The sequence below is a fragment of the Microtus oregoni genome, unplaced genomic scaffold, assembly GCF_018167655.1.
Source record: "Microtus oregoni isolate MIOR12 unplaced genomic scaffold, Mior012 000022F_ref0000154, whole genome shotgun sequence".
Taxonomy (NCBI): domain Eukaryota; kingdom Metazoa; phylum Chordata; class Mammalia; order Rodentia; family Cricetidae; genus Microtus; species Microtus oregoni.
The window spans coordinates 37,577,510-37,649,598 of NW_024543081.1; the positions used below are offsets into that span (position 1 = coordinate 37,577,510).

Here is a 72,089-nt window from a genome sequence, read left to right on the forward strand (position 1 = left end):
TAAAACCTCTTATATGTGGTGCTGTATAATGTCAGACTGCCAGTTTCCAGTCTGAGAAGATCATCACAGCACCGTCTCGGCATGAAATGGAAAGAGACTGTGTCTTCTAATGCAGTTTTATTATTTAGCACATCTCTACACTCTTCATCTTGAAGACATTTCCATTCCATCCCTCGGAGATTCAACAAAACCTGGTGCCCTGCAAGTGTGGAGATGAAAAGGCTTAGAGCATTGTTCTGAAAGGCCTTTTATGCACTGTGCTAATCAAGAGCTTTGAAAAATAAAATAAATGTCAAATTTATCTATATAACAATTTTGATACTCACTGTAATGAATCTATTTCCATCTTAACATACACAAATACTCAAGTGCCTGTTTTCTTTGTAGACCTCCATTTTGAAATGTCTGTGTATTCTGACAAAAATATTAACTAGAGACTATCGTATCTGCCACCAATGAGCATATGCTTGCAGTACTGCACGTAGCAGGATGCACAGTTCAAAGACACCCAAGCTGAGAACGACACCCAACAGACACAATCTATTTTCAATGGATGACACAGATTAAAATTTGCCAAAACGGTCTGTCCTTTTAACATTTGCGTGCTGAAATGGCTTCATCTGTTTATTACATATGTGTATTGGTTTTATACTTGGAATGTGCGTGAATGAAGTTCAAAGAACTTTTGGGAGTTGCATCTCTCCTTCCACCATCTGGATTTGGAGATCAAATTCAAGTCATCAGGCTTGGCAGCAAGCGCCTTTACCCACTGAGTCACCTCACTGGCCTGGATAAAAATTTAAAACATGGTAGTTGGCAGAGCCTTTTTAGGATTTGTAGCACAGCACCTTTAAAATGACCCCCAGGGACCTCTGCCTGGATGTGGTAACTCCATCCCCACAGAGGCAGATTAAAGGGACAGAACACTGGACCGCTTCCGAGATAATGAGCTTTCCTCTATTTACCGTGTTCATTTCTTTGGAAGGGAACCTCTTGTCATGCCTTGAGTCGTCTCATGGAGAGTCAAAGCCTTGTAGAAAGGACCAAAGGGAGATCCCAGCCAGCAGCCAAACAGGGACTAAAGCCCCAGGTCTACAGCCCATAAGCAATGAAATCTTGCCTCACCCAGGAAAGTGAGCGCAGCTGGCGCTCCTCTCCCGAAGGTGCCTTCAAGTCATACCGCAGACACCGAATACTTGATTACATCCTCGGGAGAGACCTTGAGGTGTAGGGTTCTGAGAGTTCTAAATATAGAAACTTTGAGAAATAGCTGTTGATTCCTTTCAACTTCTGAGTTTAGGGATCATTGCCACACAGTAAGAAATGGCCATTGTAGTATACTTAAGTATTGGAAATATTTCTCTTCTCTCATGCTAAGTCGTAAATAGTTTTTGCAGTCCTAAAAAAAAAAAATGCTACAAATGCAGGTAGAATGCACTCAAGTGAGGACCGATTTCCTGATCTCAAAAGTTTCACGGTCTGTGGGAAAAAAAGCCATACTGATAACTGGCCACATAGCTCCCAGCACCACTGAGCTCAGCAGTCCATCTCAAGATGCTCGGATACACTGCCATTTTTGTAACTAACATGCACTACCGGTCAGTCCTCCTCAATCACTATGGGCCGGTGGGCTATTGGCCCATCGGTCTCTTCTTGTCTGTCTTAGTGACGCCAAGAAATGAAAACTTTCACTTCATAATTTGCTGAAGACTGTTTCCTCCTAGGCCACTGAACAATAAGCAGCTTAAAACTAATAAATACCATCACCTTGTATATAACAACCCAAAGCACATTTGCTGGCACATACTAGGTGACCATCCATTCCTATTTAATCAAACTGAATGAAATGGTTGGGTCCATCTATTTCCCTCACCTTCATCTCTACCATTTATTTCTCTTGGCTCTACTCGGATGAGATACAGCTGAGAATTCATCTTTGCCCAGGCTGGTGTGTTCAAAGGAGCTACCAAGTGTGTTCTGAGATATTCTCCTTCTTCTGTCTCCTTTATTCTCTTATCCCATTCTGATGCTTTCCACCTCGTTCCTTTTGGCACCCCACTTACTTAGTCTACATGTTCGTTGTTATTGTTTGAATAGAAAATGTCCCCCAAAGGCCTCCTGTGTCAAATGGTGGGGTTATTTAAGAAGCTTGTAGAAACTTGGGGAGGTGGGGGAAGATCGCTACCAGTGAGTCCTTGAGATTATCTTGTTCTCCGTCCCCTCCCACCCCTCCCCGTTTTGCTCTTTTCTTCCTGTTTGCCAGGAGATAATGAAACTTCCCAGGCACACACGCCTGTCAGCACAGCATTCTGCCCAACTGCATGGGGCCAAGTGTTTGTGGGCTGAACCTTCCGAGACCAATCAGTTCTTCCTCCCTTAGGTTGTTTATGTCAGGGATTGTGGTCGTGGTGACACAAAGCTTCTGCACCCATTGTCTTCAGCCCCATTATTAAGCTGTCTTGGCATTGCCCTGGGTCCATGTTTCTCAGAAGCATGTACTCTTAATCCTAACCTTCCTCTAATCTTGCTCAAGGATCCTTAAACTCATTATTCATCGGACTCGCCTGATCTCACAAATAAGCTGATCTTGGCGAAACTCGAAACGGAACCTTTCCTCTCACTTCATTCTCCCGTTCTCACTCCACAGGATCTTTTCTTTTTAAAATCCCTGACACAGCTGGCGGTGGTGGCGCACGCCTTTAATCCCAGCACTCGGGAGGCAGAGGCAGGCGGATCTCTGTGAGTTCGAGACCAGCCTGGTCTACAAGAGCTAGTTCCAGGACAGGCTCCAAAACCACAGAGAAACCCTGTCTCGAAAAACCAAAAAAAAAAAAAAAAAAAAAAAAAAAAAAAATCCCTGACACAATAACTAACAGCTGTCAACACATATTCTGCACTTACTAAACACAACATTTTTATTGTTTTTTTTTTAGCTATATATTTTTCTCTGCTCCCCTCCCTTTCTCTCCCCTGCCCTTCAGCCCTCTCCCATGGTCCACATGCTGCTAATTTACTCAAAAGGTCTTGTCATTTTCTACTTCCCATGAAGACTAGATTCATGTATGTCTCTCTTAGGATCATCTTTGTTGTCTAAGTTCTCTAGGGTTGTGAATTGTAGGCTGGTTTCCTTTGCTTTATGTCTAAAAGTCACTTATGAGTGAGTACATATTGTATTTGTCTTTCTGGGTCTGGGTTACCTCACTCATTATGATGTTTTCTAGATCCATCCATTTGCCTGCAAATTTCAAGACGCCATTATTTTTTTTCTGTTGTGTAGTACTCCATTGTTTAAATGTACCACATTTTCTTTATCCATTCTTCAGTCATGGGGCATGTAGGTTGTTTCCAGATTCTGACTACGTGTAAATAATGCTGCTATGAACACGTCCTTATAGTATGATTGAGTATCCTTTGTGTGTATACCAAAAAGAGGTACTGCTGGGTCTTGAAGTAAGTTGTTTACTAATTTTCTGAGAAATTGCCATACAGATTTCCAAAGCTGCTGTACCAGTTTGCACTCCCATCAGAAATGGAAGAGTGTTCCCTTTACCCCACATCCTCTCCACCATAAGTTGTCATCAGTGTTTTGATCTTGGCCATTCTGACAAGTTTAAGGTAGAATCTCAGAGTTGTTTTGATTTGCATTTCTCTGATGGCTAAGGATGTTGAGCATTTCCTTGAGTATCTTTCAGCCATCTTAGATTCCTCTTTTGAGAGTTCTCTGTTTAGGTCTGTACCCCATTTTTTATTGGGTTATTTCTTCTTTTGATGACCAGTTTCTTGAATTCTTTGTATATTTTGGAGATCGGCCCTCTGTCCCATTTGGGGGTGGTGAAGATCTTTTCCCATTCTGTAGGCTGTTGTTTTGTCTTATTGACCATTTCCTTTGACTTTACAGAAGCTTCTTGGTTTCAGGAGGTTCCTTTTATTAATTGTTTCTCTCAGTGTCTGTGCTGCTAGGGTTATATTAAGGAAGCAGTCTCCTATGCCAATGCGTTCACGTGTATCCCCCACTTTTCTTCTGTGAGGCTCAGCTACACACAGACTTTTGTCCCCAGTGCTTTCCTTTAAAGTCACACACAAGTCTCATCAGATAAAGAGCAAAATTAACATTTTTCTAAGAGACAGCTGTTATGTAGCTTCTGAAAGTCATGGAGTCAGGAGTTCCACTGCATCCCTATTCACATGACCAGACTAATCTGGCCTCTTAATACAATAAACTGGTTTAGCCTACCTGATTAGCCTCAGTTCATCTTTCTTTTATGTATGAAATTCAGTGTTATAATAATCTGCTATTATGTTTTTGTCACCAGGTTCAAAGGAGTGAAATACAGCAAAATGAGTAATATGTTTATTATCTTGGCTTTGAGCCAAGAGCAGAAGAAAATAGATGAAGTTGTCACAAGAGAATACAGTGTAGTAGAAGCCAAATAAAATCAACCAAAGTACAAAGCAAAATCCAAAAAAACAGGGATTGCCGAAATTAAAAAAAAATGATTGTGTGTATTCTTACAACACTATTGTAGAGTGAAATTATAAACAATTACAATATATAGCCATTCATTTGATAAAACTTGCTCCTCTCCCATTGACTAATCTTATTATGTGTGGTGTTCATATGATTTGCTAAGATAACACATTCCCCTTAATTACTCACAGACAGGAATACCTATATATTAATATACAATTAATGAGGTATAAATAGAAATCTTGTCATGTAAAAGTCTTAATGTTTAAAAAGTCTTTTTAAAGGAGTTGACTTCACTCAGCAATGACTCTTATTCTATGGTGCCCACTTCTCCCTGCATGGATTGAAGATTAATTGCTGGGAACCATGATGTCACCCTGAGAACGGGCACCACACACAGCATCAGAACACTATAATCGCTCTATTCTGTGATATGAATTATTATATCTTTCTAGAATTGCTCAATTCTTAACATATGAGAAAAATAAAACTTCTAATAGTGTAGGAGAAACTTTTCCCTTAGTGTCTGATAGTAACATCCAATTTATTCCTTTTTTTTTTCTTTTTGGTTTTTCGAGACAGGGTTTCTCTGTGGCTTTGGAGCCTATCCTGGAACTAGCTCTGTAGACCAGGCTGGTCTCGAACTCACAGAGATCTGCCTGCCTCTGCCTCCCAAGTGCTGGGATTAAAGGCACGCGCCACCATCACCCGGCCCAATTTATTCCTTGAACAATGGAGAGTCATCAGTGATCAATAGTTCTTCTGGTAGGCGGGGCCTCGGGAGACCTTCCAACACCAGTCCTGGAATGCGGACTGATTACGATCTTTTGTAGGTCTTACTCCGGGCAAGCACAGCTGCCGTGTGTTGATGTGTGCATCAGTATGTCATGTTCAGAAGATAGCATCTCTGCTCCTCACCCTCAGTTCTTGTATTCTTTCTGCCCCCTTGTTTCCTGAGGCTTAGATGGGAGAAGAATGATATAGATTCCCCATCTGTAAGCGCTCAGCGTCACTTATTCTCTGACTTTTGAAGAGTTATGCGGCTCTCCACTAATACTCACTGCCAAGGGAAGCGTCTCTGACCAGGGTTGAGAGCTGCACAAATATATGGGTATAAACATAACTATTTGAAAAAGCCATCTGACAAAAGGGCAATTTAGCAGAACAAAAACAGTAGACTTCCCACCCCCTAGTGCCTATGATCCCCTAAGCCATGAGCTTTTGACCAGCTTTGCAGGATTAGACCTGAAATCCCTCCTGGGGAGCAGCACTAGCGGCCAATCAGAAAGTGGTTGGTTACAGCCACAACTGTCAGCCACTACTGCACCAGCTGGCTGGAATCTTTTATCTGTATATCTCTTTATTATATCAGTGTGCAACACCAAATGTGTACTGTGTTCATTGTGTTACTCAAATAAAGAAACTAGGGCCAGCAAGAGGGCTCACTGATTATATAAAATTGCTGCCAAGCCTCCCAACTTTAGTTGACTCTCCAGGACCCATGTGGTGGCAGGAGAGAGCTGACTCTCCAAAGTTGTCCTCTGACCTCGACATATGCTGTGGCATGTGCATTTCCACATAAGTACATGCCAACACACAAATAAATATAATGTGATTTAACTTTTTCATTTAAAAAAAAATTAGGGAGCTGGAGAGATGGCTCAGTGGTTAAGAGCACTGGCTGCTCTTCCAGAGATCCTGAGTTCAATTACCAGCAACCACATGATGGCTCACAACCATTTGTAATGATATCTGGTGCCCTCTTTTGACCTGCAGGCATACATGAAGACAGAATACTGTATATGTAATAAATAAATCTTTTTTAAAAATTAATTAAAAAAAAAGAAGTAGGAACTAGTGTCACATAGCTCTAGGGTAAAATTCCTATTTTGCATAAACAGAGTACTGGAGGGGGCTGGATGGCTCAGAAGTTAAGAGCACTGACTGCTCTTCCAGAGGTCCTGAGTTCAATTCCCAGCAACCACATGGTGGCTCACAGCCATCTAGAATGAGATCTGGTGCCCTCTTCTGGCCAGCAAGCATACATACATACATACAGAACACTGTATACATAATAAATAAATCTTTAAAAAAAAACAGAGTACTGGATTTGAGCCCGAGGACAACAAAAATAATAAATAAATAAATAAATAAATAATAGCAGTGAAACCAACCAGAACCCATTCACTTAAGCTACTTGGGACACTTCTCTGGACAGTGTTCTGCTTCAGTGACACACAGGACAATGTGCCAAGAATGGTATGCAGTGACCTAAACACATCAGTACTCCCAGTTAAAACATAATCCACAAGCACAAGCTCAGGTCATTTTATTTCAACTTTCTCTCAATTTTTTGGTAGCTTAGTTCGATATTATACATGAATAAATAGTGTATACAAATATATAAACTATAAATGTTTACTCAACTCATTAACCTGCATTTCTTTGCTTGCTCTTGACTGGACCCCAAAGTTACATCTTTTAAACAGGTGTGAGCCAGCAAAGGGGAGTGTGCTGCACAGCTGCTTCCCATTCACTCCCGCCTCCCTCCTGCAAGGACAAACTAAACAATAGAAGAATTCACCTGGTTTGGAAAACTCACCAAAATGCTGTGAGCTTGGTAGAAAAGACACCTCAGTTATCCCTTGTGGTTCTTGGTAAATATGGAAAGTTGTTTGTTTTTGCATTCAGATGATTTTACCCCACTAGTCTTCATTTCCATCAACCTTTCAAAACCCATATTCATTGAAAAACAATGAATTTCTCAGTCCTAAAAGATATTAATCCCGGAAATTAGCACAAGTATATGAAACTAGGTCATTAATAAGACAACTTTCAGTCGATAATGAGTCTGAGGATTAAGGCAAGTCATTCTCGACATGTGGCTTATAGCCCTGTGGAGGGCCTAGCGACCTTTTCACAGGTGTAGACTAAGACCAGCAGAAAACAGATATTTATATTACAATTCATAACAGTAGCAATATTATTTCTGAAGTAGCAATGACATAATTTTATGGTTAGGGTCCCCACAACTGCATTAAAGGGTCCCAGCATTAGAAAGGCTGAGAGCCACTGCTCTCAAGTTTTGCTTAAAGTTTGGCTTCATGGTTGCTGATTAACTTTCTTTGGCTACAGGTCTGGTCACATTCCTTAGGGCAAGTAAGTAGGTAAGTAGCAGATGTGAAGAGAGATGATGAAAATGAAACCTCAGTGTGCATTCTACTTACCGGGAAGACAACAAAACCATCTGCTGCCAAAGAATTCTACTTTACAACTACAGAAACAACCCAGACAACAGTAAACTAAAATTGGGGTGGGGGGCCTACAAAATGCGATTTCTGAGAAGTTATTCTTTGAAAGGGATAATAACATTAAAATATGATGGTAGAAACACCAGGTGTATCAACTGAAGAATCAATAACTTAGTGACTTGCGGCTCCTGGGGCCCTGCAGGGAGGCGAGCGGCAAGGAGTAGGAGGAAGCAGCCTTCTTGTCTGTGCAAGACACTCGCCCTCCACTGTCACTTTTCTACAAATGTCATCTGCCTCAGCTGGAGCATTTCTTGGGCATTTTGCTTCTCCACTCATAGTTTACGGTGACCCTATAAGTTGGAAGCACCCTCGTGCCTTGCCCACTTCTGATGAGTACAGTAAGTCCACAGACAGGGCATCATCCTCCATTACAAGCTCCTTCCTTTCGGTCCTCAACTCCAGCATAGCCCCCTTTTGATGCTAGTCTATTCCCTTCCATCTCTGCCATTCTGACGCAAGCTTCTTCCTTCTTCTATGGGGGCTAATCCAGGATTCTGTATATGCTTCTGGAATGCTTCTGTGCTCTGTCACGGAATGAGTAGATGGACAGTTAAGAATGGGGAAACACTCTATAAAACACAATGGACCTCATCTCTAATGGCAAAAAAAAAAATCACACAATTAAGATTACAGAAATACACAGCTTCTCTTTAACCGTGGCACCCTGTGAGCGCTAGCTCATGATCACAAGCAGTAACAGTTAACAGGGCACAAGACAGAGAATAATTGACCCTTGCTTGCTGCTTTCCAGCACCTGGGAGCCCCCTGCTGTCCGAAGAAACACAGCACTTTGCATTTCTGCCCAGTCTAGCAGGGCAGGGTTCAACATTCAACAAGTAACTTTTAAAAACTTATTTTTACCATTTCTGGCACCAGAATGCCATGATCCGCTATGTTATCAGCCTAAATCAACCAAGTCCTCCTTCTGGATCCTAGAGGTGCCACCATGGTCCAAATCGCCTTGATTCAAGAGTCCACCCACACCTTGCCACCCTTTCTCAAACCACTGGCCGACAAGATCACTGTCATGTTCTAAACTTCTGTTATACGCCAAGACTTGTGCTAAGTTCTCCAAAAGCATTACATGTCATTTGCCTTCAACACTCTAAGAAGAGCTATTATGTTCATTCCAATGCAAAGAGAAAAAATGAACTTTATAATGGTTAGGGAACTGGCTAAGGCTGAAGCTGGGGCATGAACTAGGAGCATAGCTGCGAAGGTCTTAACCCTTGCTTACTTATACGTCATTTCTTTGGCATTCATCCTGAATCTTTTCCCTCAAAGTCCCTGCTACTATGATTTGCCTCTTCATCGCCGCTCTCCCGTACTCTGTCCCCCTTTCTTAGGTCCTCATATTTCATCAGCAGGCCTTTATTAATAAGTTACCGTAACAGCTTAAAAGCAACCCGTCACCATCTTGTCCACCTAACCTGTCTTCTTTCGTTCCCATAAGACCCATTCCACTGCTTTATACAGGTTCTCCAGACCTCCTATGGGAGAAAGTATTCGTCATAAAATACAGGCAGACTAGCTGCAGCTTAGAGGCAGGACGAATCTAAATGAAGATTTGTTGGCTCCCCAATAAACTTTAGTTACGGTTTTGACCTAAATGCTCTCCTCATATGAAACTCAGTTCTGCTCATCCACGTTGTCTCAGATTTAGGACGGGATTCTTTTTAATGTGATAGTCACATTTTTCTTCAGCCCGTGTAATTTAATTTTATGACTGGCATCTTTTTAGATTGATTTTTACCATTTATTCCCAGGTATGTTAAAATTTACACGTAGCTTTATTATTTCCTGCCCTGAGTTAGTAGAACTTATTCTTAATTAATGAAATAGCCTACCTAGCTAAATGATATTCATGGGATATTATAATAAAACTAGCAGAGAAATGAAATATACCAAGAGTAATTTTTAGAAAATGAATCAAGATAAATTTTAATCATGGACAGCATTATTTTATATATTAGCTTGATCCTTAATAATACTGCTAGAACCTTGTTACTATTAAGCTTGGCACCACAATGTCTCTTAATTAAAAAAAATGATTGTTCCTAGATTTACAATTTTAGGCATTTTAATATAATAAAAAAGTCTCATTTTATATTTGAAGAATCATAAATATCTATTAAGATGTCCTTAATAACTAAAATAAGGTGTGAAACTATTCTTGGCTACAGCTTTTCTCTTCAAGTAGAGATGTTCCAAATCTGGGAGATAACTTTAAAGCTCTGAGGTAAAGCCTGCCCATTGTCCTGGGATCCAAAGAAAGACCATGTTTCATTAATCAGCTTTTCTATCAAATGCAGAGATGTGCTCTCAGCCACTAGCTAGTGCTGCAGTGTAATAAGCCACGGCTCTCGTTTTCTGTTTGGATAAACTAAAAAAGCCACACAGTAATCGTAGCAGAAAGACACAACTATCAAGCCAATCAGAATGTTCTTATCAGCTAACATGTCATCTAAGAAGAAAATAATCGAGATAGGAAACCAAACGACTCTATCAACATCTGATCTGCAGCAAACATTGTGGGAGGGCGTCCAGAAACCTGTCGGGAGCACCCATCTCTTCTACTCTTGAGTGTTATACTAACAACAAATACCGTCAACAAATTCTTATGGGTTTAGATTATAACTTCTCGACAGCACTCCTGAAAAGTCTTGGCCACAAATCAAGGCCTCCCGTAAAATAAGGTATTGAAATTATTTAAATTACATTAAATGTATTTCAACGGAATAAAAATTCCAAAAAGTAAAGAAGGAATCTGTTTCCAAAGCAAACCAGATGCGCATAACCAAAACATGATTGTATTATGTAACTGCCCCCTCATTAATCTCTTTTGTTCGGGGCACCTTTCTGCGGTATCATTTGGTTAATGCAAACCTGATTTCTGCACGTCTGTCATATCATCAGGGGTTTGGACTTGCTCTTACTGGCCTGAAATAGAACCTTGTTAACACTCGCGCTGTGCCTTGTTTTGTCTCAACACGCTTTTGCAACACTGCCTTATCATGAACAATCACATGGCTTTGCTGGAGGGTGCAGTTATTCACATCCTGTATCCACAGATTAACAGGGTGGAGTGCTTGTCCACACACACAGGCACCCCACACACGGGCACACGCTCGCACAAACGTGATGATCAAGAGCAGGGAGCTATGCTTAAGTTCTTTAACAGGACTGAACCAGAATACATTTTTTTAAATCTGGGTTACTTAAAGCTCTAAGACTTCATTACCTCTGCAAGAAAAGTTTTCCAAAAGCCAGTGTGGCCCTGATGCCTATTTTCTAATGTTACTCAAGCTCTCCCTCTGGTGAGAGTTCATGCTTCTTGATAAAATGCATAAGCACTTTCTGCTGAGGCTTAATAAGTTTAGGATGTGTTCCAGGGATCCACAATCTCAACTGACTCTCACTATCTGTTAATAAAAATTATATGTGGACTGGTAAGATAGCTCTATAAGTAAAGGAATTTGCCATTAATCCTGCTCACCTGAGCTGGACTCTGAGACCTATGTCGTAAAAGGAAGAACTAACTCCTCCAAGATAGCCCCTGATCTCCACAACATAGCGTGCAGAGTACATGCACACACATGTAAAGAAATGCAATAAAATTTTTGGTTGAGAAACATTACTTTCTATATATTGACAAAAAATGAGCTGGTAAGTCTTTTCCTTTTGTTCAATGAAGTACCCTCAGCGGTGATGAATATTTGAATAGGTATTCTAGAAGTCTGATGTGGGATTCCCCTCTGTATGCTGTGATTACCATTGATGAATAAAGAAACTGCTTTGGGCCTATAGCAGGGCAGAACAGAGCTAAGTGGGGAAAACTAAACTGAATGCTGGGAGAAAGAAGGCAGAGTCCGGAGAAACCATGTAGCCCAAATAGAGACAGATACCAGACAGAACTTTACCTGGTAAGCCACAGCCACGTGGTGATACACAGATTAATAGAAATGGGTTAATTTAAGATATAAGAGTTAGCCAGAAATATGCTTAAATGATTAGCTAAGCAGTATTGCAAATAATATAGTTTCTGAGTGAATATTTTGAGGTCTGTACGGCTGGGAACAAACAAGCAGCCTCCTACAACTACAGAAATCTTTCTCCTGTTCATGATTCTGTACTCTGAATGTCTTTCTTTTTCACTATCACAAACCCTCTGTTAGGTTTAGTACGTCATATCTCCTAAGAAATCTCCTAGGGAAGACAGCAGACGTAAGTCAATAGTGACAGCACTGTGTGAGGAAGGCCACGTTAGGGTGGAAGCAGACAAGGGTCAGCTTATCGCAAGAGAAACTGAAGCTCACGGGAGCTTCGTAATTATTTTATAGACTACTTTTTTATTCAGTGGTCATGTTTAATTCAATTATTAGTTTTGATACAGCCACCAATTTTTACCTTATTTTTTGTTTTGTCTTATTTGTTCTTTGGTTTTGTTTTGTTTTGTTGAGTTTTCCAGACAGGGTGTCTCTGTAGTTTTGGAGCCTGTCCTGGAACTAGCTCTTGTAGACTAGGCTGGCCTCGAACTCACAAAGATCCATGTGCCTCCCAATGAGACACCATTGCCCGGCCTCTACTTTGTTTTCTTAAAATTAGTTTGGTTTATCCAAATTGCAGCTCCAACAGGCTTTTGTGGGAAATCCCTGGAAATGTAATTACCATGCTAACATCATTCTTACATAAAAATATTTCAAATTATAAATGAAATATTGTTGATCTACATTTGAGTCACATTCCATTGATAAATTGAGATTTCCTGGGAATCTGTGTAGGATAATATGAAAAGAAATATTAAAGCATCTTCAGGTATATTCATCTTGGCCTTGTTCTACAATATAGTTCTCAGAAAGCCAGTTTCTGGTTGCTTAATTGAAGGACCAAGCAGGTATTTTGGAAGCAGAAACATAACACTGGTGTTAGTCCCAGCAGTCAGATTTTCAGTTACCAATCCACCGCCATTGCTCTAACCTCTTTAACTTAGAAAGCTATGCTAATGCTAGAGTTAAGTGTGTGTGTGTGTGTGTGTGTGTGTGTGTGTGTGTATGTGTCTGTGTGTGGGGTTGCAAGTGTACACCCAGGATAGGCAGAATCAATTTAATAACCTTTGTTTCTGTCCTTGATACTTGTTATTATTCATCTGCTTCCTTACATTTTGCTAATGATTTGGATATAGCCAAAAAATACAGAAGACATGACTAAGCAAGACCAAATATCTACAAATAATATATTAACTAAAAATAAATGGGAGACATGGCTAAACAAATACAGGAAGACATGGTTTACTAGCACAGAGTATTTTCTTTGAGTAAGAGGGGTTTTAATAGTAAGCTTAGAATAACCCAAAGTAAGTTACTACAGACATAATATGAACTCAGCACCATCTTTAAGTGCAGTGAGTATTTAGCAAATGCTTATTTCTTGCTATCTTTGTTCCTCCCATGACACTAGTACCCATTTAGGATTGGGAAAGGGGGGAGATGAATTTCATTCTGGACAGGTTAGACCATCATCTAGAAAATATCTCCCCATTTAAAATCAACGAGACCGGTTCTGTGTGTTGGGGATGCATCTTTGGGCTGGCCAGCCTTCAATGAATACATTCCCCACAGAAGATGTTTTTTTAAAGAAGTGTTTATTACAGAAAGTTGTTAACAGAGAATGTCATGTTATCCATTGGCCTTGAAGGTGAAGTTGTTTCTAAAAGGGAAATGGATCTATAGTACATTGTCTGGATTCTGCCACCTGATGGGTGCTCTTGAAAAGAAGAGCCTGCCCATTTGTCTGTGATGGGAGTCCATTCCTGTCTGAGTCATCTCCCTATTAAAAAGCATTTTCTGAACTCTATAAAGGCAATGTAAAACAGGATGAGGATCTCCTAATTAGCCCAAGGAGCCAGCTGAAATCTTCGTCAAAACCCAGACTAGCAGCAAAGGGCCTTTCTGTGAAGGAGAAAAGAGCTGTGACTTCGCCCTGACTTTAGGAACACTCTACAAAGCATATTTGTGTGAACTAGTAACAGATAAGAGCAAACCCCAGGATGTTTCATGCTATTCAAAGTCAAGGACTCATTTGCCTCTGAGCGACGCTCAGAAAATTTCACGTAGTACAAGTTTCCTTGGCACAGATGAGCTGAGAAAATTACATGAAAGTCAATTTAGTTTCCCACTTGGAAACTTTTGACTTCTGGGATGGAAGTCAAAATGGGAAAAATTTCCGGCAGCATAATGGGTCCGACTACATGAAAATGCAGACACTAATAATCTGTCTCCATGGAAATGTGGGGAGTTTTGCTGACATCCTTCACCTCCACATTAAGGACCAAGGGTTCCTCACGCGGCCCTGCATTTCAGGAAGCAAACTGCTTCGTCTCGATAGCCTATACTTGAGCAAGTCATCAGAGCCATAATGGCAGTCTTGGGTGAGTTATCAAATCGGTCTAAAAGGACGGATTGCACAATTGAGAAGAATTGCTTTCCTTTGACTCCATCTGTGGCAGCGGTTCTCAACCTTCCTAATGCTGCGACACTTTAGCCCCATTCCCCATGTTGTGGTGACCCCCAACCACAGAAATATTTTCATTATTATTTCATAACTGTAATTTTGCTAGTATTAGGAATTGCAATGTAAATATCTGATATGCGGCATATGTGATATGTGACCCCTCTTCAACCCCCAAAGGGGTTGTGACTGCTGAGCTATGTGCTCAAAACAGAGAGGTGTTTATTCCCAAGAAAATTTACTAGAATTGGAAAGCCTTGTAGGATGCAGAAAAGACCACTCCTAAAATCTAATCTCCAAGGCCTGGAGAAGAATTTGCTGACAGCTAAGTCGTGGTGTCAGACAGACCTAGAGACTGAGTTAGTGACACATACACCTAAGCCTTCCCAATCTTCGCGTTTTCCCCTCTATGAACTGAGATAAAATGGTGTCCACTTCAGAATGAATATGTGCTATATATAACATATATTGTATGCAATACTTTCTTTTACTTCTTTCTAGAAGCAAAGTCAACATTTATTTTCACTTACTGCCTAACAAAGTCTTTTATAAAGTAAATATTCAAATATAAAAGAGATCATCTAAATTATGACTGGTAACCATTACCCATACCGGTTCACTAAATCAAAGCTAGTGTTTCAAGTGTGTGGTGTACGTAAGTGCTGGTGTTTAAATCCGAGCGCTTTTCCCATTCTTAGCCACATTCTCAGCCCCTCCTGGTGTCCCTGTTGATGATCGTGGGTAACTTACTTCTGTGTTGTCCCTTTCCTCGTCTGTGTTTGTTTTTCTGACACCTTGGTTCGCAAAGGTTAAGGAGTTTGCTCCCTGAGACATCATGGGGAACCTTTGGTTTCTGAACGGGATGTAGTGGACACCAGCAGTCACTCCCCGCATTTCCATCAGAATGTATGATCAGCGCCTGCATTTACATGGTTGCATCCAGAAAGCAAACGCATATGGTTGTCCTAACAAATAAATGAAGAGTGCTTAGATAAGTGTCTGGTACCCCGAAAGCACTGTGTAAATGAGGTGAGCAGTAATACCAAGTTAGATAAATTCAAGACCAAACACAAATTCATCTGCATGTCTGAGAGCCAGACAAGACAGACGATCACAGTTTTTCTTTGCTGGGGAAGTTGTAGTTGGGAAGTATCTCCTGGTGGTAATGAAGGCTGGCCTTTTATTGTACAGCATATGAGATCAATGTGGCGATGTGGGGAACAGAGCCTCAAGCCAACTTTATGGTCAGAGTTCCATCTGAACAACCCAAGGCTTCAAGCAGCCTCCTCCTTCAACCTCCCCTTCCAGGTTCCTGATTTCATCCAGAAGTGGAGACAGTTTCACCTTACTGTTCTGTGGCATCCTGATCAGTTCTTTCACCAAAACATCCACAAGGCAAGAGCCTGCAAACTAGCTTCCTGTCTCCCTCCCCTTTCCACAACTAGTAAAGGCCTCCTGTGAGATAAATGCAAAAAACATCAAGGGTCCACTCTTTCCTTTCTCCAGATAAAACTGTAATGAATGTTATCTCTTAGAATGATAGTCGGGGAAATAGAATTTTACATAATGGACTGGGTTATCCCCATCTTATGGAACAAGCCATGGTGCTTTTCTGGAACTCTCTGAATTAAAAATTTGAGAAAAGTCCCATCTACCTAACTGTGCTAAAGAAAAGCTTTGCAAGTGTTGAGTCAGTCGACCTTTTCCCTTTACTGCACCTCAGCTTCCTCCCCACGTTGCTGAGCCCACTAGGCCCCTACAAGACGTTTCTCTCCCAGAAGCCCGAGTGAGCACATCTCAGATCTGGTCACATCGGCAACCAGCCTGATCTTCTTCAATGGCTTCTTGTTGAATTTCTCATAAAAGTCCATTATTCTTGACCTTCTATCCAAGACATACAAACATGTTGTTAGTGCTAGAGAAAGGTTGGGGGAGGAAATGAATTTTGGTGGGATGAGTTCAACAACCATTTGAGAATGTGCAGACTTATCTGTGTTAGCATACGAGATTCAAGAGGAACCATGGATCTGCTAGAGTTGAAATATGTTCACTGGTCTCCTTGTCATTGTTAGGTTTATCACTGTTACTATCATCAAAGCAAAAAAATAATATTTAAGTTTTTCAGAATATATACAGAGAGAGAGAGAGAGAACTCAAAGGCAATTTGTTTCTCTGAAGAAAGTAAAAATAAATCTAATTTATAAACCTAAAAAATATCTAAGGAGTTAGAAGAATAATTATATTTGCTAGTAGTACTATAAAGCTGGTAATACAAAATTATCATATAACACTGGTTCGATTTTACTTTTCTCACACTGAAGTTTTCAGTCTAAAGAATTTTTCCATTCTCAAAAATTGATCCAAAACAGCACAGAAGGCATGAGCAGCCCCAGTAAAGTTATAAATTGGACAATGAGAAATTATCTAATCATTACTAAGAGTGTCTTTCTTTGCACTCAATCAACATTAAATTGCTCTCTGCTCAAATAGAAAGTGAACCAACAACACAGAGGATGCCCCTTTGAAAGGTAGCTTCCCACCATTTGAAGGTTTTTTGGACTGAGGAAACTAGTTGAAACAGAAAGATAAAATCTTCACTAATAGTAATAGAAATTGTATTTAAAAAATAAAAATTTACATCTTGAAACACTGCTGCATCAAATGTTACCCACAAATACATCAGATAGTAAGTATAAATAAATAGGATAATCCCCAGAAAGTACCAAGAAGGATGGGGAACAGGAATATGGGGTTGGAGACTGACCCTGCTTGTACGTGCAGAGTCAGACAGACATGAGGTAGAAATGAAGTCTCAAGAGCCTTATTTTTGGATCTGTAGGGCTTGCAGAAGAGTTTGGACTATATGTTTTTAGACTAATCATTAAATTCTATAGCCAGACAATATGATGGTTCAAAAAATACTTGTCAAATAGCTTGACACCTGATATCTACTGAATGCAGAAATAGAGTGTAGTTATTTTTTTTCTTTTTCCTGTCTAAATGGTAAAATGCTGTCTGAACTAAGAAGTTCTTTCTTCCAGCCATGAAGCAGAAAGCCAATACTCTAAGGATGACAGATCTAAAAGACGCGAGGGCATGCGAGACTTTGAAGTTATTAATGAGACTCCTCCAGATAGCTTGTTGCATGAGATCATTAAAGATCTTGCTCCTTGTTTCTGAAACTAATTATTTGTGTCATTTATTCCTTGCAACCGAAAAAAGAATCCTAACTCATAGATACCTAATTGTTAGAGTTTATAGTTTTCAAGATCCTCCCAAATAACCAAGCATGATTTCAAAGATTCTTCACTACATTACCCCCCGGGGGGGGGAACCCTGGCTTGCTGACAGCTGCAATTCTTGACTTAATAGAACACTCATCTTGCATACGGAGTGCCAACTCATACTTGCCTGTATAGCACCAGGTTTGTGCATTGTTTGTAGATGGGAGTCTGAAATAATACATGTCCTCTCTTGGCAGTGGGTGGGATGGGAGAGGGATGGATGTGGCAAAGAGGAAGAGAACAATTGATTTCTCTGTATGGTTTCTCTGAGGCGACTCTTGATGAACAGCCAGCAGAGCCTTCAGGGGTATTCACGTGCTTGGTAGTTTTCCTCACCTCGCTACACAGGCTCCTGGACACCCGTAGAGGGCAACCTTCCCGAGAGTTTTACCCACATCTCCCAGGGATTCCCAGCTAGTGCACTAGTCCCGGGGCGGGTGCCTTGCACTGCTCTCCGCTCTCCGCTCTCTGGTGTCTTTTATCTGTAGCCTCTTTCTGACAATAAATGAACACTATGCTACACTGTTGCTGGGCAGCAGACCTCAAAGGCGCCCTCCTCCTGAGTTTCCCTTCTACTATGGCTAAGTAGGCTCAGTTATTGTAAACGGGTGTTCACCACATCTACCATGCTTGTACCCTGAGGCATTGTCTCAGGCAATCCCTTCTTATTATCAAATCATTACTTACTATTCAGTAGTGTGCTGGCTAGATTTGTGTCATCTTGTCGTGAGACTATAGTCATCTAAGAGGAGGGAACCTCAGTTGAAAAAAAGCTTTCGGAAGAGTGGGCTGTGGGCCAGCCTGTAGAACATTTTCTTAGTTGGTGATTGATGGAGGAGGGCCCAGCCCATTGTGGGTGGTGCCATCCCTGGTCAAGTGGTCTTGGCTTCTGTAAGGGAGCAGGCTGAGCAAGCCATGGTGAGCAAGCCAGTAAGCAACATCTCTATGGCCACTGCATCAGCTCTTGTGTCCAATTCCTGCTCAGTTTGAGTTCCTGCCTGACTTCCTTCACTGAAATGTGGAAGTGTAAGCCAAAGGAACCCTTTCCTTCCCAACTAGCTTTTTGGTCATTTTCTTGCAGCGATAGAAACCCTAACCTCCCTGTTGCTGGGTTCTGAATATCAAGGTCAGCTTTCTCCTAAGACAAGCGGTTATCTTTGTTTAGTTAATTATCCATTCATTGTCATTCTTTTATTCTCTTTCATTGAAAATGGATTCTTTTCTCATGCAATATATTCTGATTATAATTTCTCCTCCCTCTACTTCTCCAAGTTCCTCCCTGCCTCCCCTCCCATCCTGATGCCCTTTCTGTCTCTCATTAGAAAAGAGCAGGCTTCTAAAAGATAACCAAACAAATATAATACGATAGAACAAAAACCATCACACTGAAGTCAGACGAAAGCAAACCAACAGAAGGAAAAGAGCCTCAGAGATGGCACAAGAATCAAAGACCCTGTTGTTCACACGCTTAGGAATCTTCTCAAAACACTAAACTGGAGACCATAATATAAACACAAAGACCCTTCTGCAGGCCCGTGCAGGCCCTGCTCTTACTGCTTCAGTCTCCCTGAGCTCAGATGAGCTTTCCTTTAAGCCAGTGTGGCAGTGTACCTGTAATCTTGGCACTCCAGAGGCCTAGCCAGGCTACACAGCAAGACCCTGCCTGAAACAATAGTCCATTCTGATTAGTGGGGGATCCCTGCCTCCTAACTACACCCAGAGTGGCCCATCATCTCTAGGTAGTTCGCAGAAATGTTGGTATCTATATTTTGCATACATGTCAGGAGCTAAGTAAGTTCTGAAATGAATTAGCCTATCAACTGTAAGGTCAGACGCAAAAGGTCAGACTGCTAAGCCTGGTAACTACCGTATTTAATGTAACCCAAATATATTATTCTGAAAGAGTCCAAGAATCACAAGACTTGATAACATTGGATTTCCATTATACTAAGCTTCTTCAAGTCAATTAATGTTTTATAATCATGATTCCATGCTAAGATTCTGAAGGAAGACAGCCAGGACTACGTTTGTTTGTACATGTTGTTGGGGCTATCCCTCAAGGGTAGAGTGTTCACCCAAATTCAGTTCCTAGTACCACAGAAACAAACAAAAGTAAAATAGAAGTGAAACAACATTTTAGTCAGGAATGGTGACTCATGTCTGTGATCCCTAAATTTGGGAGGCTGGGGTAAAAGGATTGCTGTGAACTGAAGGTCAGTCTGAGCTATACAGAAAGTTCAAGGCCAGTCTGGCTACGTAGTAAAACTTGCCAAAAACAAACAAACAAGAATGCTGAAACTTCAATGTTTAAGACTTAGAAAATGCTCGAATAATACACTAAATGATTTCCTGAAATTTAAAAGTTTGAATAATTGTTTTCTTAGTTCTATGAGCAGCGAACCCACATGTAGACAAACCACATTTCAGCATACTTTAAACTTACACAACTGAGTATCAGAATATTTTGGATTGTTAAGCTTTGTGTTATTGTTTCTCAAGGATATCCAAAAATATATCTGATAGGAGGTTAGGTTCCAGAATGTGTTAAAAAAGAATACAACTCAGCAATCTTAAAAATCTCAATTTCAAATGAGCATAGGAGCCTAGAATAATGTTAAGAGTGCTTGCTGCTCTCCCAGGAGATACAGGTTCCATTCCCAGAACTCCAGAGAATCCAATGCCCTCTTCCAGCCTCTTACGGCATCCACACACATGTAGTGTACACACAGAGACATACACACATAAAATAAAAAGCAAACAAGCAATATCTTTAAAATGGATAAAGGACTTGAAGAGACAGTGTTTCCCTAAAAGATAAACAATGAACAGCATAAACAGGAGAAATCCAATGTCATTTAGTAACTATGAAAATAAATATTAAAATCACAATAAGATAATTTCTTATCTACTCACATGAATAGAATAAAAATGAAAAAAATAACAAATGTTGACGGGGATATAAAAAACATAGAATGTTGACACACGGCTGGTGGGGTGTCAAATGCTCGGCTGCTATGGAAGAGAGTTTGGATGATTCAGAGTAAGTGAGGCAGAGAATTATCATAGGGCTCAACAATCATGCTCCTAGGCATACATCCCAAAACACTGAAGACAAGTATTCAAACGAAAACTTGTGCAAGTGTTCATAGCACCCCAGAAAGTGAAAACACCCAATGACCACCTAACAGACAGATAAACAAACTGTGGTCAAACTAGACAGTGAAGTACTGTTTGGCCCTGAAAACTAAAAAGTGTAGACGCTTTCTTTACTGTGGGTAAAACTGGAAGACACGGTGCTAATTGGAAGACCCAGGGTACAGAAAGCAACATACTGTGTGGTTATTTTTATACAACGTGTTAGCTTCTATGACAAAAACACCTGAGAAATCAACTTAAAGCAGGAACGTTGGGGTTTTTGTGGGGGAGCAGGGGGTGCTCATTCTTTCAAAGAGTTTAGTCCAAGATCACCTAGGTTGGCTGGTTCTAGGCCCATAGCATCATAGAAAGAACATATAGATGAGGAAAGCTGCCTCACAGTGACTAGGAAGGAAAGAGGGAGAGGGGAAAAGAAATGGATGGAGAGAGAGAAAGAGAGAAACTTGCTTTTATAGCAATGGCCCTCTTCCCTAGTCTTTGAATACATTCCCTAGTTAGGAATACACTAATGAATTATTCATTAAGAAGGTCAGCGCTCACGAGCCAATCATCTTTCAAAGGCCTCAGTGACTAGCACTGTTCAGGGGACCAACCTTTAACACACAGGCTGTTGAGACGCTGTTGACGTCAGAGTCTGGAATGATTCCGCAAGCTCCTGTTTTAGATGCTTGCTCTGGAGCTGGTCACCACCACGCTGAGAACCCCTGAAACCTTCAGATGGCTGAGGCTAGCTGATACAAGTGTGTCACTGAGGAGGGACTTTGAAAATGATACTTGACCTTTGGCTATCTCAGCATTCTCTGCTGCTTTTCTCTCTGGATACAAACAGCTGCTCCAGGTCAGACACTCGCTCCCTCACCAATGTCTGGCCCAAGAGCCTGGAGCCAAGCAGCTGTCAGCTGAAATCTCTGAAAATAAGAAGGAAACAAAGTCTTTTTCTCTCAGGTCTTTCTCTCTTTCTGTCCGGTGTTTTTGATACCACAGTGCAAAGATCATTAATGAAAAACATTAATCCAAATAACGCCATCTGAAGTACACAAAAGAGGCAAATCCTCGGCTAATTAATTTCTATTCTAGAGGTTACACATAGAAGGTATGAGCATGGATTTGCTAAGGGGCACAGGGTTCCCTTGGGAGATAATGAAATTAATCTGAAACTAGACAATTGTGACTGTTAACAAAATTTAGTAAGTAAGTCGGGTGGTGGTGGCGCAGGCCTTTAAGTCCAGCACTCGGGAGGCAGAGGCTGGTGGATCTTTGTTAGTTCAAGGCCAGTCTGGTCTACGTGCTCCAAAGCTGTCTCAAAAAAACTAACAAACTAACAAAACTTTGTAAGCATAGTACAATGGCATTAAATTATATAATCCTTTTCATCTAACTAACTACTTATTTTGACACATAGAATCCTGTTTCAAAAGTGCTTCAATTCAGAGGAGCAGCTCTGCAAAATCGTGTGCAATTCTAATCAAAATCTGCTACTGTGTGTTTTATCATCCTCTTAAAGTTTTTCCTCTCACAAATCTGCTGGGTGTCATTGTGATAAGGGCAGGCAGAACACAACTGCTTTATAAAAAGGCTTAAGACAGCAGCAGCACCCAGTTTCTCATCCAGTTATTGTATCAAATCAAGCAAGTCATTACTAAGTAGTCAGAAATGAAAAAGAGATTGTTTTCAAATGAAAGGTGAAATCTGTCAGTTAAATCTGTGTTGACAATGGTTTGTTAAACAAATTCCCTAAAGTTAACAAATCGGTTGTGTTTCCGAAGAGAAGTGGTTCTATCAGCAGCTAACTCCTGCAGTGAGAAATTAGCAATTGAGTACAAGGAACTGATAGGTTGATGCGGGCCAGAAGCGGCTGTTGAAGAGACTCGGAACGTCCAAGAACACGTCTGAGAATCCATGAAGAGTAAAACAAGGGTTAGGTTGAGATGTGCTTGCAAAAGGAGTCTTGTAAAATACTCTCAAAAGTTTCTCCCAGAATCCAGGCATGGTGGCTCATGACTTTAATCCTGGCACCTGAGAAGCAGAGGCAGGAAGATCTCTGTGAGTTCCAGCCCAGCCTGATCTACAGAGCGAGTTCCAGGAGAGCGACATCTAGGGCTACACAGAGAAAGCCTGTCTCGAAAAACCTAAGTACAGAAACAAATACATACATACATACATACATACATACATAAAAATTCTCCCAGAGCCTTGCTAGAACGCTTTGTCGCAAATCTAAACAGACATTGACTGAACCAATTAGTCTTTACTTTTCTGGTAACTTTTTGTTGTTGTTTCCTTCGTCGCTACAAACGTCATTAAAGTACTTATTTTGCCGGGTCCACAGACAAACGGCCAACTGCATCGACTATGCCTTAATTCTCAACTCAAGTTAAAAACTAAACCCAAACAGCTACGCCACTGGCCAGCACGGCGCATGCGCTCTGTGCGGACTCGCCCGCCCGGCGCAGCCCTGCTAGGAACCTTTGCGCCTGCTCCGCGACCAGCAGGCCGGTGGTCCCGAGACGAGGAAGTGGTCAGCGCGCCTGCGCCGCCCCATCTGCGGCGCCAGCGGGCCGCGCAGGCGCACGAGAGCGTTTTTGACCGTAAACATCCTGCCGATTTGAACCGAGGATTTGGGCGGCCGGAAGAGCCGCGCCGTAACGGCAGCCATCTTGTTTGTTTGAGTGAATCGGAAAGGAGGCGGCGGCCGTGGCGGTGGCGCGAGTAGCTCCGAGGCGACACCGCACAAGGGCTCCCCCTTTCCCCGCCCCCTCCCCCGACCCTTTCCCCCCCTCCCCGGGCCACCCACCCCTCCCGGCTCCCCGCGGAGATACAGGTAAGCGGCCCGGCCGACCCCTACTTAGGCTCCGGCTCCTTCTCCCTCCCCCCTGCTCTTCCCCCGCCGTGCTGCTGTCGGGGCGCGGGCCCCGCGGCCGGGAGTGGCGGTGGGAAGGCGACCGGTACCGCGCCCCCACCCCCGCGTGCTGCTGCCAACTCCCGGCCGGCACCGAGCCGCTCCAGGGCGCCTGGGTCCCCCGATTCCCCCCTTCCCGGGCCCGCCCTCGCCTGGGGGGTCCTCGCCGCCCCGGACCGTGCTCCGCGCGGGCCAAGTGACTAATGGTTCCGCTCCGCTCCTCGCCCCCCCCCCCCCCCCAAAGTCGCTGCGCTGTGCCGATGTCGGACGGCAGGAACACGGGGCTGGCGGGGAGGCGAGGGAGGTTTGAACGAGCCCGCTCTCCGGGATCCGGCCGCCCCCTCGAGGGAAAATGGCTGGCCGCAAAGACGCGGGACTCGCCGAGGGCGGGAGCCGGCAGGGAGGCTCCCGGGGCCGTCGCGGTGCTCCGGGTGTGGGGTCCGAGGTCCGGGTCTCGCGCCAGGCATGTGGTGACCGCTGGGTCCCCGGACTCGCCAGCCAGGATGCTGGCTCCCCGACCCGATATCTTTCCAATATTTCCTTTTATTAATGTTCGGAATTCCCAAAATTGGACAGGCTGTTTTAAAACACGACGGGGAAACATTGCTTCCTAGGACATGAGTGTAACTGGATTTCCCCGTAACTTTCTAAACTTTTTCATTATTATTAATGATTAAGGATCGAGTGGTTGTGGGGACGCTCTGATTCTGCCTGCTTATTTCGTGGCACAGGAAGGCTTTTCAGAGTGCTCTGCCAGGATAGTGTAAGGTGGCACAGTCGAGGTGTTCAGCTAAACCAAGCTGCCTTCAAATTTAAGAGGGAAAGGCTGTAGACGATTTCTTCGGGCTCTCTGATTTGTTAAGCTGTGTTCAGCGTCCCCAAACGCGTTGGTGTTTGAAGGGTTTCTGGAAGCGACTTCTGTACGTCACCTTCTCTTTACAAGAGAAAGTTAATATTTACTCCCGTTAAACTGTACGGGATAAGCGTTGTCCACCGTCGGTTCCCCCCAGGGTGCAAAATCCTATTAAAAAATCAAAAGCCAGCGGACTGAGAGACTGCGGGGTTTTGTAAACAGACTGAGGCGGCTTTTTTAAGTTGTAAATACCTTTGATGTTGGGAGCAACTTTATTTTTTTGAGAAGGCATTGGAGAGAGCATGTGCCCTGTCCAGTGTTTGAAGTACTTCACAGTTTGTAAGTTAAAGACGTTGAAGTAGTGTAATGTCTGTTTTTTGTGCACAAGTTGGGAATTTTGGGAATTTCTTTTCTAACTTAGCAAATCATGCAGAGTCTAACTTGGGTAATTGGGGAAACTTTAAATCTTGGGAAATACTTTGAGTTTTCCATTTTGTCTTATAGGTGCTAACTGGGCAGGTTATTTTTTGAGACTCCGTTTGCATCTGCTTGGCACTACATGTGCTGTCCCACTTAATTTTTATTATACGTGATGAGATTGCTCCCACTATGCGGTTGAGAAAGCTAAAAGTCAGTCGGGGAGGGGGTTGGTCTTCTATTTTGTTAATGTTTGGAGAGTTGGAGGAGTCTTATTATGTAGCCCAGGCTGGCCTTAAAGGTCCTCCTGCCTCAGACTCAGGAGTCCTGGGATTACAGACCGTGAGCCCAGACTAAATTTCAGGCATGAAATGATTTCTTAGCTATTGCAAATAACTTAAGTATGGAAGGTGTCAATTTTCAAACTAGAACTGAATCTGTCAATATTGGAACCAAAGGAGAGTCAGTAAAATGCAGGCTAGACATATCCTTTTTGCTTTTATTTTGTTTTATTTTTGGTTTGGTTTGTTTGTTTTTAGCCTTCCATGGCACTTGCCAATAGCTCCATTTTTATTCGAGTTAGGTAGTGATGTTCTCCAGTTAGCAAACAGCCCAGCTATCATCTGAAGGTGTTTTTATGATGGGGAAAGTGAGCTATGAATGAGGTTAGAAAGCATCACTTGCTAACTGATGAAAATCAGGATGATGTTGATTCCTAATGTGGTAGTTTCTATTTTGGATAGGTATGCCCAAGGTTTTTTTTAAAAATCACATTCATGAGTACACCCAAAACAGTACAAAAGTGCAGACCCTCTCTCCGGAGATAACTCCTGTGTCCGGTTTCATAAGTACTCCACACATACTTTGTGCTTATGCAAAATGCTCCTAAGTATATACAGGTGACCTTACATGTTCATTGGCTCCCATAGATGGATTAACCAACCATGGATTTAAAATGTTGTACATCTTTTGTTGCCTTTAATATTTCCTGTGGCGATTTTTGTTTGTTAATTAAACTAGTGGAAGGAAAGTTTGTAAGAACCCTTTACGCATCCAACTTGTAAATACTTTTTTCCAACATTCAGATCATGATTAGGTCATTTAGGTTAATAAAATACTGCCTACTTTATAAAGCTACACACCTTGTTTTCTTAGACATAAAGAGGTTATACAATTAATATCCTAAAACAGTTGACTTTATGCGTACTGACAAACCAAAACCTCCTTTGACTCAGTGGAAATGGTCTAGAACCATGCCTGCAATCTCTCTGAGATATGCATGTGTTCATGTAAACTTGAGGGGGCCACTGTGCCTTAGGGTAGGTAGGAAATTGGCTCCAGGACACACTGTGTTGCTGGGATTACAGCTCCTTCCTATACCAAGGGGAAAAGCCTGGGGATGCTTAAATTCTTGGGCACACCATATTGTTTGGGGAATAATGAAAAGAATAAAAGGCGTACACAGACACATGTATTAAAAATACTTCCCATTGCAGTTGGCTGAACCTAAAAATGTGGGGAACCTTAAGATCTGATGGCAACTGAGGCACCTTTCTATACATAGACCACGTCCATTATATCACAAAGACATCCCCCCACCCACAAGTACTCTAAATTTGGCCTGGACCTTCCTGTTAGTACCAAGCTGACATCATTTTTTAAGTCTGCCTTACATTCTGTTGTATAGATGTATTTGTTTTCAAATCCCTTATTGATGGCCAGGTAGAGTCTTCCTAGTGTTTTGATAAATTTGATAATAATGAGTAAGTTATGCTGTCAAGGCAACAGAATATAGCTGCACTTCCATCAAGTGCTTAGAAACTAGGCTTGTCCTGTGTGCTCTTTATTCCTATGTAAACTGGGCTGGCATTTTAATCATTAGGAAATTTGGCAAAACATTTGGTGCTGCTTAGTTCTTTCTCATTCTCTCTCTCTCTTCTCTCTCTCTCTCTCTCTCTCTCGTAATACACACATCAAAGTATAACTTTAATATTGATTACTGGAAATGTAGTTTCTGCTCAGACTACATGAGTGTGTGTGACCTTTTCAGAAGACCTTACCACATTGCTCTTCAGAGAAGTTGTATTAGTTTATCCATCACTTTCCTATAGGTGAGTGGAGGAATTTTATTTTTATTTTTAGTATTTGAGACAAGGTTTCTCTATAGCTTTGGAGCCTGTCTTGGAACTAGCTCTTTAGACCAGGCTGGCCTCGAACTCACAGAGATCCACCTGCCTCTGACTCCCAAGTGCTGGAATTAAAGGCGTGCTCCACCACTGCCCAGCCAATTTGACTTTCTTCTTGGGAATAGTTTATTTTTGCATTAGCGAGTATGTTCTAAATAACCATCAACAATAAATTGCTGCTTTAGAAAATGTTGGTTCAAATCATTGTATTGACAAGCTCTGCTCTGCCTTCAAATGCAAAGGTCTTTGCAAAGGATCGACACAATTTAGAATCTGCAAAATCTACAGATTAGACAACCACTTTTAAAAATTAAAAGTTTGTATAACTAGGGAAAGGGGGCAGTGATGATGCTTGGGTTTTTCTTGATTCAGATGTGGCTCCTGCCGCTCTGACTTCCCTTGATCGAACGCTCTCCTGTTACTAATTGTTTCCCAGATTAATTTTAGTACTCCTCTGCTTCACTTCCCATATCCCACCCATGCCAGAATCTATTTAGGAGCCTGCCTTCGCATAGCTGGAATGCTTTGGGCACAGTCCTGAGCAGCAGCTGACGTATTGCCATAAACTCCTGACACCTGCTGAAACTTGCTAGGACTTTTAATTTCTAGAATCTCTATAGAGTTTTTGAGATTTCTTAAGAGATCATTTGGTATACCCTGTTTTCTTATTAAGCACATATTTTGTAACTCCTTTGTCGTAACAAGTGTCAACTTATTTGGAGCACAATGTTTTGGGGTTTTCGTGTAGATCAGTGGCCGCATTTCTAAGAAAAATTTGCCATATTGCGTTTCTATAAATTCTCTAGGTTTATTTGGTTTTTGAGGCAGGATTTTTCTCTGTAGCCTTGACTGTCATATAACTCACCCTGTAAACCGGGCTGGCCTCAAACTCACAGATATCTTCCTGCCTCTTCCTCCCGTGTGCTAGGATTAAAGGTGTGCGCCAGTGCCAGGTTTTAGGGATAGTTGAGGTTTTGCTAACAAACTTTATAATGCTTGACAGCTCCGACTTGAAAATGGAAGGCTCCTTTGATTGTGGTAGGCATACTGTTACATAAAATATGAAGTGGCTGATGTAGCTCTGGGAGTTACATACACCACATAGCATTTGATCTGACTGAGTATTTTCTGTTATAGTATTCTTTAGTTCTCAACCTGATATTTGCTAGAAAGTTTACGGTCTTATATTAAATAGTTGATGAAGCTTGTATTTTGATTTCTTTTTTAGAAAAACTTTCTACTGTGAATTAGTGATGCACTTGAAGCATTAGGTGAGAATATGAATTTCAACATCTTTTTTGGCAAAGGGAGAACTGGAGCAAACCTGGTTGTTTTTGTCTTTTTTCCACACTACCATCGCATAAATAATACATAATTTTCTATTTCTTTTTCACCTCTCCAAATCCTCCCATGTACCCCACCTCCTCTTTCAAATTCATGGCCTCTTTTTCTTAATTGTTTTGTACAGGTGTGTGTATGCAGGCATGTGTGCGTATTTGTGCTCCTAAACATAAATAAACCTGCCCAGTCTGTATGTTATTTGGATGTATGTTTTCAGGGCTGACCATTTGCTATTCTCCTTGGGGGAAACTGTTTCTCCTGCTCTCAGCATTCCTTAGCTGCTTCTAGTTCTTTGTCTAGGACTGGGGCCTCATAAGCTTTCCCCCCCTTCCATGTCAGCATGTCTGTTGGTGCTGTCATGTTTTGCCAGCCATCTTGTTGAGACTTCACATTTCTAGTAAACAGTGTCTCGCAGCAAACTTTGGTCCCTCTGGCTTTTAAAATATTTCTGTCTCCTTCCCTAGGTGGTCTCTGAGCTCAGGTGCAGGAGTTGTGTTGTAGATGTATGTATCATTTGAGCCTGGGCTCCACTAGCCTGTATTTTGATGGATTGAGACTTTCTTTCTCGTAATGGTTTTTGTTGCAAAGAGAAGTTTCCCTGAGAAGTGAGGACTGCATTTATCTGGATCTAAGGACAGTTGTTTAGACTGTAGTAGGAATGCGCTGTTTAGTAAAATGACAATTGCAGGCTCTCCTTCAAGATCCACAACTTCACCAGCCTCAGGGACTGACCAGGTTTCCAGTACTGGGCATGATTTCCCTGTATATCCAATTGGAGAGCCTCTCCTGCACCCATAGAGTTATGGTGCCATGCTGGTCAGCATTGTGCTCAGAGACGTCATAACTGGGTACAGCTGTTAGTTACTTACCTTCTTGGGCGCTTTCAGGTAAGATCCAGCTTGGAAGCTTTGGCCTGGCCGTCAACATGTATGGTGTCCTTAGCAGTGAGGTCTTTTCACCTAGGGGAAAGGGTACTAGTAATGTTAAGTCTATGTGTTTAGGGGAGTCTCTTAGACAGTGTTGACCAACGGTTACAAAGAGTGGGGGCTTCTGCCAGTGTTGGAGTTTTGGTTAGGTAGTCTGGCTTTTAGAGAAAGCATTGTCAGTGCAGATGTGAAATTTTCATTTGAATTATATACGTATATTTTTATGACAACTTACATATGTGTAATTTTAGGTAACTAATAATAAGATTCCTTGTGACTTTCAGACACCCTTACTGTTATTTTACTCCCCTTCAGTATTTATCTCCCAATTTTCCCATTTCCCCCTTCAGATCGCTTACACCCTGCTATTCCTCTCTACTGGACGCCCCGCCCCATTAGCTCTTCTGGTTTCTGTGGTTGCTCCAGGTTACATACTCACATCTAAAGATTGGAGCTAGGAGCCTCGCGAGAACTTTTCAGTGTTTGTCCTTCTGGTCTGGGTCACCTCATTCAGTATGATCTTCTCTAGTTCTACCCATTTTCCTGCAGGTTTCAGGTTTTTTCACCACAGACAGTATTTTTGCACACATGAAATCTCCAGGCTGTGATACCTCACGCCAGTTTCATCAGTAGAAAGAATAAGCATGTTGACAGTTACAGTGTAAGCAGTTTTTCATTTAAAATTTACCATTCCCTTATGTGAAATATGAAATTATAGTTAGTCCTTTCTTGGTTTTTCAGCTACTGTAAAAATGCTTATATATCCTCCAGCATTTGATGTTGCCTTTGTTCTCACTACAACTTTGTAAGGGTGCATTGGTTAACTCGTGGGGCTTTGCTTTGTATTTCCTGGTGGCTTAGAATTGCTAGAAATCTTGTGATGTTCCGGTTTCTCATGGGATGTCCTTCGCTGGGAGAGTTCCATTTCTAATCGTATTTTCTCTCCCTGTCTAGTCATGACAGCTCCTTACATGTTCTGGATTCAGGATGTAGCCAGATACTGGGGTTTATAACTTCTTTTCAGTTAAAGTTCTCAGTAGTCTTAAACAGAGCAAAGGATTTTAGTGTACTGAAAGCCGGTTTACAGAGTGCATTAGTGATGGTGTACTGAAGGCCGGTTTACAGAGTGCATTAGTGATGGTGTACTGTTTTGTTCCCTTCTTGCAGTGCTCTAGTATTCATTAAGGCTGTGGTCTAATTTTTAATTCAGATTCCGTTTGTTTCTTATACAGTAAGTTGGTGTTAAGTTGGCCAGATGGAATTATTTAAAACTAAACTTTGAGTCTTCGACTCTAGGTTTTGTTGCATGTGCTATATATACAGTGTTTTTTTCCAGAGAGCAGGCAGCCCATTGAGTGCTCGGTGGCTCTATCCCAGTATTCCGAGAGGTATAATCTAATGTTTTGAATAATTATTTGTGTGTAGCTTGAGGTTCAAATTTAGCTGTGTGGGATTTGCATTTTGTTTCTGTTCTGTTTGGGTCTGTGTGTGTTTCACTAAATCACTCCAGTCCAGTTGCAGATGTCTTTCCATCTTTGACTTGCTTCTGCATCTTTATGAAAAATCAGTGTGAGATGCACCATGTCTGTTCTGGACTCTGTTTGGTTATAGTTTTCCCTGTGTGTCTTTCTTTCTGCCTGTACCACAGTGCTGACTGAGAGTTGTTTAGGGTTAAAACTGTTGTACTTAGTCTTTCTGTTTTCCTGTTCATTTTTTAAGTTGTTTTAGCTTTTCTAGCTGCTTTGCTGCTCCATATTAATTTTAGAATAATCTTGCCTAGTTGTAAAACATGTAGTTATGATCATTGTATTAAAATATCCTTGAAACCATATATACTCTTATTGTATTGCCTAGCAACTACACTATAGAATGGTTGTTGTAGAGACGGGTTTGGTTGACAGTAAGTGTGCAGTGTGTACATGAGTTTTATCAGCGGGTGAGAGGGTGAGAGTCGCTAAGTAGACTAGTTCATTTCCTCTCACAGAATGCTCCTCAGCCATAAAGGGAATGCACTGTTGGTGAGTGGTAACGTTGTGCTAACTCTGAAAGAAAGCCCACTCTTTGTGACTTAGATAATTTGTGTTCGTATAAAAATACTGAAATGAGATACGTAGGCTGTTATCTGACAGGGCTTGTACGGGGCAGGGGTAGACGAGACTGTTGTATGTCTTGTTTTGTGGTGGGAAGCACATATCTACACATGCAGCATGATGCCGTTGAGATGCACATTTAAGCCAGTGTCACAGTCTGCATTTGGAAGATACCACTATTGAAACAGCTATTTATGCATCTGTAGTCACTTCAAAATAAAAAACCAAAGCTAGGGCCTGGAGGGATGGCTTAAGTAGCTAAGAGCACTTGTTATTCTTATAGATGAGATGACCCAAGTTCAGTTCCCGGCTCCCACGTGGTGGCTCACATCCCTCACCCCAGTTTGAGGGAGTCTAATAAGTATCCTCCCTTTTTGACTTCCATGGGCACCAAACATACACGTGGTGTGGATTCATCCAAACAAAACACTCACAAAATCACTTTAAAAAGTCGATTTTAAAAAGAGAGAGTTGATCTTGAACAGAGATTTTATTCTTAAGCCAAAACTAGTCATTTTGTTAAAGATACGCTTTTTATTTCTTTTAAAGAAAAAAAAAGGCCTCTGGTCAGGCCGTGGTGGTGCACGCCTTTAATCCCAGCACTAAGGATGTTGAATCAAGCAGATCTCTGAGTTTGAGGCCAGGCTGGTCTACAGAGTGAGTTCCATGACATGCTCCAAAGCTACACAGAGAAACCCTGTCTTGAAATATATGTATGTGCCTCCGGCATTTCAGAAAAGGGCAGAATTCATTTGACAAAAGGGGCTGGTGTGCTTACTATCTCCTGTGAAGGGGGAAGTTAACATAAAGGACAAATTTTGTAGTCAAAAGAAAAATTAAAAAGTTAGGGTGGGTTCCATCTGTCCAGCGGAACAGGCCTTCTCCTCAGCTCTGCTACAGAGGCGCAGCTCAGAGCATACGTGCAGCTGCCTGTACAGGTGCCTTTCTTTACTCTGTAGTTTTGGTTTTGATTGGTTTGTTTTTCTTTGTGGTACTGGGGATTGATTGAGTCCATGTCCTCATATATGCTAGGCTTAGACAGTCTTCTTTCTTTACATCTAGATACCAGTTAGTAAGCAGAATTATGTCTAATGTCAATACTTAGATTAGAAATAGAATTAATACTTGGTTAGGTTTAGAATAAGAGTTTTGATGACAGTCTTAAAATAGCAAGTCATACAAGCAGTTTGACCCTTTTACCTGTACATCTTAATACTTGGGGATGGTCCGTGCCCTCAAATTAAAATAATAGGATTATTTTGTACAATGTTTACTGTACTTTCCAGCTGTTCTTATGCCTATACTCAATGTAGGAAACTAGAGTTTTCATATTTTTTACATACTTTAATAAATGTTTCCATCCTCACATAAAACTTTATAACTTTTTTCTTCTCTCCTCAGGTTTCTTGTTAGTTCATAGCAAACAAGAAAAATGTTCTATGCACATTTTGTCCTCAGTAAAAGAGGGCCGCTGGCCAAAATTTGGCTAGCGGCCCACTGGGACAAGAAGCTAACCAAAGCCCATGTGTTTGAGTGTAACCTAGAGAGCAGTGTGGAGAGCATCATCTCACCAAAGGTAGGTGTGGGCTGGGCATGTTTCTCTACTCTGTATTCATGTGTGAAACGGAACTTGTAGAACAACTGTTACTGTGTGTGGAAGCAGGGGGAGCCTGCAGGTAGAGTCTCCAAGTGTCCTTCATGTCTTCCTGTTTATCATTTCAGGGTGATAATGATCAGAATGTGTGGGCTGGCCTTGAGAAACACTCTTTAGCATCTGTAGCCTGACCCACGTTGGTATTAATGTATGCAGAGTTGATCTTTATTGTGGGGGGAATTATATCTGGGGAATAATGCTGAATATGAACAGAGACTTGTTCTTAAAAGTCTATTTTTAGGTGGACGGCTTGGGATTAAAGTTTTCATTCTGTATAAGTTTGGCTGGTTTTAAAATTAATAACTCAGGGAACTGACTGAGATTGTGGGTATTTCTTTAATAGGCTTCCGAGGACAGTTCTAATTTGAAGTTTTAGCAATATGAAGACTTGACAGACAATAAAAGTTATCAGTAGTCCTGTCTTCTAGAGAATCCTTTCATAGTATTTTGTTTGCCTGATAGAATATTGTAGGTGTATATGTTACATACAGATTAGCTTTGCTGTTTACATAAAAGTAAACTATATTGCCTTGTGATTAACCACACTCAGAAACAGCGTGTTTATAGCCCGTTTAATTGTTGTATGGCATCAGAGTTCCTTATCTACAGAATTTACAGGATTGGAAACAGACCCCTGCCAAGATGAAATAATTCCTAAGATCGTTATAGGGTTTCCAGTCTAGAAAAGTCACTGTTTGGGTTGAGTGTGATTTACTTAAGCTTTCTCTGTTGGAAAAGTGTACATTATTTCTAAATTTTGAGCTCCTAATTCTCTGGTCCTGTGGAATACAACCATTTCGAGACTGACAGCAGAATACATGAAGAAAGAGTAGTCTTTTCAGGCCAGAGAAATGATAATGTTCAGGTCCCTGGATCTCAGAGAAAAGCAGAAGGAGGTGGCAGCTGTGTATGATCAGCATGGTAGAGCGGAGTTGAAGCGGGAGGAAACAAGGGTGGTTTTTTCAGTAAGCAGTACTAGGACAAATGCTATTGCAAAAATAAGTTAATTCCAGGTCATGGACCTAAAATGTGAAATATAAAACTCTGAGAAAATAGCTTATTAAAAGTTGCCCTTGGTTTGGTCATCTCTTCTGAGAGATAACACCAAAGGTATAGCCCATCAAAGAATTTACAACTGAGTTCAGTTAAATTTTTCTGGAGTTGGGACTGTATCTCCAACACTGAGGCAAATTCTTACTTTTTAAAAGATACTGTTGAGAGAACAAAAGGACAGTCAGACTGATACTGTTGGAGGAAAATGGTTCACAATGTTCGGAGAACTCTTCAGACTAACAAAAGAAAAAATTATATAATAGGCCAAAAACTTTAATCAAAATTTGATCAAAGAAAGTGTATGCAGAAAGCAAGTAAATATATTTAAAAGATGTTGCTGCATCATGTGGTCAAAGAAGTAAAAATTAAAACAACCAAATGTCATCACATATTTATTAGAATGACCAAAATCCAAAACCCTGAGACTACTAAGTGGTAGTGAGAATGTGGAGCAATGGGAACAGCTTTATTGTTGGTGGAAATGTGAATAGCCCAGTCGCTCTGCATTGTAAGCCATGGGTCTTCTCCCTTGGTATTTACTCAGCAGTAAGTAGTTGAAGACTTAATGTCTGTATTTAATTTTTTTTTAAAGGTGTTTGTAGTAGCTTTCTCCTCAGTAGATGAGCTGATACGCTACTGTATGGTCTGCACTACTCTGAAAGCTGCCTGCTGCATGACTCTGGCTATGGGACGCTCTTGGAAGGGTACAGCTAAGATGTAGTGAAAAAAACGAAAGGTTGAGGAAAGACGGAAGCTACGACAGGCAGACACAGGCTTGATTTTAGTGCAGTAAAACTGCTGCTTTGCTTTAATGGTGACTGTATGGCCTTGTCCATTCATCTAAACTTCGAGGCATTTTAAAACCATAAGTGAACTTTGGGTCTTCGTATAAATGGACCAATGAGTTGGGTGGTGTTGATAGTTACTTTTCCATGTGAAGTTGAGTATTCTTTCTAGGTCTGTGAAGAGTTGTGCTGGGATTTTTGATGGGCATTGCATTGAATCTGTAGATTGCTTTGGGTAAGATTGCCATATTTACTATGTTAATTCTACCTACCCCAGAGCATGGGAGATCTTTCCATTTTGTGGTGTCTTCTCATTCTTTCTTCAAAGATTTAAAGTTCTTGTGATACAGGTCTTCCACTTGTTTGGTTAGAGTTACCCCGAGATATTTTATGCTATTTGTGGCTATTGTGGAGGGTGATGTTTCTCTGATTTCTTTCTCAGCCTATTTCTCATCTGTGTACAGGAGGGATACTGATTTCTTTGAGTTAATCTTGTATACTGCTACATTACTGAAAGTGTTTATGAGTTATAGAAGTTCCTTGGAAGAATTTTTGGGGTTACTTATGTAAACTATCACATCATCAGCAAATAGGGAGTTTGACTTCTTTTCTGATTTGCATCCCCTTGATCTCCTTTTGTTGTCTTATTGCTCTAACTGGAGCCTCAAGAACTATATTGGATAGATATGGAGAGAGTGGACAACCTTGTCTTATTCCTGAATACAGTGGGATCGCTTTGAGTTTCTCTCCATTTAGTCTGATGTTGGCTGTTGGATTGCTGTTTATTGCCTTTATTATGTTTAAATGTTTCTTGTATCCCTTGATGATCTTTGTTATAATTAGAGGTGTCTTAAAATTTACACTAGCAAATTTGTTGTTTTCGCTTCAAATCACATAAGATAACTATAAATACAGAGACTAGATTACAAATAGGGTCCTAGAAAAATGTGGTGTGCACATATAACTTACAGGCACACTTTGAGTAACAATGCATATAATTTAATTTTAGACATATGTTTTAACAAAAACCATGTTTTACCATAGAACTTTGGAAGCTTAAGTTTATGGTATGAGTTGGAAAAACCATCCGGGGAACTCTTGAGTTTATATTTTTTATTCTTTAAGTTATTTTTTCTTGTAGTCAGGAGGACTTTGAAGACTTATGTTTAGGTCATTAATAGTGTGTCTGTTTGGGTCATTATTGTGTCTTCTAATCTAGTAACATAAAGTAATAAACGGTGGCTTAACAAAAGAAACAGTGTTAAAGGGACAGATCTGACTGGCTCAGCAACCGAGGGACATCCCAGAGCCAAGGCCTTCTGCTCATTGACTCCTGTCCTTTCCCTCTCTTCACAGAGCAGGATCAGAAGGACAAAGACATTCTGTTATTTTCCAAGTCTGTCTTGGAAATTCCCCAGCAAACATCACCCTTACTTCTCAGTTGGCCTTGGCCTAAGTGTATAAGCATGCCTGGTCAGTAACAAGTTTTAACAGACAGTGATGAAATAAAATCACTTTAGGGCTAGGAATCTTTGATTCTGAAACAGAATCACAATTCACATTGTCCTTGGTAAAGTCTGGGAAGATTTGCTTCCTGCTTCACGGCTACCTTTATGTCTAAGTGAATTCACGAAATACTACTGTTTAGTCTGTGTTGAGGGTTAGATTAGGGCAGTAAATGGTACAGTGCAGACGTTTATTAACTAACTTTAAATCATACAGGATATAAGAAAAAATGAAAAGTCCCTACAATTTAAAGTACGCTTGGCTCTAATGTTTAAGGACAATGAATTTAATATCTTACTCAGGTGAAGATGGCTCTGCGGACATCGGGACACCTCCTCCTGGGAGTAGTCCGAATCTATCACAGGAAAGCCAAATACCTCCTCGCAGACTGTAATGAAGCATTCATTAAGATCAAGATGGCTTTCCGGCCAGGTATTGTGCTTTTCTTCCTTTTTTAACCTGTGGGGTTTCCCATACCTTGGATGGGAACTACTAAGCACATGTTCTTGGGGTGTGTTTTATTTTCATAGCTAAAGCAACTTTTGTACAACAACTGAGTCACCAGAGCTAATGTGATGACTGAGAAACACAGCTGGAGTTTGGGTTAATTTTCCAGAACAATGTCAATGTACCTTTAATCCTGGGACATCTCATTTAGCACTCTTTGTCATGTTGTTGTTGCTGTTGCCTTGTTTGGGCTAAGATTTGGTTCTAGAATTGGATTCTACCAATCAAAGTAAATCTAAGTAAATGGTACCTGGAGAATTCATAGTCTGTAATTTTAACACTGATGAAATATTAAATAATCTGAATATGGGCTGGGGATAAGTGAGTTGGCAGGGTACTTGGCAACCAAACATGGAAGACCTGAGATCAGTGTCCAGTGCCCATGGGAAAAGCTGGGGATGATGGCACCTTATACTGGAGAGGAGAAGATGAGATCATCCCTGGGGCTCTCTGACCAATCAGCCTTGCAGAATCTGTGGGCTATGTGTTGAGGATGAGACCCTTTCTCGATGATGATGATGATGATGATGATGATGATGATGATGATGATGATGATGATGATGATTTGAATGTATAAGGGGATGCTTTATGTAATAGTTTGTATCAAGACTGTATTCTGATACTTCTATTATAATACATAACAATAAGCTACATATTGTTTAATTTTTGTCTAATAAAGTGTATTGTAGATAGCATGTTACATAGATAGTCTTTTGTTGTTTTTCTCAATACTTATCACTTTATTTTTGGTTTTTTGAGACAGGGTTTCTCTGTAGAACAGGCTTGCCTCGAACTCACAGAGATCCACCTGCCTCTGCTTTCCAAGTGCTGGGATTAAAGGTGTGTACCACCACTGTCCGTCTTGCCATCTTACTTTTAAATGTTTTTTATCCTGGAAACTTTTGAGTGTTACTTCTTTTCCTAAAATAACCAACTACTGAGCTAAGGAGATGACTTAGTTATTAGTTTCCTTGTTCTTTAAACATGAAGGGCATGAGTTCAGTACCCACGGTATAATAAAACAAAAACCAGGGTTCTGTGGCACCTGATTCCAGTGCTGGGGAAGAACAAAATCCTGGGACTTCCTGTTCAGCCTAATTGTTGAGCTTCACAGTTTGTGAGAGACCAGCTCAAGAAAGGGAGTGAGCACTAGTCCTCTGACCTAGACCTCTGGCTTCCACACTGCAAGGAAAACATGACCAGATTAAGATAATGTATATTTATTATACTCCTCTGCAGCCATTCATACTGCCCTTGATAAATTTCGTGGTAAAAGGTAAAAAACTTAACAGTGTTCGTTTGTTGACGTGCCTTTAGCTTAGAGCAGTCAGTCAGTACCTGGACTGTTTCTGTAGAACAAGTGGTGTGGCTTGTGGTAATGGAACAGCAGAAAGCAAGAGTTCTAGCTTCCAGGTGAATGTGCTACCTGCATTCTCCAGTGCGACCTCAGGAAACTGTCCTGTTACCTCTGGCCCACGTGGTACCTGTACTTAGCTGAGCCTCATCTCTGTCTTCCAGGTGTTGTCGATCTGCCGGAAGAAAATCGGGAAGCAGCTTACAATGCCATTACTCTACCTGAAGAATTTCATGATTTTGATCAGCCACTGCCAGACTTAGAGTATGTCTCTCTGTCTCCTCCTCCCTAGCTCCCTCATCTTGTAGATGGTTAGCATGTTGCTGGCTTCCCCTGTATTCATTGCCTTTGTGTTTGATACCGAGTTACTTCTAGCTGCGTAAAGTACATGTCCTTATTTAAGAGTGTTGATCTTAATTATAAGACGTACCATTTAAAAAATGTTCTTCTCTGGGAAAATCATGTACCTATAAAATCTAATACAGCTACAATTTGAGAATCCTGGTGGATTTAGGCAAAGCTTATGTGTCCTGAAGCCTGGTCTGGGTATATTCTCCATCAGTAATCTTGCAGCTTGTTTCAAGATTATATTTTTCAGAGAATCTATTACAGTTTCATACTGGTTGTCTTAGCAAGCAAGTGCTGAAAGCTCTAATTTTTAAAATATGTATGTATAACTGGGTGGTGGTGTCTCACACCTTTAATCCCAGCGCTAGGAAGACAGAGGCAGGCGGATCTTTGTGAGTTCCAGGACAGGCTCCAAAGCTACAGAGAAACCCTATCTCAAAATAAATAAATAAAAAAAAATGTATGAAGACTTTTATCTTGTGAAGGAGTAGGAAAGTCTCATCGTTTAGGATATGTTTCCGAGGAAAAGGTTACGTGGAGGTGTACTGTTGCACGCTACTTCGTTCTCAAGTCAGATCTGGCTGTCATGGGATGACAAGTGTGACTATACATGTGTTTTCCTCTATCTCCGCTTGGATGTCCTGCCTTGCTGTATCTGCGCTCCCATAGGCCTCAGCAGCTTCTTTATTAGCCGATGGTAGTAAAACATTCACAGCATACAGAGGGGCAGCCCACATCAAACAACAGCTGGAGTAAACTCCTATCCGCTACACATGCAGGAGCACAAAAACATATTCTGAGCAAATCTGTTCTGAAGAAACTGGGGTCTCAAAATTTCACATGACTCCTTGAACGGTGTTCCATCATTCTCACTAAATTCTCCATTTATTTCACAACAGATTTTCTTTTTTTTAAAAAAAAAAAAAAAACTCTGACTCCTAATTAATTTTTTCTATGAATTTTCATGTTGTGTCAATTATGGCTGGGCACTAACTGCCAGCTTTCCTCCCTTCCCCCTAAAGATTAGCGCTGTGAGCCTCGGTTCCTTTAGCCTTTTTACTAAGCTGATGTCAGCTTCAACTCACTTCCCATTTTCTGTTAATAGCAGGTGGTCTTTTATCTGTAAAGCTTATGTCTTCAGAAACAAGAAGTCTCAAAGCATCTGTAATAATACACTTTAGAAATTCCAGTGATTCCAGTTTGGTTGGTTGGTTTTTGTTTTTGTTTTTCAAGATAGGATCTCACTAGGCTATCCTGGAAGTGACTCACAGAGATCCATCCACCTGCCTCTGCTTCCCACCACCGGAGGATTAAAGGCATGCACCACCACCTGAGGTGGTGATTTTTATATATCCAGTCAGCATTTAAATGTCCCCAGTTGTCTTAGCACTTTCCCTCTAGGGTTTAGAGTATGTTTTTCTTTTGGGTTTGGTGCTCCATGATGTCTGCAGACTGCATTTGGTTGATGTATCTAATAAACATCAGTCTTCAGGATTCTAGCTCTTTGTCTCTTTTTTCTTTGCCATTTATTGGCCACTTCTTTCTGCATTTGCCAGTAGTGTTCTCATCAATGAATAACATTATGTGCTTTTAAATTATACAAGAGATGGTTGTTAGTAGATAAACAAGTTTCAAAAAAACATCAGAAAATTTAGAGTTCATCTGGATCCTGTTTCAGAACTGGTACTCACATAATTCATCATTTCTGAGTAAATACCATGTTGCCTTAGGTGGTGATTTAATATATTTTGCTTATCTATCATTAATGACTTTAAAAATTTAAAAAGAAATTGACTTTCAAAGCATATTTGGATTATATTGAGATTTGCTGGCCAAAGCATTAGACTTCTGAAAGTTGATAGGGTATAAAGAGAAAATTAGGGTGCTTTATGGAACTTAATAATGTATATTTGAACTTTTTTTACAGTGACATTGATGTCGCCCAGCAGTTCAGCCTAAACCAGAGCAGAGTGGAAGAGATAACCATGAGAGAAGAAGTTGGAAACATCAGTATCCTACAGGAAAATGATTTTGGTAAAAGCAAATTGCTAATTATTGGTTAGATTTTAATTACGTTGTTATATTGCCAGGAGTTACAAAGAATAGTAGGCTTAAAATTATTTCCCTGTGGACAGAAAAATTGTCTAACTTGTGCCCAACAACTTGCCTTGCGATCTGTAGCAAACAAGTAGTGTAAGGCATTATGTCTGTTACTGTACCAGAGTTGTGTTCTTGTGGTTCCTGCTCCCCGTGCAGTGAGAGAGCCTGCACTTGATGTCTGGAAAGTCCAGTTGATACAGTAATGCTCACTTGCGAATTAGCCATTTTGGAATAGTTAATTGCATTATTGTGAACATTATTCAAAAACTTAAGTGGTCCAGTTGGCAGTTCAGTCACATTCTTTTCTGGATAGCAGCACTTTATAGCAAAGTTGAAGTCTGTGAATGTTAATTGTGCATGTTCCATTTCCCTTATATAAATAAGTTCTGATAACCTAAATCTAGATTCAGGTCTGAATTTTGTTAGAGGTGCAAAGTTTAAACCGGATATTTCAATAATTGTCGCTAAATAAGACTTGAAAAAGCAGTGTAGCATCACAGTTGTAATAACTCGGCAGTTTTTGTAGCGATCGCATTTCTGACTGCACAGCTAATGCCGTGTCCCTTGTGTGCAGGTGACTTTGGAATGGACGACCGTGAGATAATGAGGGAAGGCAGTGCTTTTGAGGATGACGACATGTTAGTGAGCACTAGCGCGTCCAACCTCCTCCTGGAGCCCGAGCAGAGCACCAGCAATCTGAACGAGAAAATCAACCACTTAGAGTATGAAGACCAGTACAAAGATGATAACTTCGGGGAAGGAAATGATGGCGGTATTCTAGGTGGGTTGTCATCTCTCTTTCAGTTCTGTTTCAGAATAGCCGTCAACTCTGAGTCCTAAGCAGCTATCTCGATATAAATGGGTGAATAATTGGGATCAGTTGTCTCATAGAGCATTCTAGAAAACAAGCCAAAATTGTTCATCTTTGTGTGCATGCTTTTGTCAGAGTTCTGAATTTTGCTAGTTGTTCAGGCTGTTGTGTTGTTTGATATCGAATAAGTACATGTTTTATGAATGTATGAACTAGAAATAAAAGTGATAGACAAATTTTTTTTCAGATACTGTTTTATACTTTTATAAACTACCTTAGGAGAAACAAGTACAAATTAAATACAGGTTTAAATTTGATCCACTTAAACCTAACATTTTCCCCCCAGGATTAGTTATTGTGGTTTTAGCACCTCTTTTTCAGATCTTAACTGTTACGTTTACTATTTCAGATGACAAACTTATAAGTAATAATGATGGTGGCATCTTTGACGATCCCCCTGCCCTGTCTGAGACAGGAGTCATGTTGCCAGAGCAGCCCGCGCACGATGATATGGATGAAGACGACAATGTGTCAAGTGAGCATTTCATGTTTCAGGATTCTTGGGGTGATGCGCAGCGACAACAGACACCTTACAAAACAGATGATAACATAGCTGTAGCTCTTGGTAAACTGTAAATACCCTTGACTGGCTTGGTTAGGATCGATTGTTAGTTCTCCTGTTTTCAGTATTGTTTACTCTGTGCTATTCCCCTCTTTGTACATTGTACTCCGGGGGCTGCCTGAAAATTTTAGTTTTCTTAAAACCCATGATGTTTTATCTCGCTTCCTGAGCAGGATTTCTTTTTTCCATTTGTAAGGTATGTGTATCATACCCAAGTCTGTTGTGACTGTGTTGCTTTTACAGTGGGTGGGCCTGATAGCCCTGATTCAGTGGATCCTGTTGAACCGATGCCAACCATGACTGATCAGACAACTCTTGTCCCAAATGAGGAAGAAGCTTTTGCATTGGAGCCCATTGATATAACTGGTGAGTGAATCCTTGGATTCCACAGTGTGTAGAATTTTAGATCCTAGGTGTTGTCTTTCTCTGCTGCTTCTTGTACATAGAGTTATCGCAGTCTTCACTTTGTCTGGTATAATTGGATGTCTTGTGAGAGACTGTACAGTGAGCTGCACGGTATAAAATTACAGAACAGGTTTTCTGCTGTTGTGTGTTTTAGTCTTCGGTGGTCCTTGCATACTAACATAAGTAATCTTGGAGCCGGTCAGATAGCTTAGCGGGTAAAGGTGCTTGCCAACAGACCTGAGGACTGAGTTCATTGAATCCCCATGACACATCTGGTGATAATGGAGAACTAGTGGCCCCAAATTGTCATCTGACCATCAATCACATATATTTCTGCAATAAAAGCCAAGTAAATAAAGCCAAAAAAAGATACTAGAACATTTCTAGATACCTCAGACTACTCTAGATATTGAATATTTTACAGCTCCTATAAGTTGTTGGCCTTAATAAAAATTAAGCACCATGAAGTTAGTTCCTTTTCATAGCACACTTAAAAATGTTAGCGCTAGCAGCAGTCAGGGGTGGCACATGCCTAGCATTTGGGAGACACAGGCAGGCAGATCTCTCTGAGTTCAAAGCCAGCTTGATCTACAGAGCGAATTCAAGGACAGCCAGAGTTAAACAGAAAACCATGTCTGGAATGGGGGGTGGGGGGAGTTAGGCCTAGCCAAGTATACTGAAACTCGCCTTTAATCCCAGTACCAAGAGGCAGATAGATGTCTATGAATTTGAGACTAGACTGGATAGACAGGACTACATATCACTTCTGTGCCAGTCAAGGCTGTCCAGTGAGACCTTGTCTCCAAAATAAGAACAAAAATCATTACCAAATGGTCAGCCCTGAAAACATACAACCATACAAGTAACTTTATGTAGACTAAACAGGTTAAATTTATGTGCACATGCACACACATGTTCAATAACAATTAAAAAGCCCATGAGTATAAGAGAAGGGGGACATGGTATAATTATGTTCTCAGAAAGCAAAGACTAAAATAAACAGTAAATGTGTACAATTTCAAAAGAAAAGAGTATCAGAGCTTAGTACGAGTTTACGTTTGGCAGGTGGGGTGTGTGTGCTGTTCACAGAATAAAGCTGTGTGGGTTCTAAGGATTAAGCCAGGTTATTTTATCTGTTCTATGGTAAAAAAAAAAAATCTATGAAGTTAATTATGCATTCAGGGAATTTCTGTTGAAATCTCTGTTGTAAATACTGCTTGAGAGACGTCTGTTGAGTCATGCCATCTTCATGAGGACTTGCTCCTCAGTCTGTGCCTAGAAAGGCAGAAGATAATGACCAGACCAGGATGGGGGTGGGGTGGGGGAGAATGTTTCAGGCTGGTCTCTCAGAAAAATGGCCTTATATTCTTTTGTTCTAGTCAAAGAAACAAAAGCCAAAAGGAAGAGGAAGCTGATTGTTGACAGTGTCAAAGAATTGGATAGTAAGACAATTAGAGCCCAGCTTAGTGACTATTCCGATATTGTTACAACTTTGGACCTGGCCCCACCCACCAAGAAGCTGATGATGTGGAAAGAGACAGGGGGTGTGGAAAAGCTCTTCTCCTTGCCAGCACAGCCTCTGTGGAATAACAGACTGCTGAAGGTAGTGCACTGGGCGGGTTCGTCCTGTTTGCTTCTCACTTCTTATCATGAGCAGATACTTCTGTCGGTTGTGTGGTACCCTTCACTCCCTTAAACATGTCAGCGCTCCCCGAGTGTAAGCGGGAAAGGTTCTTCACGTGTAGGAAGCCATTATTAATGACTGTATTCTCAGCTCCCTGTATTAAGCTGTGTTGTCTTAATTAAACTGTATTTCGGATAGACATACTTTATTTTATGTCTCCATGAACCCCAAACACATACTAATTAATAGTTTTCAGCTCTTCTGGGTTCCAAACTACTACACAATCTGTTTTTGTGGCGTCTTGCTTGAATGGTGCTGTTAGCTGAAGTGTACTCCAACTACCCCAGAGCAGCAAGGTTCTGATGGGTTGCTCTTTATTGGAAACACAGTTTTGAAGAAGGCCACGTTTGTTTACCCTTTGGAAGTGGGCATTTCTTTGGTGGCATAGCCACTAGTAATGTACCCATATTTATATAACTAACCCTACACCCGTGCTCATGTGTGCACCCCTAATTAAACTCCCTATACTACACTTTTCTCACAAAAAAAAGAGAGACGTAGAGGTAATGAACTAGCTTATGTACATGTATTAAAATGCCATAATAAATCCATTTTCATACAATGAATGTAAGCTAATAGATATCTCAAAAAGTTTAATTTTTGATTCAGTTGATTCTTTTTTTTCTAGACAAGGATTTAAAATTTGGGGAGGAACTGCTTCTGCCAATATGTTCATTACATTGCTGTTTATAGCTTAAACTGTGAGTTGCTATTCATTCATGAAATAATCACATATTTTTGTGGTGATGTTGTGTGGTAATGCAAAATTCCACATAGTAGTTAAGCTATGTGAAGACAACACAAGGGAAATCTCTTCAGTCTTGTGATAGGTGGAGTGTTGCATTTATCAATGAAAATAACTGCAGGTAAATACATTTCAGACCTTGAAGCTTAATAGATACATTTGTTTTCAACTTTCTAAAAGGATTGCAATTATAATTCAAACGAATTTCAGATCATTTTCAGATGGAAATGAAGTGTGAGAATGTTAAGTACATTGCTAAAGTGTGCGTTTACTGGCTGTAAACTGTTAAAACGTTCCTTAATGAAAATAGAAAACACAGGTGTTAGTCTTCCATTGGTGTGGTTTTATAGTTGATGTTTTGCTTATTTTTGATAGCTCTTCACACGCTGTCTTACACCACTTGTACCAGAAGACCTTAGAAAAAGGAGGAAAGGGGGAGAGGCAGATAATTTGGATGAGTTCCTCAAGGAGTTTGAGAATCCAGAGGTTCCTAGAGAGGAGCAGCAGCAGCAACAACAGCAGCAGCAGCAGCAGCGTGAAGTCATCGGTCAGTACTGCTGTGAGGGTTCCCGGATGAAGCTTCAAACGCCTCAAAGCAGCCATGATGTAGGATGAGGAATGAGCTTGTTTGGGGGGCATGGCAATGCATGTATCTCCTTGCCTTCGGAAACTCATCTTGACAAAGCTGCGGGGCTTGGGGCTAACTGGAGTGATAATTAAGGGGTGTCTGTGCAGGACTGGGAGGGAACCACTTGTAAAGACTGCTCTCCCAGGTAGTGGTGACACTTCCGTCCCAGCACTCGGGAGACAGAGCTGGGTGGATCCCTGTGAGCACAAGGACAGCTAGGGCTACACAGAGAAACGCATCCCAAAACACCAAAAAATGAAAAAAAACTTCTCCCCACCTGTTACACTTGCATTGTTATAAGCTCGGTGATTCTGGTGCTGTGCTTACTGGCTTTCCTCATTAGGGAACGTAACTGTATCTGTGGCTTAGTAAACTAATTTTCAAAGCAAATTGTTTCAAAATATTGTTGAAAACTAAATTCTTTTCTTGTGATGTTTGCAGATGAGCCCATTTTGGAGGAGCCAAGCCGCCTCCAGGAGTCAGTGATGGAGGCTAGCAGAACAAGCATAGATGAGTCGGCCATGCCCCCACCGCCCCCTCAGGGAGTGAAGCGGAAAGCTGGACAGATTGACCCAGAGCCCGTGATACCTGTAAGTTAAGGAAACATTGGGACAGGGTCCTGCAGTTAGCTCCAAGTGGCATTTAAGGAGGCTTTGATTTAGGAGTGTCTTAGTTTAGGCAGAGAATGGGTCCAGAAGACCGGCAGTGGAGTTTACTGGCACCGTCTTTTTATCTTCTGTGGGAAAGGGACATGAAACTCAGCAGAGACTTCTTGGTTCTTCGTGAATAGTCTTGCTTCACAGTGGGCCAAAATGAGTAACGTTAGTCAGTGTGACGTTCGTGGGCTCTAAACCTGTACTGGGTTATTGGAAAATTCCTACATCTCGCCAATACCGGACAAGTTTTAATAGTTGGTATATTCTTAAATAATTGTAAAACAGTAAATAAGTGACAGCCAACTTTAAGTCTGAGAGATAAATTAATCTGAAGAGGAAAGCAGCCTTTGGTAACATTGGGCTCCTATTTCAGCCTTCAGCATAAACTGTTGATAGGACAACTTGTTGCCAGCCCTGCAATTATTCTCTGTGCCCTTGCTGCAAAGGACTTGTCAGTTAGAGCCCTTTTCTCCTTGAGCACAGAAACCAGTGACTACTCTCCTGGTAGTTTCTTAAATACTTCATGCAGTGGTCTCAGATTCTTATACTAATCTCAAAATGAAATAGCACAAGAGGCACTCGAAGCGGTGCCCGTTTCCATGTTACTTGATGCTGAGTCCAAAGCTCTTGCTGAGAGAGTGTGGGATGGATAGATAGTAAGTGACTGGAGTGGCTTGAAAGTCGTTGACCCTTTCCTACATTTAATGACGCTCCCATGAAAACCTGGATCTTGAATTGCCTTCTGTTTTTGGTTGAAGCCTCAGCAGGTAGAGCAGATGGAGATACCACCAGTAGAACTTCCCCCAGAAGAGCCTCCAAACATCTGTCAGCTGATCCCAGAGTTAGAGCTTCTGCCAGAGAAAGAGAAGGAGAAAGAGAAAGAAAAGGAAGAGGAAGAAGAGGAGGAGGTAAGAAAACTCGAGCTCTACAGTGAGTAAAGGAGATTCCCAATTTAGAAAAGCTCATTGGCCTGACAGGTTTGAGCCAAGCCAGTTAATGTTGGGCATCAGAGCGAAGAAAAATGTTCAGATAGAATCAAACTTGAACTGAATTCTTAGTGCCGTGAATCACTGAGTACATCACATTTTGTACTGTGCAGTAATTTTCTGTTTCCCTCAGGAGAAAGAAGGGACTGCCCTTACAGATTGATCAGTATTCAGTTTAGTGCTATTAAAGCCAGCCTCTGCTCAAACCTTCTACCTGTGGCCCAGAAACCAGCTAACCAGACATATTCTATTTGTCTCAGTTTGGGCTTTGTTTTAATTAGGCCAGACTAAGACCTGGCTCGTGTGAGTGGAAACTTGGAGAACTGTCACTTTTTACAGACTAGAGGTGCTTTAGACATGGCTTTCCTTTTCCCTGGGGTATGTTACAGTCCTTTCTAAAGTTTTCTAATTAAGGTTGTATAACTTAATTAACCCTCTTGATTTGGTGTTTTGTCATATTTGTATCTACTTAAACTTTTGCCTTTAAAATCTTTTCCAGATAACTAAATGAGATTGCTATAATCCTTTTCAAGACCATTGTGTATATATTGGATATAGTTTTGCAAGCAACCATCATGTTTCTAGTTCATCTTCATGGCAGATACTTTAGTGTAACATTGCATTATTTTAAAAGCTAAAATTTAGTTTCCAAACCTCTACTAGATTGAAATGTCATCTCAGATTTTATAATGAATCAGTATTAAAGCTCGATTCCTGTTCCAAGTGAAGCTGCTGATCCCAGCTCCTTAGAACATGGTGTCTAATACCCGTGTGCTGGAGCTATGGTCATTTTATTATTTTAATGGCTATTTGGACAGCTGGTGTAAAGTATATGTTAATAATTAATAGTGTGCCTCTCAATGTGTAGCAGTCTGAGTCCATCAGACATTATGCAGGCTCTTTGTTACTGGTTGGTGATGACAGTCTAGAAAATCATACTACAGAATTAACATTGAACATTAATTTTTCCCAGCATCTGAATTGGCATCATCCAAATACTACTTTATGATGTAGGTTACTTAATTGATCTGTTTTGCTTGGTTTTACTTCCAGCTATATGAAATTGAAAGAAACATTGTACCTAATGTGATTTGAGTCCTGGCTCAAGGTTCTTCCTTTTTTCTGTCTTTTTTCTTCTTTTTTTAAAAATATTTATTATGTATATAGTGTTCTGTCTGCGCACCAGATCTCATTACAGATGGTTGTGAGCCACCATGTGGTTGCTGAGAATTGAACTCAGGTTCTCTGAAAGATCAACCAATGCTCTTAGCCTCTGAGCCATCTCTCTAGCCCCCGGCTCAAGGTTCTTAACCATGGTCCATGTTATGTAGACCACATCCATATAGACCAGTACAGAGGCGTTATATTCAAATGTTTGTTTGCAAATACTTTCCTTTGCTATCAGGAAGACAAATTTCAAAGTTCATAGTAGATGGCAAATGATTTTGAAGCAGCGAGATTATAATTCATGTAGATGCTTCAGACTGTGTTAATCAAAAGCTTTCCAGATAGAGGTGCTGCTCTCCTGTCAGCCGAGCGCAGGTTTTCAACTTGTGGTGGTCATTTATTCAGGATGAAGATGCCTCGGGGGGTGATCAGGACCAAGAGGAAAGGAGGTGGAACAAAAGGACTCAGCAGATGCTTCATGGTCTTCAGGTACGCCAGCATAGTCTGCAGGGAGTCGTTGCCCAGAAAGAAGTCCTACTGGAATTTCGAGTCACACCTTTGTGGAAGTGTTTCCAGGGCTGCGTTGTTTTAAAGTTTTTTAACTACATAGGTGACCTGTAGAGCCAGGAGTAAACCTAGCAAGCTTCTAGGGTGCTTAGCCACGGTTATCCTGAAAAGCAGATCCGTGGCGCTGTGATCGAGACCACTCCTGTGTGCATTTGTGTTTTACGTTCATTGAGCAAGTTACTGTGCTGCGTCATAGAGTGCCAGGTGTCAGTCACAGTCCAGACACAGATGAGGTTTGAGCGAAATGAAATTCCCAGCAAGTTGTGCAAGGTTTCCTACAGTAGATTGAAGGAATGAATACTTGGGGTTTGGGGGGCTGAAGTGGAATTGATTTGAGTTTGCTGTTGTTCTTGCTTTAATCCACTAAGAACTTATTTTTACTGTCTCATGTCTATATTGAAGCAACTTTGCTTATTTCATGAACTTTATTTTGCCTTTAGATGTGCTGTAATATTTTATAGTCCTTTACCTTATTGAATAACATGAGAATCACATAACTCGATGCGAATGTCCAGTCTCAGCCCCAACTGATTGTACAAAATTAGTGTTATCCAGTTATTTCTTTATTGTGCGTGTTATGTTACTTGAATTCATCTGTTTTGCTTTGTTTTATTTCAGCGTGCTCTTGCCAAAACAGGAGCTGAGTCGATCAGTTTGCTTGAGCTGTGTCGAAACACAAACAGGAAGCAGGCTGCAGCAAAGTTCTACAGCTTTTTAGTTCTTAAAAAGCAGCAAGCCATCGAGCTCACACAGGAAGAGCCATACAGCGACATTATCGCGACACCCGGACCAAGGTTCCATATTATCTGAGGCGCTAGAAGCATTTGAGCTAGTGTCCACTCACTAGTACATACAAATCGCCCCATGTGCAGGGCACCAAAACCCTTTAAGAAAGTTTTTAGATTTTTTTTTGTTTGTACAAAATCTTTGCCTTTTCTTTTTTCATCCCCCCCGTCCCCCCAGTGTTTCTAATTTGCTGCCATCTTTTAAGGGGAACTGCTTATTTGACTTGGGTTTGTATTCCTGGAGAAAACAGTACCACAAGAACCCAGAAGATTTTTAACAGTTCAGAACAGATGTGTGCAATATTGGTGCATATAAGAATATGGAGTAACAGTCAAAAGTCCCCATTTTTATGTCAGTTTTACATTACTGTGTTGAAAGGAAAACCTGCCTAGGAAATACCTGACACTTTTAAGAGCTAGTGGTTTGAGTCCCTTGACAGGAAGAGAAAATGTCTTCCCATCAGTGAAACCAGCAGTCTGGTTAACCACTGTGCTAGCACGTGAACACGTTACTGTCTTCTTGATCATGCTTTAAAGTAATCCCATAATGAGCAAGAGTTTGTGAATTGTGTTAGGACTGATCCTCTTGGACTGTTGTGTTCTGAAACCATTCCGTGTGAGTCTTAGGAACTCTGACATTAGCGCAGCTCAGAATGATGAGAGCCTTACACAGTGCTGTGACTCCAGGGGCTGCCGGTCACTTTTTAAAGATGCTTGGGTATGTTTGTTGGAGTAATAAGATCATGAACATAGTAATTCCCCCTGCCTGCTGAAGGGCCGACAGATGAGAAACTATACCAGATTGACTTTGCTTTAAGCAAACAGTGCTGTAAAAACTAATGGCTTCTCTGATATTTATTATAAATGTTAGTGCTGATCTCTTTCCAATGCTGCACACTCCTGTATTTGGAACTCACTTTATTAGCTTTGCAACTGTAATCCTGTATCAGTTTCCTATAATTTAAATGGAGAAAAACATCCAGATTAAGGCTTTATTATTAACAGACCAGATAGCTCCAGAAATTATGTGACTATATGAATATCAAAATATGTCTTCACTTGTAGGGCAAAATTATGTTGAAAGTTCTAGCTTAAGTGTTGGCACTTTTAAGGGGGGGAAATCAGTTTTAAAACTTAAGATTTCCATGTATACCCAGTAATTTTAAATTATGTGAAATATTTTAAATTTGTGAACTCTTAATTACTATTTTAATGATTCAGTTTCTTGAGAATGGTAATTGTATAAAATTGCTCTTGCAGTTTTATTTTCAATATGACGTGCCTGTAAACCATGGATATCCCCTTTGTAAAAAGACACTGTAGATAATTGAATGCTTGATTATAGAAAGGTCATTAGTTTCTTGTTACACATTTTGTTAGTCTGGTTTTTGTTGCTTACTGGGTTTAATATTGTTCTTGAAAATAGTTGACGCTATGTTATGTATGACTTTTCTAATAAAAGTTGTGTTTCGAGCCGTACATTTGGAATATGCTCAGTTGGTGGTCTGTCCCAGGAGAAATGTCAGCTGAAAAAGCAAAATGGCCAAATATTTAATTTGACTTACCTAGAATAATCTGTTCGTTACAAGCGACAACTTGTGTCGAAAGACTGCCCTGTCTTAAGGTAGTTCTAAGCCTAGGCAAGGTACTTGGAGTCCATATACACAACAAATTCCTCTGCCTTCTTAGAGCTGTCATTCCAGCGGGCGCCTCAGTCGCAGGTCCAGGGTGTAGGACCGACTGCAGTGTTAGAGTGAGGAGTCCAGGTAGGCCTCTTAGAAGGTGGGCATCCAGGTGTGGAGAAGGGTAAAGACAGCACAGCTGGAACTGTCCAGGTAACAGACGGAGCAGCTGGTAAGATTCAGACTGTGATGTACTTGACATGGCTGTCCACTGCAGTCACACATCCGGTGAACCTTAAAGCAGACTGGCCTGGGCTCTGCAGAGTGTCCTTGTGCCTCCTGCTTCTTCCTGAGTAATAACTGAATGAATGGAGGAGCTGTAAAGCTTGTGGGTCTGCTGCCACCATCGTGGGGGGTACTGAATGCCGCAGAAAGGTGTTCTTACTGTGTAAGTGAGAGCAATCTCTCCTATCGTGCCACCGTAACTGAATTTAAGAATGTGTCTGCTAGAAAGACTTGATACTTGCAGGTAAAATATACCAGGATTTGAAACCTCACTGTGCCTTTTAGCATTAGTGTGGTCTTGGGTCTTGGTTTTCTCAATTACAAAATTTTGTCTTGAAATCTTCAAAATTATATGACATAAAGAATAGTGAAGTTTCTAAAACTAGGTATTCAATAAATGATAGCTTTGCAAAAATGTTTAAAACAAGGGACTCATTTTTGAAATACGCTATTTTCAGGATGCTGATAATGGTGGGGTGTTAGGAGTTAGGTGAGACTAAAGGTATCGACTAGGAATCCCTCTAAGTCTATTGTCTGCAGTGTGAGTTGTTTGTGTGAGCAGTATATGTAGCTACTTACCGTTTAGATTTCAGCTGAGGGTAAATTCCTCAAGGGAAATTGTGCGGATGCACGCCCTGTGTCACCCTCGGTCAGACTTTCTGGCTGAGTGCTCGTCAAGCCCCCAGGAAACAAGTGACATAAATAATTGGCTATACTTAAAGCATTTAGTTTTAAGATCAAAGTCTTCCTACCATTTTGACTAGTAATGCAAAATGTATGTGAGGTATTCCAAGCTCTCAGAATTGTCAGGGTTGGTCCTTTAGTAGATATCTGTGGTAAAATCCTAGCATCCCAGCAAAGGCAAGTTGACTATCCACACTGTAGAAATTACATAAAGGGATCGGCTGGTGGTGTCTTCTCGAAATGTGGCACTTGAAATGAGTTTATTTTGTTGGGGGGGGTTATATTAAAGCTCTTGATAGAAATATCAGACTTGACCTAGGTTTTAAGCCTATCTCTTGTCAATCACTGATTGGGCCCTGGGTGAACATCGTCTCTCCAAGTCTTTTTCTTCAATAAATTTCTAGAGCAAGACATACTTGGGTTTTGACGCCCATAGGTGTAACTACTACCAAATACAGGGAAGTAATAGTTACGTTCTGCTCATCTTTCTCTTGTTCTTTCAGTTTACAGTGTCAAAAGTAAATAGTGTTAAAGTCCTGTGTGAATAATTTATTAAAATTGGTCTTCTCTAAAAACTGGAGTCCATGCTCGTTTAGTTTATGAAACAGTCCCTGGACATGGTGGCCCCCGGGGGCTTTAGTAGGGACAGCCCCACTGCTGCTTCCGTGAGATCCACTTCGTTCCACACAATATCCTACAGTTGACTCATGTCTGCTGTATGTCACGTAGTCTCTTCCAGGGGCACTTGTGCTGTCACAGATGGGAGCATTTCATCCCCTTAGGACAGTGTTTCTCTGTCCCCTTCCTCCGTTGGTGGGCCATTAGATTGATTGCTAATCCTTGCTATTGTGAATTGAAACATTATTTCTGCCTCCTCCCCCCCTCTTTTTTTGTTTTTGCTGTCCTTTCCTGCTGTCATGAGTACATAAAGTGGTGGGTGTTACTGTGGAACTTGGTCTTGAACACACAGTAGCTGACAGTTTCTATTATGGGTGTATACATTCTTGTGTGTACGTGCATACATGTGTGTTTATTTAGGGCATGCCACAGCATGAATAGGGAGGTTAGAAGGCAACTCTTTTTTTTGTATTTTATGTGCATTGGTGTTTTGCTTGCACACACGTCTGTGTGAGGGTCTTGAATCCCCTGAAACTGGATACAAACTGTTGTGAGCTGCCGTGTTGGTGCTGGGAATTGAACCTGGGTCCTCTGGAAGAGAGAACTCAGTGTTCTTAACCTCTGATCCATCTCTCCAGACCTGAAAATAATAATCTTAAAGTCCATAGCCACTTTTATAGTGAGGATTCAGGGAAGGGGTTACTATAGACATTTTTAAAATAATGAGGCAGTTTTCAACAAAAACTGATTGGCAAGTTTCTGTACTATAATTCTCAACATAGCCTTTCCATCATAACTGAATATACCACCACAGGAAGAGACGGCTCCCTGTATGGTGCTGCAAGAAGACAGTTTACATTCCACGATACCCACGTGTCACTGTTGTCCCTTTGTCATTCTTTCCTGTGGAGACACTTATTCTCCAGGACACAGTTACAGCATGGCTGTGAGGTGCGGTGCCACATCTTTGCCCTTTTTACCTCACCATGTGACTCAGATCTGCTTGATATTCAGTCAGGACCAGTGAACGGTGCAAAACCAGATGTCTTCCCTGACAGTAGTCTGTAGAGCAAGGGGTAGAGAGGCTGTCTTCTGGAAGATGCAAATCTGGAATTTATCCAGACAACGCATAATGTGTTAGGACCATCAAGGTCATAGACAGTCCCAGAAGCATTGCTAAGGAGAATGCAGCTGTTAGGAGTGGGAGTGGGGTGGGAGACTGAGAAGTGACCAGGCAGGCACAAATTTAGGACAGAATGGCATTACCTTAGTCATTTCCTTGTGTATGATTAATACTGATTACCAACTTGGCAGGGTACACAATCACCTAGAAGAAAAGCCTCTAGGCCGGGTGGTGGTGGCGCACGCCTTTAATCCCAGCACTTGGGAGGCAGAGGCAGGCGGATCTCTGAGTTCGAGACCAGCCTGGTCTACAAGAGCTAGTTCCAGGACAGGCTCCAAAACCACAGAGAAACCCTGTCTTGAAAACAAAACAAAAAAAAAAAAAAAAGACTTTTTTTCAAAAAGAAAAAAGCCTCTGGGCACATACATGAGAAAGTGTTTTTAGGTTAGGTCCATTCAAGTGGGACGCTCTATAGTAAGTGCAGAAGGAAATGTTCCAAATGCTGGTGTTTTGGACTGAATAAGAATGAAAAAGTGCTGGGCAGTGGTGGCGCATGCCTTTAATCCCAGCACTTAGGAGGCAGAGGCAGGCAGATCTCTGTGAGTTCGAGGCCAGCTTGGTCTACAGGAGCTAGTTGCAGGACAGCTAGGGCTACACAGAGAAACCCTGTCTCGAAAAACAAGAGAGACAGGGAGGAAGGGAGAGAAAGTGAGAAAGTATAAAAAGCACCAGCATCCATCGCTTTATGCTCCCTGGCTGTGGATGCAGTATGACCAGCTGCTTCCCCTCCTGCTTCCTTGGCCTGCCCACTCTGACGGACTGGACCATTTCAAACTGAGAACCAAGTAAACCCTTCTTGAGCTGCTTTATTCCGGTGTTTTGTTGCAGCGACAAGAGAAGTAATTAATATCCCAAGCCCTAGGAGCGCTGAATTCTGGTGCTAGCTATGGCCGTCCTCCATCAGTTTCTTCCATTCTGTTTTACCCCAGGGGCTAGCTGGTTTTCACATCGACAAATCAGAGTCATCTCAAAGGAGGAAATCTCAGCCGAGAAAACACACCCTTATGGAATCCTCTTAATTAGTGCTTGATGCAGGAAGCATCAAGCCGTCCCTAGGCTGGTGTCCTAGGTCTTGTAAGAAAGCAGACTGAGCAAGCCTGTAAGCAGTACTCTTCCCTGCCCTCTGCATTGGCTCCTGCATCCAGGTTCCTGCCCTGTCTGCCTTCACTGACAAGCTGTAACATTTAAGTGTAAGCCAAATAAACCCTTTCCTTCCCAAGCAGCTTTTGGTCGTGGTGTTTCACCACAGCAGCAGAAACTCTAAGCCACCCTACAATCATTTTCCAGTGAGCCTTTCCGTAGATCCCCTTCCATTAAGGGAACCTGAGTTTCTTCGATTGGCAACCAAGAGCAGTGATTGATTCGAAACCCTGCCATCACTACTAAATCAACTCAGCTTTGCATTCTAGTCCGATCACCGTCTTCTGCTGTCAACCCCTGAACACTTTTAAAAACTTCTCTCCAGCAAGGCTGTCATAAGGGGGAAGAGGGGAAGAAGGGGAAAGGGCTGCAGAAGACGAGCGGGCCATTGGGATAAGGAAACTGACAGGAAGAAAAATTACCTCAGAACGGCCCGGCACCAGAGAAAGCAGACAGATGAATGGGAGGCTCTTGGCAGCTGAGAAGGCAAATGAAAGCCTGAGAAAGATGACAGAGGACCAAGAACAGTACCACCTGAAATGCTCGCTGGAATAGGAGCTCAGCAGAGGGGCTCTGGGGGTTGTCGGCGGTTGCTCCTTGGAAAAACACACTTAAGATGATCCTGGAAACGAAGGGAAAGTGTGATGAGCAAAGCTACCGCACTGCACATTAAGATGAAAAATGGGATGTGGAGAGACTCGCTTCTTGATTAAAGCACAGCCCCGTTGCTTCCAAATTTTAGTATTCCATCAGAACTCCTTTAAGATAACACAGGCTTATCCTCACACACAGAAACCGCCCTGCCTGAAGTTTGCTCTGAGGATCATCTTGTAAAGCGTGACCTAGAGAAATTACGCTTTAGCATCCTGGTCCTGGAGTCATGTAAACCAAATTTCTTTTTAGCCGCTTGTCTTACGTTCTAACATCACCTTCAACGTCTTTCTCGTCAATGTCTCCCAAGCAAAGAGGTCATTGACATAATGACAGCACAGTGGTTATGAGGGTAACTAGCCATCCTCTAAGTGGATTTGGGACCTGCTCCACAGAAGGGAAGTACCATGTGGATACTGTGAACCTTGTCAAAAGCCTATGCCTAGGGAGGTCATAGGTCCAAAGGAAAGAGACAATTATTACACTAAAATGAGTTAGTACTAACTGAGTTTGGTACTAACTCCCTTCTAAATAACTGTTTACGTGTGTGTGTGTGTGTGTGTGTGTGTGTGTGTGTGTGTGTGTAAATCCTAGGAGAAGAATGGTTTATTTCGCTTACAATTCTAGATTTCAGTCAGTCACCAGGGGAAAATCAGGATAGGAACTTCAAACAGCTAGTCACATTCACATCCACAGCCAAGAGCAGAGAGAAATAAATGCGTGTTTGCTTGCTGCTCAGCTGGACTTTTATACAACTCGGGACTGTGCCACCCACAGTGGACTGGGTCTTCCCACACCAATTAACTTAATGAAGGCAATCCCCAGAGCACGCCCCCAGGCTAATCCAATATAGTCAATTTCTCAGTAAGTCTTTCTTCCCAGCCAGTTCTAGGCCATGCCAAGTTGAGAATGAAAGGTAACCATTGCTGTCCACCTCTCCCCACTGAGCTCTCACTGGCCATCCGATATTCTTATATGTCAACAAGGAACAAGAATGCGGGCTGCCCACTGTCACTTTCAGAATTAAGCGATTACTAAGAAGGCACGGAAACTGTAAAATGTTGCGTTTTCTTTCTACAGTTAAACCAGAAAATAGCAGCGTGCGCAGTAAAATTTTCTCAGCTAACAAACGGAAACGTTTTCTCATTGGGTTTATCTTAGAAAAAGAGTTCTGGGTCAGAGAGTATTGGTGTCAAAGAATGACAAGATCAGAGACTTCAACTCCAAGTGACCTTTGCTTTGGACTCGATTTCCTGTCATTCTGCTTTGTCAAGAGTGAAAACTGATATCTGGTCTCTGCAGGAGTTGACAAGGGCAAGATGCTGGAGCCTAGCTGCCTTCTGGCTTCATCACCTGCCCCAGAGGGAGGTTGGGAGGCAGAGGCAGAGGCCAATGAGATGATACAGCTCTTGTGTCCTGAAGGTATTGGATTCCAACACAGGGGATGGATGGTGCTGATTAAATCAAGGTGTAGCCCCAAACTGGAATGTCAGATTTGAAACAGTTTCCTTCGTGTGGAAAGTCATCTTGGCGTGGTCTCATCAGGAAAGGAGAGCTAGCAAAGCCTTGCAGAGAAGTGTCTGCCTCCAAATCTACTGAGCACTGCTCCTGACGGAAGCCATCATGTCAAAATGCTAGTTGCCTGCAGTTCACTGTGCCGGAAATATGTGCAGAGGTCGGGATGTCTGAGAGTCAGGTTACACCCTCAATCTTTCTGCTGGGGCGGAGCGGCTCTGGGATTAGGAACAATTCTAAGCACAGTGAAGACATGAATAAGAGAAAGGAAAGGAGAATGCCAATCTCCATAACATACAGACTAAGACACGGAACAGAAATGGTCCCAATGTAGAAACAGGAGAAAAACATAGAGGAAAGTCAAACCGATGAAAATGCCATTTAAATGTATAACAGGTTACTCACAGACAGTATAAATAGAAATTTAAAAATCCCTAAACTGGTCAGTGGTGGCACACATCTTTAATCCCAGCACTCGGGAGGAAGAGGCAGGTGGATCTCAGTGAGTTTGAGGCCATCCTGGTCTACAGAATAAGTGTGTGGTAGTTTGAACAGAAATGCCTACCTCCCACTGCTTGAACTTAGAAGGAGTAGCACTATTAGGAGATGTGACCTTGTTGGAGTAGGTGTGGCCATGGGGAGGCAGGCTTTGAGGTCCTAAATGCTCAACTTTGACCTAGTGTGGCCGGCTCCTTTTACTGCCTGCAGCACAAGATGTAGAACTCTCATCTTCTCCAGCACCGTGTCTGCCTGCATGCTGCCATGCCTCTCGCCATGATGACAATGGACTAAACCCCTGAAACTGTAAGCCAGACCCAATGAAATGTCTTCCTTTATAAGTGTTGCCATGGTCATGGGGTCTCTTCACAGCAATAAAACCCTAACCAAGACAGAGTTCTAGGACAGCCAAGGCTACACAGAGAAAGCCTGTCTTGAAAAACAAATAAACAAAAAAGCATAGTCCAGGCAGGGCATAGCATCGACTTCCCCTTCTACATAAAACTAAGAGAAGAAGAAATACATGATAAAATGTTTACCAAATCCTGACCCCTAAGCTGCCGAGGCCAGAGTCCCTGCAGAAGCAATCTTGATCCAAGCTCAGCTTGCCAACTGGAGAATGTCTCCAGGTTTCAGTGACGCATAGGGAAACCTTAGTAACTCCCGACTGTCCCACTGATTGGGTTAGGTGGAACTGGGACTTCCACAAAGTCACAGTGACTAAACTTCAGTGTCACCTTTAAGAAGAGGACACTGCGAAGAAATACCTTCAGCATTTGAAAGGCAGCAGCTGGTCTACCTTTCTACATTCATAATGGTCTACATTAATACCATCTGAATGTTAACTGGTACATACATGTGAGCTGTAAGAGCCTGGGAAAGAACCACACAGAGGAAGCTGGGGCTCAGCCCCAGAAGACTACACAGAGATCGGAAGAGTTTGTGTTCCATCACTCAGAGTGTCAACTCTAATAATGACCTCAGAAGGTGGGAACAAGAAAATGACTCAATTTGTTCTGCATCTAATAACAAGTGAAAGACTTGCAAGGAGCCAAGGTTTCCCAAGGAACATAGATATATCATGTGATAAAAGCTCAAGCCGTTGGTGGCATTGCTGTAGGCCTATAATTCCAAGACTCAGGTAGCAGAGAGAGGGAAGAGAAGGAAAGGAGGGAAGTAGGGAGGAAGGGACGGCAAGCAGGCAGGCAATTGGGAGAACACAGAAAAATGAAACTATTCAACATCCAACATAGTACAGTTCAAAGAAGCAAATCCAAAGCTTCCACACTTTTCCTGAAAGAAGAAAAAGAAGACAAAGTGAGTCAAAATGGTACAGACCGCAGAAAAGGTGACAGAGTAAAGGATCCATGGTGACTACTTTCCATATGTTGAAGAAGTCAACGATCCAACAGGGGAAGTGACACTAAAATCAAAATCAAACTCTTGGAAGCGAAAAATATAATGATTGAAATAAAAAAAATTACTCCATAATATTAGTAGACTATGAGCCACTGCAGTTAAAGGAAAAGGGAGCCTGAAGATGTGCCACTAGAACTTTCCCAAATGAATCATAGGAAGAAAACAACTGACAGAAGTTGGACAGTCAGTGAGCTCTTGGGAAAATATGGGCAGCTTTATAAATTAAACAGAGTCCCTGAACAAAAATTTTATGAAAGCAAGGGAGAAAGCTTTCTTAAATGTGCTAAAAACTATAAAGAAAAACAAAAAGGCCCCAATACAATAAACAAGATGAATTCTACAGTTCAATTCATGGCTTAAAACCACCAGTTAAGAAAAAACCAAAAACCAAAGATTCGTTATACAAAAGAGAGCCAAGATGAAAGCAATCGTTTTATTTTCATCAGAAACACAGCAAGTGTTGAAAGCCAGAAGAGTCACATTTACTATAAGAATGCAAATGACTGACCATAAAGGAAAAGAAAGAGGTAGACCATGCAAACAATAATCTCAAGAAAACTGGAGTGACTATATTAATATCTCACAGAGGTTTTCTATTACCAGGGATATTATCTCACATAATCACAAATGTGCCAATTTATTATGACAGTATGGGATCCAAAATGTTTAAACATCTAATACTAGAATTTCATTATTCATGACGTGCGCTCAATGGATCACAGAGCAAAACTGGCAAATCCATAATTAGAGTTGGATATTTTCCTCATCTCTTTCATAAAATCTGTGATGAAGAAGTAGACAGAAAAATCACTAAGGATATGATCAACTTAAACAAGACTGTCAATCAACATGACCTATATGACATTCATAGAACTCTATCCAAAACAGAAGCAGAATACACATTCTCTGTAAACATGTACAGAACAATTATCAAAAGTTGTCACATCCTGGACCACAACGCAAGCTTCAAAAATAATGTAAGGATTAGAAGCGACGTGATCTGTAGTCACAATGGCACTAAGCTAGAAATCGACTTGAAAACTTCAGCTCTCAATAACCGACTTTAAATAAACTGTGACTCAACAAATAAGTCAAAAGGGGGGTCATGAATAAATTGAAATTGGTAGAAATGGAAACATAAACCATTAAAATGTATGAAATTGAGAGGAAAAGGCCTCACAATGTCCTAACCCTGCCTGAGGATCTATGTCAGTTTATAGCAGCAATGGAGGGGCCTTAGAAGGCCCTACCCTTCCCTGAGGATCAATAAATTGTTAATGGTTGCTGAAGGGGCCATTTTCATTAGTGTTGTAGTCATTGGTTAAGTTAGCCATGCTCCTGTAAATAATTCTCTACCAATATTTCTAAGTAACATACACACAGAGACAAAGACATGAAAGTGGAAGAGTACGCAGTTGGAAAGAAGAAGGGAGCAATGGGAACAGAAAGGGACAAGATTTTTAGAGGATGAAAATGGTCAAACTACATTATATACATGGATAAAAATATTACAATGAAGTCCTATATCACATATTATTCATATGCATAATAAAAAATTCGGAATCAAAACCACATGGAATTCAGCTCAACAAGCACGTAGAAGCTCATCACACTGAGGAATAAAGGTTGACCAATGTCCTCTGCTTTTATCTAGCACACAAGAACCAGAACTTATGAAACGTGATAAGCATCAGAAAGCAAGGAGTGAAGACAAAAGAGAGAATTAAAAGTCACAGAGGAAAATCTTAACAAAACTGGAATCCACCTTCCCAAAATGCCTTTAACCACAGATGCAAAGATTCTCAGTGAAGTTTATGCACAGCTAGTCCAGTGTTTTATGCATTTGCTTCTTCACTATTCTTTGACAATTTCATACATACAGAATACATTTTTGTCATTTCAACCCCCCACTACCCTCTCTCATCCCGCTCCTACTTCTGCTGAACCCCTTCTCGGCCAAACCCCTCCTCCTGTCTTACTTTCATGTCTTTTGCTCGTTGTGTGGCTCCTGGAGATGATCAGTTTCCTTACATGGATGTGAGGAAAGGGTTATTTACTGAAGCATGAGAAATTTACCAATGGCTGCATCACTGAAGAAAATGATACCTTCTCCCCCAGTAGCCATTAATTCCTATTTTCTCCAAGGGGAGAGATGGGCCCTTACGAGCCGCACCCCAGTCATAATGGAAAGTGAGGAGCCCTGGTATATGTAGATCCTGTGCAGGTAACCTCAACTGCAGTGAGTGCTATGGATGACCACACTGGGCCTGTGCACAAAGAGGCCCTTCAACTGTCAGGCATGAATGGAGGTGGGACCCCAGGGACTTTGTCTCTCCCCACTAAACTCTTTGCTACTGATAGATTCGGGGAGAGAAGGGAATCATTTGTGAACCCATTGTTGAGCCCCCAGTCTCCACTGGGTAGTTCCAAGCCCAATTGAGATACAGATGGACCTGGTTAAACTAAATGGGCCACAAAACAGAACTGAAACTCAAGGCTCTGAGGAAGGGACTGGAAGCAGGGGAGGTAAGTGGAGGGATGGTAGATCATTGAGATGGAAGCAACGTAGAGAGGATAGAGAGTAGTCAGAATATATCATCCACATGTAGAAAATGGTCAAAGAGCAAACTAAGTTAATTTTTAAGGAAAGGAAAATACTTTCCAATTGTTGTAGCTAATGTAGAAATGTAATTAGATTTTATGTATCAAAACAAAGCAAGGCAAGATGAAGCAACATTCCTTTCTCTGTCCTACTTCAATTGAACTGCAATTCAGTATTTTGCATGACACCTCCAAATCACTGACAGACTCACGAGACAACGCCCTGCTTGCCCGTGTGCCCAGAAGCGAGCTATAGAGAGCACATCTGCTCCAGGAGAATGCTTTCCTTCCCAAGTCTGTAAACAGTGAACATTCCACTGACTTTACTGTCACCATCGATTATAGAATGCAGACCATATTTTAAAAATACACACACACACAAAATTCCCCTTTTCACTTTTTGACATCTCAACAGGATCCAGGTCACCCAAGGAAACTTTGAAACTCCTAATAGCTCCTTAGTGTAAAAAATAACTCTTGGAAAGTTTCAAGTAGAGAGAGTTTTGCTGATCACCTCCACGGGATAAGGGCTGTTCTAGATGTAAAGACTCCCAGGGGTGATGGAGGATTGGTAGATTGGTCCATAACCTATTTTGTCTGTGTTAAGATAGAGTTTCAAATACCCAGCCATGCTAGGGTAGCACAGCCGACCAAGGGAAGCAGAGGTCTTTCTCCAGAAGAAATGCGAGACTGGCAGGGAGGGGATGGTGTCTCAGCAGAGAGAGAATACACCTGTTTCCAGCAGCGAATTGAATACTTAAGAAATTCTGTTTCCACAACCTTAGGAAAAAACTGACTGTGCAAGACTTTTGGCTGAAAGGGAGGATCCGAAGGACTTGGAGTGGGCTTCAGCATCTTGGAAAAAATCTGGGTCACTAGCCGACTCCTGAGTTCTCAGTGTCTCACCCTGCAATTGGAAAAGACAGTGGAGTGCAGAAATATTTCACCCTGCATCAAACAGCCTGTGATTGTCATGCACCAGATAAATCTTTTTGAAAACCAGCAGCTCACGGTGCATCCGTGGTGTGCAGGAGCCTGGATGAGAAGCAGAATGGAAGCCAAGGCTTGATGTCTACTGAGAACCAGCAAATCGTGACGGCCCTGATGGGGAAACTCAGAGAGTGAGCACGGAGGAGAGGAGTATTCAAAGTCTGCTCTCTTCCAAGAGGTTTTTAGGATTCAATTCAACGCAACTGAGGTGTTTGCAACTTAAAGTGACCTTTGCCATCTCATGGGGGACAATGAGTGACAGGAAGTTAGGTCTTTCCTGTCCAAGTTTCTAGAAGCAGTTCTAAAGCCCTGAAAGACAAGGTAGTGGTGGGCTATATACCTGGGAGAGAAGAAAAGGGAGAAGCTTAGTGTCTTAGTGACTCCATTGCTGTGGAGAGACACCATGACATGACAACTCTTATAAAGGAAAGCATATAATTGGGGCTGGCTTAAAGTCTCAGAGGTTTAGTCTATTATCATCATGGTGAAAACACTGCAGCATGCAGGCAGACATGGTGCTGGAGAAGGAGTTGAGAGTTCTGCATCTTGATCTGCAGGCAGCAGGAGACTGTAACCCACCCTGGGAGTAGCTTGAACATATGAGACCTCAAAACCTGCTTCTACAGTGACACCAGGAGACTGCAACCCACCTTGGGAGTAGCTTGAACATATGAGACCTCAAAGCCTACTTCTACAGTGACACCCTTCCTCCAATAAGAGAATACCCACTTCAACAAGGCCACACCTCCTAATAGCGCCCCTCCCTATGGGCCAACCATTGAAACACATCAGTCTATGGGGGCCACACCTCTTCAAACTACCACACTTAGTCTACCCATTAAATGACGCAATCCATCTCCTAGGTTACATTTCACCAGCGTGTCTGGTGGTGGGATAGGCTCTAATTCCCAGAAGACCAAGGTGGCCCATGATGCTGTGATAATGAGACCCTTCCCAGGCATGCCCCACTAGAAACATCTGGCTACTCTACCCCCTGACTGCCCTCACAACAGCTCGTGTAACCACGGGGGCAGGCCAAGTAGTCTTCTTCAGGACCTTTCCTCTGCCAGCTCGCTGTGTGATTGTTTGGGGGCACATTGAGTAACCACCACTCACTGTGCATTCTCTTTAACGTCGGGTCACTGTACTGCAGGCCCTGTAACTCTGTTGTAAAAATGGATGAAGAGAGCAAACACAGAGCCATCGCCACAGGTCTGGTTGGGATGTGGGCATCAGGATCTCCTTTGCTGAGGGAAGGAAGTATGTTGAGCTGCAGATTTTGCAGCAGACCTGCTAGTCCTTCCTGCAGTGGGCAGATGCTGTGGACTACGTGTGTCCAGTGGTATCACCCGAACTCCAGACCAAAAGGCTGTCTTTTGGGAGTTGTGTCTGCCAATGAACTTCATGTCCTGGAACAGTGTTTGCACAAACACTGAACACACAGGAACTGGCTGTGGAGACAGCTGATTCCTTCAGCCCCATAAGCACCATGGAGCACCTGGAGTGTGGCTCAGAACCATATGCACCCAGCAGGAACTGTGCTTCTGAATTAGTTAAGAGCATGATTAGCCTGGAAAAAGGCAGATGGCTTTCATGAATACTTCCTGGTAGCAGATTCCTGGGATAGATAAAGGTAACGATTTTGAGGGCTATTTAAGGGCAAGAGCACACACCACCACCCCTTTATTTTCTTAGTTTATGTGTATGGTTGGAGTTAGCCTGCAGGCTGTGCATGACATTCATCATAGGTCAGGAGAGGGCATCAATTCCCCTGGGATTGGAGTTACAGATGCTTGTGAGCTACCATGTAGGTGCTGGGAATTGAACTGGAAAAGCAGCCAATGATTGCTACCCGTCTCTCCAACCTCAATAAGAGCAGTTTTATCTTGAGCTACTTAACAGATTTTTGTGGCTTTTCCCCCTGTGCTGCTAATAAAAGCCAACGTATGCTAGTCAAGTGGTCTATCACTGAATGGCTTCCCCAGCTTACTGAATATTTTATCAACACTTATTGTTTTCATTATGAGGTTTCTACAAACGTGCATATGTATTTTGACCATATTCACCCCCTTCTCCTCCCTTGCTTCCTTAGCCCTCCTAGTTCTCTCTCTCTCTTGCACACGTACACACGTGCGTGTGTCTGTGTGTGAGCACATGTGTGTGAGAAAAACCCAGTTAGCTTCACTGGGATTGTTACAGGAGCATGGGTGAGGGCATGGGTACCTTGTCTTGGCTACACCACTGGGGAAATAGTTTCTCTCCTGCTCCCCCCTTCAACCATTAACTGCGCAGAAATTCTCAGGATCCTACTGCATATTTTAAGTGAACGTTTTGACTGTAAAACTGTGTGTAATACATAGGAAGGAGAAAAGGACAGGATCTCCTGAGTACATTGGGAGCATGGGGGTCCTGGGAGAAGGTAAAAGGGGAGGGGGAGAAGAGAGAAAAGAGGAGAAAAACACATAGCTCAATAAAAATAAAAAAGCTGTGTGTAATATTTTTATATACATAATTAGAATATTGCAAATGTACACACAAAAATATCTTCAATGTTTCCCTATGGAGTCCGGCTATGATTGGTTTTTCTGCCTTCCACTGATATTGTTTGGGTTTTTTTGTTTTGTTTTTGGTTGTTCGAGACAGGGATTCTCTGTTGCTTTGGAACCTGTCCTAGAACTTGCTCCACAGACCAGGCTGGCCTAGAACTCATAGCGATCCACCTGCCTCTGCCTCCTAAGTGCTGGGATTAAAGGCTTGCGCCACAACCGCCCGACTGCCTTCTAAAGACTTCTAATGTTTTGCGTTTATGATTAGATTAGAAGTTGTAAGAAGCTGTTTGGTGGCTATCATTTTTGTTTGCTTGCTACGTCGTCTCCTACAGTCCAGGCTGGGCTTGAACTTGGGTAGCAGAGGATACCCGTGAACTCCTGGTAACCCTGCTCTACTTCTCAGATGCTGGGACTGCATGTGCCTGTCATTACATCACCCTTACACATTGCATTTTATAGGACAGATGCCAAACTCGAGAAATCCATCGCAGAATTTGAGACTGCATCTCAGAGATCTTTAGATTTTGTCTCCTTTTCGAGGGTTTTGTGAACCCTCAGATCCTGAATTTCTTTTCTTTTTTTTTAAAAAATATTTATTTATTTATTATGTATACAATATTCTGTCTGTGTGCATGCCTGCAGGCCAGCAGAGGGCACCAGACCCCATTATAGATGGTTGTGAGCCACCATGTGGTTGCTGGGAATTGAACTCAGGACCTTTGGAAGAGCAGGCAACGCTCTTAACCTCTGAGCCATCTCTCCAGCCCCTGAATTTCTTGTAAACAACTTGTTTTCCCCTGATCTGAGTGCCTACAGCTGCTCTGAGCACGAGATCTTCAGGAGTTACTGATGGCAGGAGAGTGGTTTCTGGTGGGTTTGGCTGGGGTGTGGCTATTCCTAGATAAGCTGCCCCTGGACACAATAAAGGGGGCATTCTTGGGCATTCTGGCTTCAAGGATGACCCATGTCTCTGTCTGCCCATGAGTCTTTGTGTGTTTCAATCTCCAGCCCGTTGCCTGTTGCGGGAGGTCCTCCCTCCTCCAGCCTATAGCCACTGAGATACCAGCCCATTGGGTCGTGGTCTCTCTCCCTTTAAAAAAGCGGCCACTTCCCTCTCCTTCCTGGTTGCGCAGAGGGCTGACGGTGATCTGTAAGTTTTTTCCCCTTTAAATAAATACCACCCTATTAATCATAATTCCAAACTAGTGTGGCATTGTTTATGACTTACACCTTCAGTTGCCCAGTTCACGAACCGTATGGTGCACCGCACCATTTCTCTTTGCTGTTGAAACAAAGCAAGTCATCTTCCTAGCAAAGGCATGCAGTAGTAGAAGGACTCAGAAACTATGCTAATGCGCAGCTCCGACTCATCCTTCCCAGACAGTCACAGAGGGCTCTTTTACTCATTCAACAAAATTGGTTGTTTCTACACCTCGGGCCCTGTGCTAGTGGGGGAAACTGGAAGTCATCAAAACTATGGTGCCTGCTCTAAAGTGAAACAAGTTTGAAAGAGATGAACATCCATCGAGTCTGCAGGGTGTGAGAGCAGAGTGAGCCCAGCGTGTTGGGCACAGAAAGGAGGGGGTTGCTGTCCTTAGCGGGAGTGAAAGAGCAAGACAGTCTCTACCCTTCTGAGGGAAATGGGAAGCATTTAGCATTGGCCCTGGGAAATCTGGACTGGCCCCTCACCACAGGTGGAAGAGCTGCTGGCCCTTAAAAAAATCAACCAGTGGCGATAACTCTAACCTTTTGTTGTTGCTGTTTTGCTCTTTGAGACAGGGTTTACTCTATGTAACAGTCCTGGCTGTCCTGGAACTCACTTTGTAGACCAGGCTGGCCTCGAACTCACAGAGATCCTCCTGCCTCTGTTTCCCACATAGTGGGATTAAAGGTGTGAGCCACCACCACCGGCTGGCGAGCTCTTAATTCCAGCACTCTTAAGGCAGAGGTAGGTGGATCTCTGTGAGTTTAAATTCACCCTTGTCTATATAGTGATTTCCAGGACAGCCAGGGCTATTTAAGGAGACCCTTTCTCAAAACAAAACAAGACAAAACAAAAAACAAGAAAACTGGATTATTGGTTTGTCATAAACTAGATATGATCTGCATTCATATGAACTCCTAGTGATGGTGTAACCACTTGCTGCTCATACCAACTGAGCAGTGCCAGTAAGAAGTCTAATGTGTTCAGTTTACTGTATTGTGAAGATTACATGAACATCCCATGTCCACGTCACAGAATTCCAAAGCAAAAACTAGTGAATGTCACTTTAACTACCCTGAAGAAAAGAAACATGGGAATCCGTAGTCACTGAACACTATTACGATTTTCCAATATTTTTGCAACATTCAGCTACGCAATCACTTTGGTTGTTCACAACCACTATTTCTTATTTAAAAGTGATCAGAGGGGGAAAAAATGAAATGTATGAGTATATTCAATTCTGTCATCAGAAATGCTAGTTCATAAAATCTTCATTTCAGTGACACTCCGGTATATGGGCATAGTTTTATTGCATAATGTTATTAAATTGTCTTTCTCACTCCAGGTTGCTGAAAAGGATTTGAAGAACACATCTACAAAAACAGTTGCTATCCAATCCATTTATACAGGAATGTGCTGAGGTGCCGAGATCTTAAATGGTACACCTATGTATACATAACCAGGAGTGGCAGGACCCATTTTTTGTGCCAATATAATGGCATGCAGTATAATGTTGTGTACGTATGTACGAATACATATTTCCTCTCCTGGAGGACACAAACCTTGGTATAAGTAAAGAAAAGATGTCTGGGCTGGAGAGATGGCTCAGTGCTTAAGAGCATTGCCTGCTCTTCGTAAAGGTCATGAGTTCAATTCCCAGCAACCACATGATGGCTCACAACCATCTGTAATGAGGTCTGGTGCCCTCTTCTGGCCAGCAGACATACAAACAGAATGTTGTATGCATAATAAATAAATATTTTTTTTTAAAAAAAGATTTCTAGCCGGGCGGTGGTGGCGCACGCCTTTAATCCCAGCACTCGGGAGGCAGAGGCAGGCGGATCTCTGTGAGTTCGAGACCAGCCTGGTCTACAGAGCTAGTTCCAGGACAGGCTCCAAAGCCACAGAGAAACCCTGTCTCGAAAAACCAAAATAAATAAATAAATAAATAAATAAAAGATTTCTGCAGAGAAGAACCAGGAGGGTTAATAATTAGTGTCTTAAAATAATCTTTATTTAGCAGCATGGCAGCTTCCTAGTTTTACGCGTTCGACAGCATTTCCCAGATTTATAAGCTGTCACAACCCTAGCCAGGTAAGTTTTCTTTTTATTTTCATCATTGCTAAACCTGGCTGGAATTCCTGGGCTGTGGGTTCCTTTGGTTTTGATTTACATCCATTGTCATTCCAAGCACACCATAGACTGCTTCCCTGGGTCCTCTCAGCTTCATGAGTGGCCCAGCCAGAGGCTAAGCCGGGTGACCTGGGGCACACCTGGCTGTCTTGGCACCGCGGCTGACTGCACCCATTCACTCATAAGCACTGCACCTGGACAAACAGGCCTCACACTTCGTGGCTCCAAGGACAATATTTCTTTTTAGGATCATTTTCCTGTCTGCATCCTCGGCCATCCCACAGAGAAATGCCTTCCCCATGCTGTCTGTAAAACCCCAGGAATGCCTCTCCTGACACTTGAGCCTTCGTAGTGGTTTGGGCAGTTTGGAAATACAACCAAAGCAATGGTTTAGTGATTTTTCTGTGTTTTTTCTGCTTGTGTATCCTGTTTTTCTTCAAGACCCACAGATTATTGTTTTTCCTGTGGCTGCAAAGAGCCCTGATCTTGTCCATAAAACACTTCTACCTAATGAACAATGGCTAAGCAAAAGGAACTAAAGCCACGAACTTGGAGCCACCATAGCCTTGTACTCAAAAAGTCATTGAGACACCCACCTAAGGGTAAATGTTCCCTTGGTGGCTCTGGGGAGTGTCTTGAGAGTTCAGGGGAGAACAGCTGATGAGCAGAGGAACAAGGGACTCCAACATGGAGGCCCAAAAATGTGAGCCTATTTCTACCTCGCCTGAAGGTCAGAGAGTTTTAGCTTGTTCAAAGTTGTTGAAAATAAGAGCTACACACCCTCACCTAGGGTGTGGTTACTTGGTGTTTGGGACTTTAAGACGGCTCAGACTGGTAGATCTATTCTACCTTGATCAGAAATCAGAGAATTCAAGCATACATCTGCTCCTTCTTTTGAATTAAGAGGTTTGACCTAGGGAGTGGCTACCTTCAGAACACTTGGTCTAGGGTGTGTTCGCTGCCTAAACAACAGAATGCTTTTCTCAGGAATTAATGATTTGACAACTCAAGTACTGAAGCAGGTAACTGTTCTAGCTGTCTTTTGTATCATGTTAACAGCAGTCTCTGTCTTCTTCTCCCTGCTGTATTGGGGGTATAAGAGTGTATGGACAATTAAACACAGGAGAGTTTTCTGTATTCACAGGAACTCCCAATACTATCCTAGGTTTCTGCTTTATTATTTTCACTTGCGTCTTTGTGCTCTTTGCCAACTTTTCTAATCCCCATGCCCCTACCCTGGTAAATGGTAAAGCTGGTGTTCGACTCTCCAGTCTCCACCATGGGTTAGGAACAATGGCAGGGTTAGTCTTACTTACTCTGGGAAGGTACTGACTTTGATGGTTTGGTTCAGAGCTACTGTGGGATAACCCTTCCTTACACTGTGAATATATGTTGCTCTCATTGGTTGATAATAAAAGCTACCTTGGACTATAGCAAGGCAGAATATCACTAAGTGGGAAAGCCAAAGTGAAGAGAGAGAGAGAGAGGGGGGAAAGAGAGAGAGAGAGAGAGAGAGAGAGAGAGAGAGAGAGAGGAGTCACCAGCAGCAAAAGAAACAAGATGGCAGCAGACAGATAACACCAGGGCCACGTGGCAATACATAGATTAAAAGAAATGGGTTAACTTAAATGTAAGAGCTAGATAGCAATAAGCCTGAACTGTAGGCCAAACAGTTTGTAATTAATATTAAGCCTCTGCGTGACTATTTAGACGCAGCGGTTGGACAGAGCAGGACAGAGAAACCTCTGTTTATAAAGGTGTGTAGGCCTTTACATGCCAGTGCAAAAACAGATGTGTATATACAGACATGAGTATAATGTATACATATATGTGTGTGTGTGTGTGTGTGTGTGTGTGTGTGTGTGTGTGTACACATATATGGATACACACACATTCTTACATAAGGTCCTCTGTGGAAAACTTAATCAAATGTCAAGGTAGTAACAGCAACACACCAAACCAAGCATAAGGGTCTGTGAGACTGCTCAAACCACACAGTTAGGAAGCCCAACCTGGAAGGAGGGAACACTGGCTCTGCTGCTCAGAAACATCTGTTATCAAAATGAACCCTCTTATTACACAGCCTTCTGTGACTATGTGTGTACACTCATTATTTGGTTCTGATAGGGTTTTATATAAGGAACATTTAACTAGAATTGGTTACTTGCCCAGCTCTAGACAAATTATTTTTGTGTGCATTCATTTTTAATCCTGAGGATGATGACAAAAATCTCTCTCTCTCTCTCTCTCTCTCTCTCTCTCTCTCTCTCTCTCTCTCTCTCTCTGTGTGTGTGTGTGTGTGTGTGTGTGTGTGTGCTGTCATTCTCATTTTGCAGATGAAGAAACTGAACACAGGAATGATACCTTATTTATTAAAGATAATTTAGTAAAAAAAGAAACACTCAACTTAAGTGTGGAAATGAGAACAGGCAGTAGAGGTTTGTCATGGGAAAAAAAAACTAATGGAGTGTGAAAAACAGTTATGAAGAAAAATATTACATCAGTGTAATATTTTACTTAAATTTATATTGAAATGAATAATTCTAGATTTATTTGGAATCATAAGAAATAATGAGTTAGATACCTTTTGCTATGTTTCTTCTTATTCATTTTGTATTTTTTTTTTATTTATTTTGAGTTCTCGAGACAGGGTTTCTCTTTGTAGCCCTGGCTGTCCTGGATCTCACCCTGTAAAGCAGGCTGGCCTCAAACTCAGAGATCTGATTCTGCCTCCTGAGTGCTGGGATTAAAGGCGTGTGTGACCACAGCCCAGCTAACTTTCTTCTTCTTTATAAAACTATATTCCAATACCACATAAATACACAAGCCTACAAAGGTATTTTATGAATTTCTCCAGCTCCTCCTCTCTATCCCCCGTCCCATCATACCTGTGGTCAGAAAGATGTCCTGAAGAATTAGAAAGTAGTCGGGCGGTGGTGGTGCACGCCTTCAATCCCAGCATTCGGGGAGGCAGAGGCAGGTAGATCTTTGTGAGTTCAAGGCCAGCCTGGTCTACAAGAGCTAGCTCCAAAACAGGCTCCAAAGCTACAGAGAAACCCTGTCTCGAAAAAAAAAAAAAATTGGACCCAAGCATAGAGAATTCAGCTTCTTTTTCAAGCCTGTTTTGGTGTAAGTGTGCCTGATGCTCAAAGCTCTGTTGCCTACCCATCTGTATTACTGAACATCATCTTTAAAG

At 41.8% G+C, this 72,089-nt stretch overlaps 1 protein-coding gene across 2 annotated transcripts; it reads left to right on the top strand.

Moving 5' to 3' along the window:
* Positions 1-23,407: 23,407 nt before the first annotated feature.
* Positions 23,408-51,280, top strand: Rad21 (RAD21 cohesin complex component). Of its 2 annotated transcripts, none has more exons than XM_041672077.1 (14): positions 23,408-23,547; positions 32,840-33,014; positions 36,739-36,868; positions 38,462-38,561; positions 40,573-40,679; positions 41,320-41,526; positions 41,966-42,091; positions 42,422-42,544; positions 43,963-44,186; positions 45,388-45,559; positions 46,082-46,230; positions 47,055-47,204; positions 48,855-48,938; positions 49,635-51,280. In XM_041672077.1, exons 2-14 carry the CDS (start codon positions 32,871-32,873, stop codon positions 49,824-49,826), a joined length of 1,908 nt encoding a protein of 635 aa, XP_041528011.1. In that variant the 5' UTR covers positions 23,408-23,547; positions 32,840-32,870; the 3' UTR covers positions 49,827-51,280. The 2 variants fall into 2 exon arrangements, with proteins under 2 accessions (XP_041528011.1, XP_041528012.1); XM_041672078.1 differs by lacking the exon at positions 23,408-23,547 and adding an exon at positions 28,335-28,352.
* Positions 51,281-72,089: the final 20,809 nt, after the last annotated feature.

Excerpts from the sequence above, each read along its gene's own strand:
- Rad21 (XM_041672077.1), top strand. The coding sequence starts at position 32,871 with ATGTTCTATGCACATTTTGTCCTCAGTAAAAGAGGGCCGCTGGCCAAA. Across the intron at positions 46,231-47,054 it reads ACCCAGAGCCCGTGATACCT|CCTCAGCAGGTAGAGCAGAT; the intron begins GTAAGTTAAGGA and ends TTTTGGTTGAAG. Across the intron at positions 48,939-49,634 it reads AGATGCTTCATGGTCTTCAG|CGTGCTCTTGCCAAAACAGG; the intron begins GTACGCCAGCAT and ends GTTTTATTTCAG.